Genomic DNA, 72089 nt, shown 5'->3' with positions numbered 1-72089 from the left:
ATAGCCCTATTAGTGACAATAGTCACTATGAGAGGGCTAATTTCCCCTGTAACTGGGGCTGTTGTGCAGCGCCAGTTACAGTGGAAAAAGATGGTGTAAAAGAAAGAAAAAAATATATAAAGTCCCCCAAAGGTCTTTTCTGACCTTTGAGGGACAGACCATGGTAATAAAAGTAAAGTAAAGTGCAAAAAAAATTAATAATAAGTACACATAAAATACCCACCCCAAAAAAAACATTCCCCCGCCAATCATTGTCGTGACGCTAGACCTGACCCAATTGCCCTAATATAGACATGTAATATATTAAAATTTACGGTAGACAATGACTATCACAAATAAAAGGTCTATTTTAGGGTAAAACTGTGTTATTACCAAAAAAAAATAGTGAAAACTAAAAAAGCTTATTTTTTTTATATTATTTTCAAAATGTAAGCCTAAAAATGCTAAAATAGCAAAAAGGATGTATATACAAATGATAAAAAACAGAAATCTGCATTGTCTACGGTAAAAAACATCGCAAAAATCACGTTGCTAGCCCAACAAATAAAAAAGTTATAGCCATTTAACTAACGCGTGCTAAAAATGGCTAAACGGTGTCTGGTCCTGAAGGCGCAAAATAGCCAGGTCCTGAACTGGTTAAAGAAAATTTCAAAAGGCAATTTTTTTATGGAACAGTTCAGATCTGAAGTAGCTTTGAGGGCCTTATATATTAGGAACCCCCACAAATCACCCCATTTTAAAAACAGCACCCCTTAAAGTATTCAAAACAGCATTTAGAAAGTTTCTTAACCCTTTATGCGTGTCACAGGAATTAAAGCAAAGTGGAAGGCAAATTTGCAAATGTAAATTTTTTTGCAGAAATTCCATTTTAATCCATTTTTTCCTGTAATACTGAAGGTTTTTACAAGAGAAACACAACAGAATATTTATTGCCCTGATTCTGCAGTTTTAAGAAATATCCCACATGTGGCCCTAGTGTGCTACGGGCCTGAAACAAAGGCCCCAGAAGCAAAGGAGCACCTAGTGGATTTTTCGGCCTTCCTTTTCTTAAATTATATTTCAGGCACCATGTCAGGTTATAGAAGAGGTCTTGTGGTGCAAAAACAAAGGAAACCCTCCAAAAGTGACTCCATTTGGGAAACTACACCCCTAGAGGAATTCATCTAGGGGTGTAGTGATCATTTTGACCATACAGGTATTTCATAGATTTCATTAGAATTGGGCAGTGAAAATGAAAAATTACATTATTTTTCAATAAGATGTAGCTTTACCTCCGAATTTTTTATTTTTTTCAACAAATAAATGAGGAAAAGATCCCCAACATTTGTAAAGCAACTTCTCCAGAGTACGGAAATACCCCATATGTGGTAATAAACCACTGTATGAATACACATCAGGGCTCAGAAGGGAAGGCACGCCATTTCGCTTTTGGAGCGCTGATTTTGCTGGTTTGATTTCTCGGCACCATGTCGCATTTGTAAAGCTCCTAAAGGTACCAGTACAGTGGTAACCCCCCAAAAGTAACTCCATTTGGGAAACTACACCCCTAGAGGAATTCAACTAGGGGTGTAGTGAGCATTTTGACCCCCCAGGTGTTTCATAGATTTCATTAGAATTGTGCAGTAAACATTAAAAATTACATTTTTTTCCACTAAGATGTAGCTTTAGGTCAAAATGTTTCATTTTCTCATCAAATAAAGGAGAAAAAGCACCGTAACATTTGCAAAGCAACTTCTCCAGAGTACGGAAATACCCCATATGTGGTAATAAACCACTGTATGTATACACATCAGGGCTCAGAAGGGAAGGCACGCCATTTAGCTTTTGGAGTACAGATTTTTCTGGATTAATTTCTCGGCACCATGTCTCATTTGTAAAGCTCCTAAGGTACCAGTACAGTGGTAACCCCCCAAAAGTGACTCCATTTGGGAAACTACACCCCTAGAGGAATTCAACTAGGGGTGTAGTGAGCATTTTGACCGCCCAGGTGTTTCATAGATTTCATTAGAATTGTGCAGTAAAAATTAAAAATTACATTTTTTTTTCCACTAAGACGTTGCTTTAGGTCAAAATGTTTCATTTTCTCATCAAATAAAGGAGAAAAAGCACCATAACATTTGCAAAGCAACTTCTCCAGAGTATGGCAATACCCCATATGTGGTAATAAATCACTGTATGAATAAACATCAGGGCTCAGAAGGGAAGGAGCGCCATTTGGCAAGCAGATTTTGCTGGATTGTTTTTTCAGTACCTTGTCGCTTTTGCAAAGCCCCTTTGGCACCAGTACAGTGGAAACTCGACAAAAGTGACTCCATTTGGCAAACTACACTCATTGAGGAATTCATCTAGGGGGGTAGTGAGCATTTTGACCCCACAGTTGTCTCATAGATTTTATTACAAATGGGCAGTGAAAATGAAAAATTACATTATTTTCCAATAACACGTAGCATTAGTTCAAAATTGTTCATTTTCTCAACACATAAAAGAGAAAAAGCACCGTAACATTTGTAAAGCAACTTCTTCAGAGTAGGGAAATGCCCCATATGTGGTCATAAACTGCTATTTGGACACACAGCAAGGCTCTAAAGGGAAGGAGCGCCATTTAGTATTTGGAGTGGAGATTTTACAAGATTCGTTTTTTGACACATGTTGCATAGAGCTATAGTATCAGTACAGTGGTACTCCTGAAAAATTACCCCATTTTAGAAACGAGATCCCTCAAAGAATTGATCTAGGGGTGTAGTGAGCATTTTGACCACACAAGTGTTTTGCAAAAATGAGTAAACAATAGATGTTGCAGATTGAAAATTGCTGTTTTCCACAGATATGCCATTTCAGTGCCCAATATGTTGTGCCCAGCTTGTACCACCGTAGACACACATCCCATAAATTGTTAAGTGGGTTCTCCAGAATACAGTAATACCCCATATATGGTCATAAATTGCCGTTTGGGCACACTGCCAGGCTCAGTTGGACCACTATTTGGCTTTTGAAGCGCAGATTTTGCTTGGTGTTTTACCGGTATTTCAGCTTATAATGTGGGGGCATATGTAAGTTGGGCAGAGTACATCAGGGTATATGTAAGCTGGGCGGAGTACATCAGGGCATATGTAAACTGGGCGGAGTGCAACAGGTCATAATAGGATGATGTAATAATGGGGTGAATGAATAATCCATGGATTGGTGTGGTACGCTTTGAACCAATCCTTTATGCACAGGCCTGGTTAATTGGGTATTATACAAAATATCTGCGCTCCAGTATTACCTAATCTCTGACTTCTTCACTAGCCCTATAAGCCGCACAAGACCCTAAAGTTTCCTCATCTCCGCTGCATCTACAGGGTCCACCTGTGGGGTCCAGCAAATGATGATGATTTAGTGAAATTCTACTGGACCTAAAAATTAGTCTGGGCCGTCATTTAGCATAATTTTGCATAATTTTGCATCATTGCGTTTTGAGAGTCATAACGTGTTATTTTTCCGGTGACGGAGCTGTGTGAGGGCTTGTTTTTTGTGGAACGAGCTGTAATTTTTATTGGTTTCATTTTGGGGTACATGCGATTTTTATTTTTATCACTATTTATTCAATTTTTTGGGCCATGAGGAAACCAAAAAACAGCCATTCTAGTACATTTTTTTGTTGTTTTTTTTTTTACAGTGTTCACCGTGCAGTATAAACAACATGTTAACTTTATTCTGTGGGTCGATACGATTACAGCGACACAAATATTGTTTTTTTTAACGTTTCACTACGTTCCCACAATAAAAATACTCTTTTCTAAAAAAAATCATGTTTGTGTCGCCATTTTCTGACGGCCATAACTTTTTTATTTTTTAGTTGATATCGCTGTGGGAGGGCTTGTTTTATGCGTGACGAACTGTAGTTTATATTGGTACCATTTTGAGTTACTTGCAACTTTTTGATCACTTTTTATTACATTTTGTTTGAGACAAGATGACCAAAAAATAAAATGCTGTCATTGTTTTTTATTAAAATTTTTTACGGTGTTCACCGTGCAAATAAGGTGATATTTTTATAGATCAGGCCGTTCCGAACACGGCGATACCTATTATGTATCGTTTTTTTTCATGTTTTCAGTTTTTTTCTAATAATAAAAGGAGTTGATCAGGGAAACAGGGCAAGTGTTGTTTTTATTAGTTAAAACTTTTATTTATTTATTTTTCTTTAACATTTTTTTTAACTTTTTTAACTTTTTTTATTACACTGACCTGGGGACTTGAAGATCTGGTCTTCAGAACCCCGGTACGATACACTGCACTACTTATGTAGTACAGTGTATCGTAACTGTCATTCTTCAGCTGACAGTTAGCCTATTACGTCATGCTTCGGGAAGGACCTAATAGGCTACTGTACCTGGGCAACCAGGAAGCCTAGTAACGGCTTCCTGGTTGCCATAGCAACCATTGCCATCCGCGATCCATCGCGGGGGGGGGGGGGGTACAGAGGAAGCTCCACCCCTCTGTCAACCACTTCAATGCGGCGGACGTCATTGACAGCCGCATTGAAGGGGTTAAATGGCTGCGATCGGCGGTAACTGCCATCGCAGCCATTGCAGCGGGATGTCAGCTGTGTATGACAGCTGACAGCCGCTTAAGATAAAGCCCGCACAGCTCCTATGCTCGATTTATCTACAGGGCGTGACTGTACGCCTGTGTGCGGGAAAGCACTTTGAATTTGGACGTACAGTCACGCCCAAAAGCGGGAAGGGGTTAATATGTAGCTGCCTCGTTTTCAAAGGACCAAAGGTAATTGGACAATTATCTCAAAAGCTATTTAATTGGCTGCATGGGCTATTCCCGAATTAATACATTATCAATTAAGCAGGTAAAAGGTCTGGAGTTGATTCCAGGTGTGGCATTTGCATTCGGAAGCTGTTGCTGTGAACCCACAACATGAGGTCAAAGGAGCTCACAATGCAAGTGAAACAGACCGTTGTTAGGCTAAAAAAAATGAAGAATTCCATCAGAGAGATCGCACAAATGTTATGAGTGGTCAAATCAACAGTTTGTTACATTCTTGAAAAAAAAAGAGCGCACTGGTGATCTCGTGAACTCCAAAAGGTCTGGATGTCCACAGAAGACAACAGTGGTGGATGATCGCAGAATCCTTTCCATAGTGAATAAAAACCCCTTCACAACATCTACCCAAGTGAAGAACACTCTCCTGAAAATAGGTGTATCAGTATCTAAGTCTACCATAAAGAGAAGACTTCATGGGAGCAAATACAGAGGGTTCACTACAAGGTGCAAACCATTAATCAGCCTCAAAAATAGAAAGGCCAGATTAGACTTTGCCAAACAACATCTAAAGAAGACAGCTCAGTTCTGGAACAGCATTCTTTGGAGAGATGAAGCTAAGATCAACCTGTACCAGAATGATAGGAGGAAGAACGTAAGGAGGAGGCTTGGAACGGCTCATTATCCAAAGCACACCACATCCTCTGTAAAACATGGTGGCGGCAGTGTGATGGCATTGGCATGCATGTCTGCCAAAGGCACTGGGTTACTAGTGTTTATTGATAATGTGACTGAAGACAGAAGCAGCCGGATGAATTCTGAAGTGTTCAGGGATATATACTTTCTGCTCAGATTCAACCAAATGCAGCAAGGTTGATTGGACGCCGCTTCACAGTACAGATGGACAATGACCCAAAACAAACTGCGAAAGCAACCCAGGAGTTTTTTAAGGCAAAGAAGTGGAATATTCTGCAATAGCCACGTCAATCACCATATCTCAACCTGATCGAGCATGCATTTCACATGCTTAAGAGAAAACTTAAGGCAGAAAGACTCACGAACAAGCAACAACTGAAGACAGCTGCAGTAAATGCCTGGCAAAGCATCACAAAGGAGGAAACCCAGCATTTTGTGATGTCCATGGGTTCCAGACTTCAGGCAGTTATTGCCTGCAAATGATTCTCTACAAAGTATTAAAAAAACAAACACATTTTATTTATGGTAATGTTTATTTGTCCAATTACTTTTGAGCCTCTGAAATGAGGAGGCTGTGTAGAAAAATCGGTCCAATTCCTAAACGTTTCACATGATATTTTTGTTCAACCCCTTGAATTAAACCTGAACGTTTACACTTCAATTGTATCTCAGTTGTTTCATTTCAAATCCAATGTGGTGGCATGCAGAGCCCAAATCATGAAGATTTTGTCACTGTCCAAATAATTGTATGTATCAAACAGTGTGTGTGTGTATATATATATTTATGTATATATACACTACCGTTCAAAAGTTTGGGGTCACCCAGACAATTTTGTGTTTTCCATGAAAACTCACGCTTATATTTATGAAATGAGTTGCAAAATGACTAGAAAATATAGTCAAGACATTGACAAGGTTAGAAATAATGATTTTTATTTCAAATAATAATTTTCTCCTTCAAACTTTGCTTTCGTCAAAGAATGCTCCATTTGCAGCAATTCCAGCATTGCAGACCTTTGGCTTTCTAGCTGTTAATTTGCTGAGGTAATCGGGAGAAATTTCACCCCATGCTTCCAGAAGCCCCTCCCACAAGTTGGATTGGCTTGATGGGCACTTCTTGCGTACCATACGGTCAAGCTGCTCCCACAACAGCTCTATGGGGTTGAGATCTGGTGACTGCGCTGGCCACTCCATTACAGAAAGAATACCAGCTGCCTGCTTCTTCCCTAAATAGTTCTTGCATAATTTGGAGGTGTGCTTTGGGTCATTGTCCTGTTGTAGGATGAAATTGGCTCCAAACAAGCGCTGTCCACAGGGTATGGCATGGCATTGCAAAATGGAGTGATAGCCTTCCTTATTCAAAATCCCTTTTACCTTGTACAAATCTCCCACTTTACCAGCACCAAAGCAACCCCAGACCATCACATTACCTCCACCATGCTTGACAGATGGCGTCAGGCACTCTTCCAGCATCTTTTCAGTTGTTCTGCGTCTCACAAATGTTCTTCTGTGTGATCCAAACACCTTAAACTTCGATTCGTCTGTCCATAACACTTTTTTCCAATCTTCCTCTGTCCAATGTCTGTGTGCTTTTGCCCATATTAATCTTTTCCTTTTATCAGCCAGTCTCAGATATGGCTTTTTCTTTGCCACTCTGCCCTGAAGGCCAGTATCCCGGAGTCGCCTCTTCACTGTAGACATTGACACTGGCGTTTTGCGGGTACTATTTAATGAAGCTGCCAGTTGAGGACCTGTGAGGCGTCTATTTCTCAAACTAGAGACTCTAATGTACTTGTCTTGTTGCTCAGTTGTGCAGCGGGGCCTCCCACTTCTCTTTCTACTCTGGTTAGAGCCTGTTTGTGCTGTCCTCTGAAGGGAGTAGTACACACCGTTGTAGGAAATCTTCAGTTTCTTGGCAATTTCTCGCATGAGTTTCACATGAAAGCTCTCTTTTTCTAGCCATTTTGAGAGTTTAATCGAACCCACAAATTTAATGCTCCAGATTCTCAACTAGCTCAAAGGAAGGTCAGTTTTATAGCTCCTCTAAACTGCAAAACTGTTTACAGCGGTGCTAACATAATTGCACAAGGGTTTTCAAGTGTTTTCTAATCATCCATTAGCCTTCTAACACAGTTAGCAAACACAATGTACCATTAGAACACTGGAGTGATGGTTGCTGGAAATGGGCCTCTATACACCTATGTAGATATTGCATTAAAAACCAGACGTTTGCAGCTAGAATAGTCATTTAGCACATTAACAATGTATAGAGTGTATTTCTGATTAATTTAATGTTATCTTCATTGAAAAAAACTGTGCTTTTCTTGCAAAAATAAGGAAATTTCTAAGTGACCCTAAACTTTTGAACGGTAGTGTATATGTATATATATATATATATATATATATATATATATATATATATATATATATATGTACCTACATATATACATACAGAAAGAGAGGCACACAAATTAGATGAATGGAGCGGCGGCAGAGTAGCAGAAAACCCAAAAATTGTGGGTGCAAAGCTTCACAGGAGCTTCCTCTCCTGATAGATACAGCACTGAAGATGAAGAAGCAGCACTTCCAGTTGAAAAAGTAATAAATTCATGGAGAGGATGAAACGTTGCTGTGGACCTTTGGTGAATACTGTAAATGTATTAATTAAAAAAAATATATATATATGGCGACAGCACACTGTGAACACCAATGCCACCTAAACCACTATATATATATATATATATATATATATATATATATATATATTAGTATGTACTTCGGGTCTGGATTACTCAGGTGCTGGTTATACTGTTTCTGGCATGTGCTAACTTTTTCTGGGTTCTCGTTTATGACTTTGTTCCTTGTCTGCCTTATTGCGTGTTTGTTTGTACTGTGGGCCCTGTTGGTCCTCCGAGAGATCTAGTTTTTATATAGTGGTTTAATGTGTATCCTGGGATCAGTAGTTCAACTGGTTTGTTTGCCTTTTTTGTGCATTTGGTCTGCTGCCAAGCTATTTTGTTACCCTGCTGTGGAATAGTATTCAGATAGGGTCAGTGAGTGCTGTAAACTCTTGTCCACTGTCTATTCATCTTTTAACTGCTTGCATGCTATTTATCTGCCATCCACTTCATTTGTGCATCGTCTCCATCAATGTTGATTCGTGCTTCACCCATGTGATAGCGCTTGTCTGGTGTTGCGGTCTTGAGCACCACCAGTGGCATAACAAAGAGGTACAAATCTTTATAATATACTTCTGTGTAGGTGCCACTAATGCTGTTGGCTTCCAATTACTAATACAGAATACTGACAAATACTGCCGTCTGAATGAGGCTTAACAATGAGAATCGCAAACTACATAAGAACTAGAGGAAAAAAGCTTACCCTGACGAAAACAAGAAAACATTATAAAAGAGGAATGGGTGGGTGCTGTGTCCTCCAATAAAAGTGATAAGTAAGGGTATTACGTCTCGTTTTCTCATGCATGTGCATGATATTGATGACCTTTGGATGTTCAAAAGCAGTCCGAAGGGTTGGAAACAGAAGATTGAGCGTGGTCAGTGTACCAACACCTGTAAACCCCTGTGACCGATAGAAGCGTCAGAGAACTCAAAGAAGGTGTGAAGCAAAGACCCTTTAGTTGCCTTGCACACCTGTGTTTCCAAAGCCCTATCCTAAACTGACCATCAGGTTCCCATCACTCTAGTGTAATGAGCCATCACTTTCCATTTGATCAGTATGCCTTTACAACGGCGAACCGAATGCACGAATCCTCAGTCACTTACAGATCCTGCCTAGGACCACCGGAGTGACAAAAAGACAGTCCCATGGGCAAAAAGAAGTCTGAGCAAGGTAAATTCACAATGTGCAGACTACTTCCAAATTGTGGAGTGAGGTAGAAGGGATAACAATGTCTTTATTAATATGAAAAGCTGAAACCACTTTAGAAAGAAAGGTAGGGACAAGACGGAGCTCAATCTTGTTCTGGTGCATCACCAAACATGGAGTTTTGCAAGAAAAGGCCGCAAGTTCGGAGATACGCCGAATGGAGGAGTTTGCCACCAAGAAGGATACCTTCCAAGAAAGAAGGTGGAGAGAAACATTGTCCAGTGACTCAAAGGGAGAAGGCTTCAATTTATTCAGGACAGGGTTAAGGTCCCATGGAAAAGTAGGCTGATGGAAAGGGGACTCAGCATAGGCGACCCCTTGAAGGCAGGTACAGACTGCGGACGTGGCTCCCAAGGAACGGTGGAAGAGAACAGAAAGAGCTGACACCTCACCTCTTAAGAGTGGCTTAGATCCAAGTCTTCTTTAAGCTGCATGATAGGCCCTTTATAGTCAATGGCCAACCATGTGGCATTTAAAAAAACTAGCATAGCCGACAGGAGCGGAAGAGTTACATCGCTTTCGTGGCACTTCTGGTGATCGGCAGGGTCATATTAGTTGCACCCCACAGATCAGATATTGATGGTATCCTAGTGATATGCCATCAATGTCTTTAGTGAGACCCCCCTAGCTGTGACAGTTGGATATTATCAGGACCAGTATTTAGCCTCTGGGTGTTATGAAAGTAACCGAAGGGTTAAGCAGTTTACCCTGTATTATTCGGATTATGAGAATGAGATAAAGAGTTAATAATTGGTTTTGTGTACGTGGTCTGTAAAACCCCCATGAAAGTTTAAGGTTCAATTTAACTTATTTTTTTTCCAAAGGTGGGGGCTCAGGGCATGTCCGACAGGCTCCCTCTGGAATGAGGCTATACTTATAATTGTGTATGTTTTCTATTGGCTTTTGTATGTTATCCCTGTTTGGCATCTTGTCCTGTATAAATAAACCGAACAGGGCATCATGCTACAGAGAATGTCACATTAGATACTGAAGCACTTGTCTGTGTCTTCTCTCCGATGCATCGTTATCTGATTTGGACTACGAGGCAGAATTCTTAGAGCGCCTTTAGCTCTCCCAAACCCAGGCTACTCCGACATTACATTGGTACCGAATCCCGAGACCCATAACGGGCCAGTTTATCTGGATGCTCACTGCTAATCGAAGTATCGATGAAAGTACAAAACAGCTGTAAGTAAGAACCTTTGATTCTTACAAACATTCAACCCATCCCTCGTGCCTGTGGCATTAGCTGGTGGATTGTCCCAAGCTGGGTCTTATAGACTCCAGCCTGCGGAACAGTATGAATGTGACAGCCTGTGATCACAATTTGTCTCTTGTAACCCTTGACTGTGTGTGTCTGCATTTGTCTTGTTTGGAGGTTGTTTCTTTCTGTTTGTACCATGTTTGATGGTCAACTAGCAGTTGATATAGTGGCCAGTAGAGATATCCTACCGCCTTGTTGTTTTAGAGCGACTGAAAAGACTATAAAAGCTACTGACTAGAATAGAACCCCAAGTTCTTGGAACTGGTATTAAGAAGACCTCCAAATGGGTAGTTCTTCAAGTAAACACCGTCCGAGGGACGGTGGACATCTAGCAGTTGATATAGTTGCCAGTAGAGAAGGAAAGGAGGCGGTAGAAGGTTGTGACAGAATGTTAAAACGAGCAGGAATGTCAAAGGGAAGTTGTTTAGATAGTTCAAGATGGCAAACTTTCATAGAACAAGAATGCTTCATGGTTGAAAGACCATGAACTGATAGGAAAAGCAAAGCTATGGAAGAGTGTGTCAATGAATGTTGAACAAGGTGGTTACAAGGAAGTTGATATGAATTGTATGTGTATACAGGCATAGATTTTGTAACACCCATGGCCACGGACCATCAGGATTACTCACCTCCTGACGGCCGCAGCCATGGATCAGTGGCCCACATCGCCTCCTCAGGAGACGCCAGCGCTCACTTCCGCTTCACTCTGCTGTATCCCGTAGGATGCGCGCGTATATTTGTTCCCGGTCTTAAAGGGCCAGTGCGCGCACCTGAATCTGATACCGAATTAGCCCATACTTACCCTGGACTATAAGAGGGGTCCTGCCCCTTCCTGCATTGTCTGAGCATTGTTGTCGTTTACCTATGTTCATCTCTGCAAATGGTCCCTTTAGTGTTCTCCAGTTCCTAGTGTTCCCATTCCTGCTACCTGTACCCCGTGCTATCTTGGTCCAAGTGCCGTTTAGAGTTGGAGTCGTGTTGTGCTGTGTACTATGCCTTCCTGTTTACACCACGCCTGATGTCTGCCTGCTACCAAGGTCCCATCCAAGCCTATCTTCGCTACTGTCTGAAGTTACCACAGGTACCCCTATCCGAACTATAGACTTTGACTTGGTATCCTGTTGGCCAGCTGCTATACTGGCAAGGGGGTACGGCCCAGTGGGTCCATGCACCCAACGTGACAGATTTTGACAAGAAGAGTGTCTTTACTAGGGATGATGAAGACTAATACAGCTAAGAATATTGCAGTGAGTAATGTTGATTATGACGAGAAGTATGATGTAAACATGTATACAGTGTGTGCATTGAAGACTAGTCTGACAAGCAAATGAGAATGGACTGTCAAATGTGGGAAATCTTTTCCCAATGTTGGGAAAACAAAAAGAAAGAAAGCAAACAAAAAGGGTTGCAAAGCTTACAAATTGAGCAGGTATTGCATTGCTGATGGTCTGGGAGACACAGTATAAGAGTAGTTTTTAGATCATGCTCTCCACCCCTGTACTGTTTGATGTTAGATGTTTCGATCCAGATTGAGAACTTTTTGTGTATCTACTGAACTAATTGAACTGCTAGTTATTTTAGAGTGTGTAAAAAAGCCCTAGAACACTGAACTTAAGTGCAAGGTTCTGTAAATAGGCTGGCTTTTTAACGTACATTATCTATAAGGTTTAAATAACTAAGTTAGCTGTGTAAAGCTAGGTTTTAGAATTATAAATACAGCAGAGTCTGTTTTGTTTCTGCATTTTGCCTTGCTGAGACTCATAGTTCTACAAGAATGGGTCTGTTCTTAGTGCTGCCATCAGTAACACATAATACTGAGAGGAGTTCTCTCTTGTGACTGTAGGACAAAGCTATTGATATTTTCCTCAACCATGATCTCTTCATCATGGTCCCACACGCAGTGGTTTCAGACGTAATTCGGGACGTTTACGCCCCCTGAATTACGCTTAATAAAATGACACCATTACGCCTCCAAACATCTGCCCATTGCTTGCAATGGGTTTTACAGTGTTCTGTTCCCACGAGGCTTAATTTTACACATCACTGTCAAAATACGGCGCGTAAAAAGACGCTTGCGAAAAAGAAGTGCAGGACACTTCTTGGGACGTTTTTGAAGCCGTTTTTCATTGACTCCATTGAAAAACAGCTCCAATAACAGCCGTAAAATATTCCGCAAAAAACGCAAGTTGTTACAAAAACTTCTGAAAATCGGGAGATGTTTTTTGCTAAGCATGTGAACATACCCTAATAGTGAAATACTACAACAAGCACAGACCAAGTATTTGTCAGCATGAAAGACAGATTGCAAATGTGGACTGCTCATTGTATACCGATTGACAGCGATGAGCTCCTCACGTGCCAGCTGCAACAGTATAAATACTCAGCATTATCTGTAGCAGCGGCCTCAGAGTTAGTGCAGAAAGCAGCGGATTTTGTATTGGACTACCCACTAATACTCATGGTCCCACATAGAATCAATGCTATACTGCACCAGGACCAAACCAAACACCTGTCTGCAGCCCGTCTCACCAAGTATGATTTTGCCTTGCTCACCCCACCCAATCACACTATACAGAGATGTTCAGTTTTGAACCCTGCTACATTATTTCCGAGGAATAGTGACGAGACTGATCAGTTACATCCCAATGAAACACCGCACAATTGTGTCGACTTAATGAACTCAGAGCTAGGAGGTCTACAAAATGTATATTAAAAATAGTAGAGAGTTACCACAGCACCGAACCGCCAGGAGGGTGCACGCCTCTTCAGAACCTGGTCCAAGGTCCTCAATATCAGGCAGAAAAATGGACAAGGAGGCAGCACTTCCAAAATGTAGAAAAACCTTTATTCACCCATGCAACATTTCAATCCCTCAGGATCTTTCTCAAGTATTTGCTTGAGAAAGATCCTGAGGGATTGAAACGTTGCATTGGTGAATAAAGGTTTTTCTACATTTTGGAAGTGCTGCCTCCTTGTCCATTTTTCTACAAAATGTATATGAGACACCGATAAGTAACCCAGATTTTGAGCTTTTTGTAGATGCTTCCAGATTCCACCATGAAGGCACCTACAAGACCGGATATGCGGTTGTCAGGATGCACGAGGTAATCAACCAGAGACCATTGCCACCTTCTTGTTCTGCCCAAGAAGTAGAGCTGGGGGCTGAGGCTTGTAACCTGGTAAGGTAAGACAGTGAAGATTTACACTGACTCTAAGTACGCTTTTGGCATCGCCAATGACTATCGGCCCATCTGGCATAATAGAAACTTTGTTGGATCATCAGGTAAGCCAATTAAGAATGCAAGAGCAGTAGCCAAAGTATTACAGGGCCCTGTTAGAATCCAGCCAAGTTCTAACTAATAACTAGTAACGTAATAAAGGTGCAAGCCCACACCAAGGAGACCACACCTGGGGCAGTAGGCAATAGAAGGGCTGATGAGGCTGCCAAAGCCCCTTGACGATGAAGGAGGGGTTAGCTAGCATGTTCAAACACCTGCCTGGGACAGGAGTGGACCTCCAGGCCTTGAAGGGCCTCCAGACACATGTAGACAAGATGGATAAGCACCAATGGCAAGGGAAAGGGGCTGCCCTGAAAGAGGATGGTCTCTGTGCTGTAGGAACTAAGTTATGTCTTCCCAGGTCTCTATAACGAATGATGACACACCTGGCGCACGGGTATACGCACCTCTCCAAGGAGAGTATGTGCAGCCAGGTATCAACTATAATGCCGCCACTAGGTTTGCAGCAGTCTGCAGATTGACTACATACAACTACCCAAGGTAGGTGTGTATGAAAATGTGCTTGTATGTGTAGACCTGCTCTCAGGGTGGCCTGAAGCCTGGCCAGTATCTTCCCCCACTACAAAGAACACAGCCAAGAGAATTCTCAGTGAAGTTGTATGTGGATATGGAGTCCTTGAGACCATAGAAAGTGACAGGGGAACCCATTTCACTGGAAACAATTATGAAGCAGGCCATGGGATCAGTGGGGATAGAACAGGCTTTCCACACTTCCTACCACCCCCAGTGCAGTGGCAATGTGGAAAGGATCAATGGTACCCTGAAGTTGAGGCTACAAAAGGCAATGGAAGAGACAAAGAAGCCCTGGACTGAATGCCTTCCCCTTTGCTTTGTACTCCATCCGGGTAACGCCTAACCGGAAGTTGAGCCTTAGCCCTTATGAAATTTTGTTTGGAAGTGTCCCCACGACAGGCTTGTACTTCTCTCAGCAGTTACAGTGGTTACAGGCAATACATGGGGACCTTACCCAGTATGTCCGGGCCTTACAGAAGCATTTACAAGTACATAAATTTGTACTTTATTCCATTCCAGACCCTAACTCCTCGGACAGCACACACTCCATATAACCCAGAGATTGGGTCGTCCTCAAAAGACACGTGAGGAAAGGCCTCAAGTCAAGGTTTGACGAGCTCTACCATGTCCAGCTGATCATGGCCACTTTAGTAACTCAAAGGAAAACCGACATGGGTCCACGACAGCCACTGTAAGCAGGTGCAGGAACCTGGACCCTTGTACTCCTCTGCCTGATGACACACTGTGCTTCAACCCTAAATGAACATTTGAACGATGAATGTGACAATAAGTGGACAAATGTTAGTGTCCCTCTTCCAATTGTGAGGCATGTTTTTGACCATTGGTGTGGGGCCAATATTACCAAAAGAGCAAACCGAAGGATGATGGACTTTCGGCAAGAGACCTAAGGAAAACGGAAAAGGGTCAATGTGACAGCATTTAAGTTAAGGGATACTACTAGTTGTAAATGAAAATTAGCTACTGTTTGGGCCGGTATGATTTTTCTTTAACACTTGTAGGTTTAGCAGTTAAGAATGCACATAATATAGAAAAGCTTGCTGAATTGTTTGGTAATGTAACGGAATATATGTCTGATATATTTGAAAATATATTGTACTTGTAACGTCCACGGCCGCAGACCGTAGTTCCTACTCACCCCTCGACGGCCGCGGCCATGGACTTGTGAGGGCTGGCCGGCATCTCCTTCCTAGCAGATGCCAGCACTCACTTCCCCTCCACTCTGCAGTGTCCCGTAGTGTGCGCGCGCTCGTGCCCGGCCTTTAAGGGCCAGCGCGCGCACATGTAAAATATGGATAATTAGCCATAATCACCATGGACTATCAAAAGGGCCCTGCGCTTTCACTCTTTGCCTGAGCATTGTTGTAGTTTTCCCATGTTCGTATTGCAAATTGTCCCTTGGTGTTATCCTGCTCCCAGTGTTCCCGTGCCCTACTACTTGTATCCTGTATCCCGTGCTGTGTTTAATTCCTGAGCCTGTCTGGTGTTGGAGTCGTGTTGTGCCGCCTGCGGTTATACACCATGTCTGGTGTTATCTGCCACTCCTGGAATCATGCGCCACGTCTGGCGCAACCTGACACGCCTGCTGGTATACACGTTTGGTGTCATCTGCCATCCCTGATATCCTCCGCCACGTCTGGCGCAACCTTCTATGCCTGCTGGTATACACCACGTCTGGTGTCATCTGCCTCACCTGGTACCATCCGCCACATCTGGCACAACCTGCTACATCTAGCCCCATTCGTGCCAGAGCCTCTGCCATCTACTATGTCAGGTACCCTTGTGCTACGAACCTCTTGTATAGACTTCTGCAAAGACTTTGACTTCGCCAGCTGCCTCTCCACTATGGTGGAGCAGCTTAGTGGGTCCACATACCCCTAGATCGTGACAGTACGCTCAGGCCATGGAACCCACTGGCCAACCTAAGACCGTGGTTCAGGCGATGAAATCAGATAAGCGTGACCTGCGTGCACGCAAGGATCAACTCCTCGTGGCAGTAAACTCAATCGCCCGACTGGATCAGCCCCCTGCTCCTCTTCAGGTTGCTGCTGCCGCACCACTGCCTGTTACTCCTCCTGTCTGTTCCAGATCCACAGTTTCGCTGCCTCTACCACCTCACTATGACGGTGATCTTAGAGCTTGTAGAGGTTTCCTCAACCAATGTACCATCCATTTTAGACTGAGTGCTCACCTCTTCACCTCTGATGAGGCCAAGGTAGCGTTCATCATTTCTCTTCTCGCTGGTAAGACCCTGGCATGGGCGACCCCATCTCGGAATGAGAGGGCCCTGAATTCTTGGACCTGGCGTTATTCCTAGAGACTTTTCGTACTGTGTTCGGGGAGCCAGGTCGAACATCCTCTGCAGTGGCCACTCAGCTAACTCTCAAGCAAGGAGAGTCCACGGTAGGAGAGTATGCTAGTATCCCTGTACCAGCTAGGAATAAGACCCTGGCTGGGGCAGATGTACCTCTGTGAGACATCTGGATTTGCTGTGGGCCGAATGATATAAGGATAAACAAAAGAGGGGTTTATGAATGTAACCGAACGGTTAAGTAGAACAAGTTCAGTTTAACTTGTATTTTTCCAAAGGTGGGGGCTCGGGGCATGTCCGACAGGCTCCCTCTGCAATGAGGCTATACTTGTAAATGTGTATGCTTTCTATTGGCTTTTGTATGTTATCTCTCTTTGGCATCTTGTCCTGTATAAATAAACCAAACAGGGCATCATTCTACAGAAAATGTCACATACTGAAGCACTTGTCTGTGTCTGTGTCATCTCTCCGATGCATCGTTATCTGATTTGGACTCTGAGGCTGGATTCTTAGAGTACCTTTAGCTCTCCCAAACTCAGGCTACTCCGATATTTCAAAAAAGAACGTTTCCAGTCACTGACAGTGAGCAGAGATCTTGAAAATGATGAACTGAAACATAATGGAGGAGATTTATTGAGACATTGAGAAATTGGGTACATCTCTGGCCGTCCGTGTACCAGAAAGTAAAATCTACTCCAGCTATGAGCAGGACTAGATTTGCGCTCTAAAAAAAATGCCAGTGTATGGAATAAATGTATGGATTAAATGAAAGTACATTTATCGGGCCTCGAGTGGACCCCATTCCGTTAAGCTCTGTATACTTTTTCGAAAAGTGCTGTGAGTGGCAGAAATGGCACAAATGTCAAAATTGCGTCTTTTGTGCAAGTTTTGTTAAAACTGGCATAGAGAATTTAATCAATTCCTCCCAAAGTATATTAAAAAGTTGCAAAAATCTGCCATGAATACATTGATAAAGCTGTGCCACGTTTTGTGATATTCCAACTTCTGGAAAAGTCTAACCAGCCTTGAGGGGCTCTGCCGATTTGGAAAACATCAGGGTCCACTTAAGGGAACCTGTCATCTCCATTATAAAGTAGTGACAGAAACTGGGGTTGTCAACCGTCCGTAAATTTATGGACAGTCCGCAAAAATTGGTGTTTTTTTTCTGCTGTCCGTAGCGTCCGGCAGAAAAAAACGCCATCCAGGATTTTTCCTCATTCTTTGGAACTTTGCACTGCGCATGCGTTGAAATGTACATGCGCAGTGCAAAGGAAGAATAGGCCGGGCATCTTTTCAGATTCCGCTTGACTTCTGCGGAATCTGAAAATATGCGGGCTGCTGCCAAGTGAGGTCGGTGACGGCCCGTGAGTGGACCAATTCAGTCACCTCACCTGTCACCTGACCTCACATCAGCGTCATGAGGTCAGGTGACTCAAGTCAGGTGACTGGACTGGAGCACTCCCAGGCCGTCACTGACCCCAGTCAGAAGTGGAACTGCGCCGCATGACCTCCTCGTCTCCTCCTCCAGTGACTCACGTCAGGCAGAGTGCAGAGTGGTAGCAGTAGGCACTAAGAGAAAGTGGGGAATGTGGCACTAAGAGAAGGGGGGAGTGTGGCAATAAGAGAAAGGGGGAAGAGTGTGGCACTAAGAGCAAGAGAGGGTTGGTACTAAGAGCAAGGGGGGTTTGGCGCTATTTACAAGAGGGGCTGTGTGGCGCTATTTACAATGGGGGCTGTGTGGCACTATCTACAAGGGGAAGCTGTGTGGCGTTATTTACAAGGGGGGGAGCTGTATGGCACTATTTACAAGGGGGGAGCTGTGTGGCACTATTTACAAGGGGGAGCTGTGTGGCACTATTTACAAGGGGGGAGCTGTGTGGCGCTATCTACAAGGAGGCAAGCTGTGTGGTGCTATCTACAAGGTCGGAGCTATGTGGCGCTATCTACAGGGGGAGCTGTGTGGTACTATTTACAACGGGGGCTGTGTGGCGCTATCTACAAGGGGGGCTGTGTGGCTCTATTTACAGAGGGCACAAAGGGGGCATGGTTACTGATGGGGCACTTTTATTGTGTCGTGCACTGAGGGATCATTATTACCATCTGGATTACGAGTTTGTTCAGATGGGGTATAGGTGTGGAGGGTGCTGGAAAAGCGAGAAACCAACATGTCTGTGTGTCAAATTCTGCAGAGACGAGTCGTGGCTGGAATAAGTCGTCACAGTGGTCTGGGCTGGATGGAGAAAAAAAGGGAAAGTGAACGACTAATCAGAGAAAACATCACCTAAGTTAGCTTGGGAAAGCTACAAGCGAGGCTGAAACTGGTGAGTTACCCCTAGCACACTGCACAGGCAATGATTTTGTAATGTGTCCGTAAAAATGTTGGTCTGTCCGTGATTTTTAGCTCAGTTGTCCAGAAATTTATGAAGTGGAGGTTGGCAACCCTGACAGACACGCTGATTTCAGCAGTCTGTCACTGATATGTTAATGTGAAGCTGTTTTGGAGAATACAAATATTAATCTTTACAGCGTGCTGCTGGAGATGAGTCAGCGTATTAATGATTTGTTGTTCCCCAGCCTAGCCACTGCTGATTGACAGATTTATCGCTATACACAGTAATAGGAGGAAATCAGCGGCGGCAGGGCAGAGGGAGTGGCAGCTCATGAATACGCCAGTCATCTCTGGCAGCACGCTGTAATGATTAAAATGTAAGTTCTTCAAAATGGCTTTACATATACGTGACAGACCACTATAATCAGCCATGTTTGGCTCCCAGGCGTCCAGTGGGGTCACCCCTTCAGTGTGCCTTCCCTCGGAGAGGGAGTAGGTATTGGAAGGTAGTTGGCTGAAACAGTGGATGACTCCATGGCTATCAGGTAACAGGAGAGTAGGATCTCTGCTGTGTCTCCTTGTCTGCAGGACCAGTATAAAACCTGGTAGGAGGAGCTAAAACTTTTTTACTTAGTGTGCGCCTCCTATTGGCAAGGTCATCATCTGTATCGCCCAATGACATGAACAAAAAAAACCTCATCCTGACAAATGGTGCATTTTGTGGGAGAACACATAAAAGCCAAACTACCACAAACTGCAGCATACCGTGAAAACTGCACACACTTTCATAGAATCTCACCAGCAACACTAGCCTAAGGCTTCAGCTGCAAAAAACGCAATTTGGAAATACACTTTGGAATTTTAAAACTTGTATGCCGGAATTCTGTCAGAAGTCATCTGTCTTCAAAGGAGTAGAAAAGACACAAGTCATCAACAGTGGCTCAGACAGAAATATTTAGTGTTTTAGGATGGTGAGAAAGCGTTTGATTGAGATTGTTTTTCTACGAATGATGTCATTAAATAAAGCGAGGTAAAAAGGTGAATGGTTTAACGCAGGGTCTGATTTTACACTTTATTCTGGGAATTATTCATTGTTTGCCAAAACCGTTTACAGTTACTTTGCATATGATAACAGCAGTGGCGGAAAAAGTAGGCCATGGGCCCTAGGCTCTTCCATAAACTTGAGCCTCTCACTTCCCCACCGCTGCCCTTCAATGCCATGTCTATAATGAACACCACCTTTCTGTACTAGCAGTGACAGTTGGCTGTTAACATTCTTCTTGTCAAAGGGCAGTGTCTCTACAAACTGACAGTATCCAATCATGGCTGAAATTATCACACTGTGTAGGGACACATCCGAGTGACAAGTGGAATGGTAACACTCTGCTGTCAAGAATATTCTATAACAAACATGTCATGAGAGGTGAGAACTGAGCTTTAAATCCAGTGACTCACAGGTGACATCTTCTCTGATTTACTCGTTCTCTTTCCTTTTTCTTCTTCATCCAGCCAAGACCTCCAGGACTCCTGGTGATTGCAGAGTTTCCTGACCAGACATTTTTAGCCCCTTGCTTCTGCAGCCATCCCTAGCCTCTATAGAAACACAAATAAATTCAGACTCCGAACCCCTAAATAATTACAGAGCTGCAGAGATCTTAAGCTAATAGAAACCCCCATGCCCCCTAAATAGACCCTCCCTACAGGACCCTGAAGAAATAGACCACAGACCAGACACCCTAAAAAAATCTAGACCCCCTTAATGCAGTCCCCAGACCAGATTACCCTAAACTCAGTCCCCAGACTAGACCCCCTTAACACAGATCAGACCCCTTTAACACAGACCCCCTTTATACAGACTTCAGAGCAGTCCTTATAAAGATTACAGACCACCTTAATACAGACCCCAGACCAGACCCCCTTTAATACAGATCCCCCTTAATAAAGACACCAGACCAGCTACTCCTTTATACAAACCCCAGACCATGTACCCCTTTATACAGACCCCAGACCAGTCTATCCCTTTAGATAGACCCAAGACCAAATTACCCCTTTAAACAAACCCCAGACCAGACTACTCCTTTATACAGATCCCAGTCCAGACTACAGCTTTATACAGATCCCAGTCCGGACTACACCTTTATACAGATCCAAGTCAAGACTATCACTATTGTGGTTACAAAGTAAATACCAACACCGTCCTTTCTAGTAGTAATCTCGGCCCGAGAATATGGCAACTAAAAAATACTCTCCTATGAGGCCGGTAAAAAAATTAATACTGGCACCGGCCTTACAATATAAATACAGGTCAAGGCACAGTACCAGCCAGGTGGCAACCTTACTTGTGAGATTGACAGGGTTACATCAGTTGGACCTCACAAATCAGATATTGATTATTTACCAGTGATATGCCATCAATGTCTTTAGTGAGCCCACCCTAGCTGCATAGTTGCCAACATTTTAATTTTTTCCAGGGACACTCAAAATGTGGCTTTTTTGGTGGGTGTGACTAATGGGGCATGGCTTCTCCCCAGAATTTCTGTAAACAAATAAACAAACAAAAATGTCAGCACTAGTTTGGCAGAAAACTACTGTGGTGGCCATTATCTCTCTGGTTATCCGGTTGTTTACAGGCAAGTGATGTCTCACTTTATCACTAGGGCTAGGTGATATGTTCTGACCACTAGTGGTAGTGTAAAAACCAGCATAGATAATGCCACACTCAGTGCCCCGTGTAAATGGTGTGACACAAACTGCTCCCAGTAGATAGTGCCACACACTGTTCCCTGTAGATAATGCCACCCATTGCTTCCTGTAGATAATGTCAAAGTGCCCATTGTAAATAGTGCCACACGGCCCCCCTGTAGATAGTGCCACAGTGCCCTCTGTAGATAGTGTCACACACCCACTTTTTTTAGATATTGCCCTAGTGCCCTCTATAGATAATGCCACAATGCCCTCTGTATAGTGCCACAGTGCCCTCTCTAGATAGTGCCCACAGCCCCCTGTAGATAGAGCCACACAGCCCCACTGTAGATGGTGCCACACAGCCCCACTGTAGATGGTGCCACACAGCCCTATTGTAGATGGTGCCACACAGCCCTCTGTAGATAGTGCCCTCTGTAGATAGTGCCACAGTGCCCTCTGTAGATAGTGCCACAGTGCCCTCTGTAGATTTGTGCCAAAGACCCCTTGTAGATAATGCCACAGTGTCCTCTGTAGATAGTGCCACACATCCCCTGTAGGTAGTACCACATAACCCCCTATAGATAGTGCCACACAAACTCCCTGTAGATAGTGCCACACAGCCCCCCCTGTAGATAGTGCCACACACACCCCCTTGTAGTGAGTGCAACACACACTCCCTTGTGGATATTGCCACACGCACATGCTTGTAGATAGCGCCACACCCCCTTCCTGTAGATAGTGCCTTATCCTGTAGATAGCGCTGTACCCACCCTCCCTGTAGATAGCGCCATTGGGGCTCCCTATAGGAGTGGAATCCCCAGCCAGAGCATTGCCGACGCTCTGGCCAGGATTCCTCTTCTTGTGGAGGCCCTGACGCTACTGCCCATACATGGATAGTGACGTCAGGGGCTTCTCCAGGAGCGTAATCCCCGTCCAGAGTGTTGGCAACGCTATGGCCTGGGATTCTGCTCTAGGAGGAGTGAATGGCAGAGAAGGGTGCAAATAGTTTCCTGCTCTACCATAGCATTCAATTATATCTGCTTGCCGAGGACGCAGATACAATTGATTATGGCAGTGGCCAGGACACGTTCTGGACAGTAATTTGCTGGGATTGTCTCTGTAAATTCGGGACAGTCCTGCAAAATTCGGAACTGTTGGCAACTATGTAGCTGTGACAGTTGGACATTATCAGGATCATTCTTTTTTTAATGATTTTTTTTTTACCATTCACTGACAGGGAGCAGAGTATATTGAACAGTTGCCAAAAAATAAAAAACTGGTATCTTCCAATTTCTGGAAATCTCCAACCAGTGTTGCAGGGTTCTGCCGTTTCAGAAAACATCAGGGTCCACTTCAATTAGGGTAAAGCTGGATTCACACGAACGTGCATTGCGTCCGTGCGGGCCGTGTGGTTTTTACGCGCCACGCACAGACCAATACAAGTCTATGAGGCAGTACAGACAGTCCGTGCTTTTTGCGCAGCGGTTGTCCGCTGCGCAAAAAGCACGACACGGTCAATATCTCGGCGTATTTTGCGCATCACGCACCCATTGAAGTCAATGGGTGCGTGAAAACCATGCAGCCGCGCATCATATGATGCTGTCTCACGGAGCAGGTAAGTGGCTTTTGCGCAGGCAAAACGCTGCGTGATTTGCGTGCGCAAAAACGCCACGCACGTCTGAATCAGCCCTAAGGGTATGTTCACACTACAGCATCCGTAACGGCCGAAATTACGGGGCTGTTTTCAGGAGAAAACAGCCCCGTCATTTCAGCCGTAACGGCATGTGCAGGCGCTTGAACGCCGCGTCCAATACGGACGTAACTGGAGCTGGTTTTCCATGGAGTCCATGGAAAACAGCTCCATTTACGTCTGAAGAAGTGACAGGTACTTCTTTGACGCGGGCGTCTTTTTTACGCCCCGACCTTTTGACAGCGGGGCGTAAAAAAAATGACCGTCTGAACAGAACATCGTAAGACCCATTCAAATGAATGGGCAGATGTTTGCCGACGCTATTGAGGCGCATTTTCGGACGTAATTCGGGGCTAAAACGCACGAATTACGTCCGTAAATAGTGTGTGTGAACATACCCTAACAGTAATGGTCCCGGGAAAATTACCATCATCATCATCATCATTTATGCACAAAGGATACTATGGAGACGTAATAACCTCTTTATTTAGGTGCCCTACAGTACTTGTGTATTTGTAGCCTTTTAATAACTCAACTTCTCTCATTTTGGTAGAAAGGGTTAACAAAAGTAGTTATAAGTAAAAGAGATTGAACAACAAGCAATATAAAGTCCATGTGATGTCCTCCGCTCTCAGCGCCCCCTATCGGCAGCGCTGCTGTTATTGCCCATCCAATCACTGACTGGTCCTACTTCCCCTGCTCTCTGTCGGCTATTAGCAGCATCCGTTTTTTTTTTTACCTCCGACAATAAGTACCTCATCGCACCGCGGCCTTTAAGACACAGCCACACCTCCCGAATTGCTGCAGAGACTTTGCCTTTACGGATTTAACCTGGTCCGGGATTGTAATCCCAGCATCCCCGAAAGGGAGTCGTTCGTCCTGGGCATCCTGTGCTGTGCCTCCGCCCGGTAGCCCGGGGAGCCCCCGCTGGGGACAGACAGGATGGTGTCCTGGATCATCTCCAGACTGGTGGTGTAAGTACCCTATGCGTGTGATGCTGAGCAGCCCGTATTGACATGTGTGGTTATGGGGGGAGGGGATGGCTGACAGCTCACATATTACACATGTCCTGTGATGGTGATATAGTGAAGGAGGCTTTCTGCCATGGTATCTGCATACACCGTGCTATGTCTCATGGTGTCTACATGATATCTAACACGGGCCTGACTCGTCATCAGACACGATGAGCATACATACTCTATCTATCTATCTATCTATCTATCTATCTATCTATCTATCTATCTATCTATCTATCTATCTATCTATCTATCTATCTATCTATCTATCTATCTATCTCATATCTATCTATCTATCTATCTATCTATCTATCTATCTATCTATCTATCTATCTATCTATCTCATATCTATCTATCTATCTATCTATCTATCTCATATCTATCTATCTATCTATCTATCTATCTATCTATCTATCTATCTATCTATCTATCTATCTATCTATCTCATATCTATCTATCTATCTATCTATCTATCTATCTATCTATCTATCTATCTATCTATCTATCTCATATCTATCTATCTATCTATCTATCTATCTCATATCTATCTATCTATCTATCTATCTATCTATCTATCTATCTATCTATCTATCTATCTATCTATCTATCTATCTCATATCTATCTATCTATCTATCTCATATCTATCTATCTATCTATCTCATATCTATCTATCTATCTATCTATCTCATATCTATCTATCTATCTATCTCATATCTATCTATCTATCTATCTATCTATCTATCTATCTATCTATCTATCTATCTATCTATCTATCTATCTATCTATCTATCTATCTATCTATCTATCTATCTATCTCATATCTATCTATCTATCTATCTATCTATCTATCTATCTATCTATCTATCTATCTATCTATCTATCTATCTATCTATCTATCTATCTATCTATCTATCCATCCATCTGTGATAGGTTATATATATATTGTATGTGAATGATGAGTCTACTTAGCTTTCTCTATCATCTCTGCCCCTATAAATCTTGTAGATGTCACTCTGGTGGTTTAGTTGTCATTGGATGCCCTCCTGCTACTTTCTGCAACATGTTGGCCCAGAGAAGGGGCATGCTTCTAGCACATGGCGTGGCATCACACAGGACATGGCAGGCCTTGTTGTTCTCTATAGTAGTCTGTTATTACTGTAGAGCCTTTCCTAACATAGGCACAATTCAGATGCTGTTGTCCGTGGTGTACCATAAATATACAATGTGGTAGAAAGTCCCTGGGGGTCAGTAAATCCTTTGCGCGTGTCTCACCTTTCGTGATGTTTCTTATTCTTCCGGTGTGGCGCCATTATCGGACAGTGAACAGTTCTTATTCATGAGATCAGTACTGATAAATACATATACAGGGATTCAAGACATTATTGAAATGTTTTATCTCCTGACATTGTATTTGTCACTAGATCCAGTAAATGTATTTGGACCCTTTCTGACTGTACCGCTTGTGATCCAGAGGATCCTCATGTAAAGGGTCTGATGCTTTGTGCCCCTGTGCCCATATGACATTTGTTATGCTGAGTACTGTTGGTGTAACGTTATCATCGGATCTTTGTGTGACCGCACGTGACAGCCGGCGGACCCTATGCCAAATCCAAACTTTCAAGTCACAGAACAGGAAGCGTTTTTATGCGGACAAAGTGGCAGAGGAGTCAAACACTCATAAGAAATAAACGATTAAAAACATCTTTATTTGTCCAGTACATTAAAGGGGCTGTTATTGAACACTTAGAATAGTTCTTCCCTAATCTGCGGTCCTCAGACTTCTGGATTTCAGGCCAAAAATACAGTTTTATTTTCAATATTTGCCACCATCAAAACTAGAAACATTAGTTAGATGTCCCACATGACTTGTTTTGATGTGTTTACAACTAGTTAAGAACAATAGCCTTTTAATGTATGGCTCTTTTAACAATACATTTGATATATATATATATATATATATATATATATATATATATATATATATATATATATATATATATATTATACTTTCTATTTCTATGTCATTTGTTTTCTATGTATTTTATTTGGTGCATTGAAAAGCATTATTCTCAGAAAGGGTCTATATAGTCTGAAGGCTTCACTAGATTGTCAAAGGGTTAAGTGTCACAAAAAAAAGTTAAGAATTACTCAATTGGGGTAAAGTATTTTTTTTTTGTCCTTGGATCATGAAGAAACACATCTTAATTTTGGTGTAACTGACTCAATTTTTCTACAGAAAACTAGAACTTGTCAGGTCATTTTACCACCCTAAACCGCCACTTGCCATATTACAGTATCGGACAATGTATCTAAACATGTCTCTATATATTATTTCAGATGCAGCAAAATCGGTAAAATCAATTTTTAATACAGTGCGTGGGCTGTATGTTAAGTGGCAGTGAGGAGTCATCTGGGTGTTGATGATATCAGGGAGAGACAGGCAGTCCGATCTCCAACCCCCGTCCCTCCAGGCTTGATTGACACTCCCCTGCCCACTGAAAGTTACCACCAGCTAGGGATTTTAATATTTGGCTATACAGTTGGCAATGTAAAAGCTAAAAAAAAAAGGGCATCTGGACATACACTGTACAGTGTCCATAGAATTCTATGGGCTAGACTTATGCCAACAGTGTCTCCTTTTGACGTACATTGATCACCGATAGCAATAAAACCAGTGACATATGAAGTGAAAACATTGATTATCTGGTTACAATGGCGCCTGTCAAGGGGTGGGAAATATTAGACAGCAAATGAACAGCCAGTTCTTGAAGTTGATGTGTTAGTATCAGGAAAAGTGGGCAAGCATAAGGATCTGAGCGATTTTGACAAGAGCCAAAAGGTGATGGCTAGGTGACTAGGTCAGAGTATGTCTAAAACAGGTCTTGTGGGGTGTTCCCGGTATGCAGTTGTTACTACCTACCAAAAAGTAGCCCGAAGAAAGACAACCAGTAAACCAACGTCAGGGTCTTGGGTGGCCAAGGAATGGTGCTGTACGTGGGGGGCAAAGGCTAGCCCGTCTTGTCTGATCCCACAGAAGAGCTACTGTAGCAGAGATTGCTGAAAAAGTTAATGCTGGCTATTATAGAAAGGTGTCAGAACAGCTTGCTTTGTATAGCACTTGCATAGCCACGTAGTACAGAATATTAGGCAGGTGGTTTTAATGTTATGGCTGATCGGCGTACGTATAGCAGGTTGTCATCTGGATACTTATAGTTGACTGTATAGAAAAACATGGGCTGCAGAAATTTTCAAAACAAATCACAACAAAAATGTATATGTTTTTTTTTATAATGGAAGTCAAGGTTAGATGTATCCAAATATATGGGGATATGTTTGCACAGTATGTTTAGAAAAATGAAATCAATGGCAATTGTGGCAATTTGCACTTCTTTTTTGATTTATTTATTTTTTTTTCAAAGTGAATAAATATATAAGGGTATGTTCACACGGCGGGGGTCCGTAACGGCTGAAATTACGGGGATGTTTCAGCCTGAAAACATCCCCGTAATTTCAGCCGTACCGGCATGTGCAGGCGCTTGAACGCCGCGTCAATTACGGCCGTAATTAGCGCTGCTATTCATTGGAGTCAATGAATAGCGGCTCCAATTACGGCCAAAGAAGTGACAGGTCACTTCTTCTACGCGGGCGTCTATTTACGCGCCGTCATTTGACAGCGGCGCGTAAATATACGCCTCGTGTGAACAGACAACCGTCTGCCCATTGCTTTCAATGGGCAGATGTTTGTCAGCGCTATTGAGGCGCTATTTTCAGACGTAATTCGGGGCAAAAACGCCCGATTTACGTCCGTAAATAGGCCGTGTGAACATACCCTAATATTTAACTACTTTATCTTAACGCATTTATACTGTTTATATATATATATATATATATATATATATATATATATATACTACCGTTCAAAAGTTTGCGGTCACCCAGACAATTTTGTGTTTTCCATGAAAACTCACACTTATATCTATCAAATGAGTTGCAAAATGACTAGAAAATATAGTCAAGACATTGACAAGGTTAGAAATAATGATTTTTATTTCAAATAATAATTTTCTCCTTCAAACTTTGCTTTCGTCAAAGAATGCTCCATTTGCAGCAATTACAGCATTGCACACCTTTGGCGTTCTAGCTGTTAATTTGCTAAGGTAAATCGGGAGAAATTTCACCCCATGCTTCCAGAAGCCCCTCCCACAAGTTGGATTGGCTTGATGGCCACTTCTTGCGTACAGTACGGTCAAGCTGCTCCCACAACAGCTCTATGGGGTTGAGATCTGGTGACTGCGCTGGCCACTCCATTACAGATAGAATACCAGCTGCCTGCTTCTTCCCTAAATAGTTCTTGCATAATTTGGAGGTGTGCTTTGGGTCATTGTCCTGTTGTAGGATGAAATTGGCTCCAATCAAGCGCTATCCACAGGGTATGGCATGGCGTTGCAAAATGGAGTGATAGCCTTCCTTATTCAAAATCCCTTTTACCTTGTACAAATCTCCCACTTTACCAGCACCAAAGCAACCCCAGACCATCACATTAGCTCCACCATGCTTGACAGATGGCGTCAGGCACTCTTCCAGCATCTTTTCAGTTGTTCTGCGTCTCACAAATGTTCTTCTGTGTGATCCAAACACCTCAAACTTCGATTCGTCTGTCCATAACACTTTTTTCCAATCTTCCTCTGTCCAATGTCTGTGTGCTTTTGCCCATATTAATCTTTTCCTTTTATTAGCCAGTCTCAGATATGGCTTTTTCTTTGCCACTCTGCCCTGAAGGCCAGCATCCCGGAGTCGCCTCTTCACTGTAGACGTTGGCACTGGCGTTTTGCGGGTACTATTTAATGAAGCTGCCAGTTGAGGACCTGTGAGGCGTCTATTTCTCAAACTAGAGACTCTAATGTACTTGTCTTGTTGCTCAGTTGTGCAGCGGGGCCTCCCACTTCTCCTTCTACTCTGGTTAGAGCCTGTTTGTGCTGTCCTCTGAAGGGAGTAGTACACACCGTTGTAGGAAATCTTCAGTTTCTTGGCAATTTCTCGCTTGGAATAGCCTTCATTTCTAAGAACAAGAATAGACTGTCGAGTTTCACATGAAAGTTCTCTTTTTCTAGCCATTTTGAGAGTTTAATCAAACCCACAAATGTAATGCTCCAGATTCTCAACTAGCTCAAAGGAAGGTCAGTTTTATAGCTCCTCTAAATAGCAAAACTGTTTACAGCGGTGCTAACATAATTGCACAAGGGTTTTCAAGTGTTTTCTAATCATCCATTAGCCTTCTAACACAGTTAGCAAACACAATGTACCATTAGAACACTGGAGTGATGGTTGCTGGAAATGGGCCTCTATACAGCTATGTAGATATTGCATTAAAAACCAGACGTTTGCAGCTAGAATAGTCATTTAGCACATTAACAATGTATAGAGTGTATTTCTGATTAATTTAATGTTATCTTCAATGAAAAAAACTGTGCTTTTCTTTCAAAGATAAGGAAATTTCTAAGTGACCCTAAACTTTTGAACGGTAGTGTGTATATATATATATATATATATATATATATATATATATATAACCTTTATCAAGTTATATTGGGTTTCTTTCTGTTGATGTCTATGAAAATTCTTATTGTAGACAGTCTAGTTGTGAAAGTAGTCGGTATTTGTTATGTATGGAGAGGAGATTGTAAGATTTTACATGAAAATATTTGTTATTTTACCGTATCTAAAGCATAATTATTTTGTTGATTTAGTTGTAAGCATGTTCTGTGGTACGTGTATTACTTATAAAGGGGTTAATCTGACGTGTTAATTGCTGGTTCTCTGTAGTAATACGTTTCTCCAGTCAGCAGAAATTTTTGCTCGATCCCAGAAGCTAATCTATTTATTATTCCAGTAACAGAAGAAAGATTAAGCCTGACACTTGTCTATGACGATCATTCTATATAGCTCTTTACTAAATATGATCTGCCGGTTTATATTACAGGTTTTGATGGGACACCTGGGCTAGTAAATACTTTGGAGAGTCTGTATTATTTGTTGTCACGAATTATGTAAACTATGTATGTGTCACATAACATAAAAAAAGTAATTATTATTATTTATGTTAGAATTTGACAAATATATATATATTGTAATATGATTCACATAAAAAAGTTATCGTACCTTTTTATTAAATTTTTTTGGGTTTCCCTTAAATATTAGTTATGTAATTTTGGTGAATAATTAATTATTTTGAAAAATGAAAAAAAAAAACATTTTGTTTTTTAATAAAATATATAGGAAATGTAAACGTATTCTTAAATTACAATTATACTGCACTTTATATTTGTTTTTTTCTTCTCTTAAAGCGGATCGGTCACTTCTAACATGACTGTTTTAGTAAATTAATGTTTTCCCTATGAAATAACAATTTTGGATCATCTTGTTTTCAAACTCTACGATGACCTCCGTTATTCCTCCTAGAAATGTATGAATAAATTGACAACTGGTGTACCAGTTAGGGGTGGGTCTCTACACGGTCTGACAATGTTGAATCAGTGCTAACAGAGTGAGACTGTAGGGACAAACCCCTTTGACAAGGGGAATGGAAACACGCGGTTGTCAATTTATTCATAGATTTCTAGGAGGAACGGCACAACACAAAGTTCTCAGATAATATGTTAAAGAATTGTTAATTCAAAGGGGAATTCAAGTATTTACTAAAATAAACATGTCAGGGGAGGTGACAGGTCTTTAACCCCTAAAGCCACCAGGAAGTAACTGTACGTCATGGTTTGGCTTACGCCATAACGCTGATGGCACAGGGGCTGTTCCCGAGCGATAACCGCGAGAGCAGGGCGTTGACTGACAGCCAGGCTCCTGCTGCAAGAGCCGGGACCGGAGATAACTCCGATGCTGGGCTTTTAACCCCTTAAATGCCACGGCCATTATCAACCGTGGCATTTAATTCATTTGACAAAGGGAGAAGGCTCGCTCTGTCACTGCGGGCCACCGATGGATTGCCATGGCAGTCAGGGGCCCAACAAAGGCCCCCAGGCCTCCAATGGCTGTTTGCCTATTAGGCCGTGCCAGAGGCACGTCCTAACAGACTGCCTGTCCGTTTTACACTGGCAGGCAATAAATCTATACTAAGATCGCATAGTGAAGTCCTCTTAGGAAACGAAAATAAAGTTTACTAGAAAAAAAAAGTATGCAGTAAAAAGTGGTTTTATTTTGTAAAAGTGTAAACAAAAAAATAAAAATACATAAGTGGTATCGCTGCGATTGTAACGGCGTTAACAATGAAATGAACACTGCATTTAAACTGTAGGAAGAACAACTTGCATAACAAAATGGTGGAATTGTTGTTTTTTTCCTAATACCCCAAAATGGTACCAATAATATCTACATCTCGTCTCGCTAAAAACAAGCCCACATACGGCTACATCGACAGAAAAATACAAAAGTTATGGCTCGGAATGCGGCATTGGAAAAACAAATGATTTGAACAAAAGAGTTTCTATTGTAAAAAGGACTTAAAACATAAAAAAACTAACTTATAAATAATTAGTAATGCGGTAATCCTACAGACTTGCTGTTTTTTTTTTCCATTTCCCCAGAAGGAGTTAATAAAAGTTAATCAATAATTTATATGTACTCCAAAATGGTGCCATTGAAAAATACAACTCATCCAAAAGCTCTCACATGGCTTTTTTCACAGAAATTTTTTAAAGTTATGGCTCTCTGAATGTATCGACACAAAGCCCAAAAATTTTGCGAGCCTTAATGGCAAAATAGACCTGGCACTTAAGGGGTAGTTATGTAAAAAAAAAATAATACGATCTGGTTTCCTTTGTTCTCTGTTGGTATGCCTTTATATTTTCTATTTTTCTTTAGCCCCTTCCTGCATTATCATGTACATGCACAACACAGGAATGGTCACCTTCCCGCATTCTGACGTGGATGTACGTGATAGTGATCGTGCGTCATCTAAGCTCTGCCCCCTGATCACCCAGGCTCCTGCTGCAACGGTTGGGATCGGAGAAACCTTCAATTCTGGCCATTTAACCCCTCAATATTGACCTCAGCAGTTAGGTGGTTTGACAGAGGTAGAGGGCTCTCTCTGTCTCCCATCGTTGGCCGGTGCACACGATCTCCAGTCGCTGATGGGTTGTCATAGCAGCCGGGGGCTTAGCAAGACTGTATGCCTATTAGGCCATCCCAGAGCCACGTCATAATAGACTGCCTGTCAGTTTTACACTAGCGGAATAGCTTTTTTTTTTTCATATGGGGTGTATGGAAAAAAAAGCAATTCCGTTATTGTTAAACTGGCAGGCAGTCTATTAGGATATGAAAAAATATAATAAAAGTTAATCAATAAGTCCCATGTATCCCAAAATGATACCAATGTAAACTACATCTCATCCTGCAAAAAGCTACATCGATGGAAAAATACAAACGTTATGGCTCTTGGAATGCGGCGATGCTAAAACAAATTATTTGAAGAAAAGAGTTTCTATTGTGCAAAAGTAGTACAGCATAAATAAACTATACATATTTTGTACACCGTAATCGTACCGGCCCATAGAATAAAAGTAAGATGATATTCATGCTGCACAGTGAATGGCGTAAATTTAAAACGCATAAACAATGCTGGAACAGCTGTTTTTTTTTCTATTCCCACCAAAAGAAGTTCATAAAAGTTAATCAATATATTATATGTACACAAAAATGTTGCTATTGAAAAATTCAACTCGTTCCACAAAAAACAAGCTGTCGTATGGTTATGTCGATGGAACAATAAATCATTAGGGCAAAATAGGCCTGGTCATTAAGGGTTAAGAATGTATATCTGAATATATATCACAGTTACCCTTGTAAAAATTCTTATACAGTGTGACTGATTCTATTTTGCTGCACTTTACTTTTATCTATATCTCTGTCTTTTAATTTTGTAGGTTGCTATTTGGCACTTTATATCCAGCATACTCATCATATAAGGCTGTCAAGACAAAAAATGTCAAAGAATATGTAAGTTTTTACATGTACTGTTGCTTTTTTGAAATAATATATAAATGAATTTATACACTGCGGTTGTTTGGATGGAGCTAATTTACATTATCCATTTAGTCAGGCTCTAAATTTACATTTGGCATGTCTGCAGCACTATTACAGCAGTTAGCTCCTTCTATTTGGTACCAGTACTGTAAGGGCTTGTCCACACGTAACGGAATTGCTGCAGAAAATGTCAAACAAGTAGCAGACATTCTGCATTTTTTACTGCAGAAAATGGTGCAGATTTTGCTGCGATTTTCTCAATGTTGGGAGATGGTGACATCTCCTCTGAAAAATACGCACCGCATGTCAATGTCTGGTCGGAAATTTTACGCGGCGTGAGGATGAGATTTGTTAAATCTCACCCAATTTGCTGCTACTGTATTCTGCTGCGTATTTTCCGCCCACAATTCCCCCATCATCCGTGTATATAACCCCTATCATCCCTGCTTATAATTATAACCCCAATCATCTATATATATAACCCCATCATCCATGTATATAACCGCCATCATCCTTGTATATTACCCCCTATCATCCCTGTGTATAACCCCCCTGTATATTACCCCATCAATCCTGAGTATAGTCCCCATCATCCCTGTGTATAACACCATCATCCCTGTATATAACCCCCATCATCCCTGTATAGATCCCCCATCATCATTGTATGTAACAACCCATCATCCCTGTATATAAACACATCATCCATGAATATAACCCCCATCATCCCTGTATATACCAGCCATCATCCCTGTTAATAACCCTCATCAGCCCTTAGTACTGTTTTTCCTGGTTTTAAAGCTATAGGGGGAGATTTATTAAGACCGACATTACATACGCCAGCAAGTGTTTTTATGCTTGGGGAATAAATCAAATACACTTTATTGGATTACCTTGAGTGCTGCAGTTCCTTTCTTCGATTGTATATAACCCCCATCCTCCCTGTATATAACCCCCATCATCCTTGTATACAACACCCCATCATCCCTGTATATAAAACCATCAATCATGTATATAACCCCCATCATCCCTGCATTTACCAGCCATCATCCCTGTTAATAACCCTCATCAGCCCTTAGAACTGTTTTTCCTGGTTTTAAAGCTATATAGGGAGATTTATTAAGACTGACGTTTCATACGCCAGTCTTCATAAACTGTTCGCTGGAGTAAGATGTGACACATTTATTAAGAGTCGATCGTTTCTTAATAAATGTGACGCATCTTTCTCTGGCTAAGGACACAATCACAGTCGCAGGGTGTGCGACCACGGCTGAGCCCCATCCCTCTTTGCCCCACCTCTGATTGGACATACAATAAAATAAATGTTGGACATACAATAAAAAAAATGTACTCACCGCTCCGCATCTGCCAGCTGGATTCTCTCAGGCTATTACAACATGCCGAGTTGCATACAAGGTACTGACGCTGAGCAGCATCAGGGCCTTATATGTGGTTCATCACTCAACGTCCTGAGGGCTACTTGGCGTCAGGATCTTGTATGTGTTGCGGACTGCTATGAAAGTCAAGGAGATTGTGGGCGGGGGGGGGGGTAGTAAGAAAGTGAGGTGAGTACATATTTATTTTTTACTGTCTGATCGGGACAGAAGGGGGTCTAGTCTGATTGGGTGGGGTGGGGAAGGTAAGGGCCCAGCAGGAAAGAAATCTGCCAGTTTCTGGCAGTAATTATAGTAAATTTGGATGGTCCCTCCCCTTTCCGCTAAGCTACACCCTCTTCAAAAGTGCAGTAAATGGTGTATACTACGCAAAAGTCCTAATTTTGCCTGCAAATTGTGACTTTTTGGCTTTTGTGTTTCTGGGTTTTTTTTTAGGCCAGAAAACTGGCCTGGAAAGGTCACTAAATTACCCTCATCGAGTTTATTATTTTTATTCCGTTACAAAGTGCCCTACTTTGTTTAACCTCTTCCCGCTCCAGGACCTACTATTAGGTCATGCTGAGCACGTTGTTTTCATCATACATAATTAGTATCGCCACGTCTGTAACGGGCTGAACTATAAAAGTATTTTGTTATTTATCCCGCACACTGCACGCCGTAAAAAATAAAATAATAAACCATACCAGAATCGCTATTTTTTGGTCAATTCACCTCCCAAAAAATTTAATAAAAAGAGGTCGCATATACCCAAAAATGGTACTAATCAAAACTACAGTTTATTCCGCAAAAAACAAGCCCTCACACAGCTTTCTTGATGGAAAAATACAAAATGTATAGCTCTTAGAATATGGCAGCACAAAAGTAAATAATTAAAAAAAAAAAAAAGAAGGGGGTTTTATTGTGCAAACGCCATAAAACAAAAAAAACAACTATATACATTTGTTATTGCCGTAATCGTATTGACCCGCAGAATAAAATGAATGTCCCTCCTGCCTGAACCCTCAAGGGCTGTAGTTTCAAATATGGAGTCACTTTTAAGGGGTTTCCCCTGTACTCCAACCTCAGAAGCTCAGCAAATGCGACATGGCGTCCAGAAACCAATCCAGCGAATTGTACATGCCAAATAGCGCTCCTACCTTTCTGAGCCCTGCCGTGTGTCCAAACAGCAGTTTATGACCACATATGGGGTATTGCCGTAATCGGGGGAAATTAAATTACAAATGTTGGGGTGCTTTTTCCCCTTTATTCCTTGTAAAAAATAAATCGGTAAAATATGTACTTTTTCAACTTGACAGCCTAATTCCATTAAATGCAGCAATAAACCTGTTGGGTCAAAATGCTCACTTTACACCTCGATAAATTCCTTGAGGGGTTTTTGTATTTCCTTTGTTTTGGCGCCACAAGACCTCTTCAAACCTGACAGGGTGCCTAAGATATATTATAATTAAAAGGAGGCTCCAAAATCCACCAGGTGCTCCTTTGCTTTGGAGGCCGGTGCTTCAGTCCATTAGCACACTAGGGCAACGTGTCTGATATTTCTAAAAACTGCAGAATCTGGGCAATAAATATTGAGTTGCTTTCCTTTGGTAAAACCTTCTGTGTTAGGGTATGTTCACACGATGAGAGGCATTTACGTGTGAAAAGACAGACTGTTTGCAGCTGCCTCGTTTCACACGTAAATGCTCCTCGTAATTTACGAGGCGTCTGAGACGCTCTGAGACGCTCGTAAATCTTGAGCTGTGCTTCATTGAGTTCAATGAAGAACAGCTCAAATTACGTGGCAAAGAAGTGCCCTGCACTTCTTTGCCGAGGCAGTCCATTTACGCGTCGTCGTTTGACAGCTGTCAAACGACGACGCGTAAATTACAGGTTGTCTGCACAGTACGTCGGCAAACCCATTCAAATGAATGGGCAGATGTTTGCCGACGTATTGCAGCCCTATTTTCAGCCGTAAAACGAGGCATAATACGCCTCGTTTACGTCTGAAAATAGGTCGTGTGAACCTAGCCTTTCAGATAAAAATGGAATAAAAGGGATTGTCTTCAGAAAAATTAAATTTGTAAATTTCATCTCCAATTTGCTTTAATCTCTGTGAAATGCCTAAAGGGTTAAATAACATTCTAAATGCTATTTTGAATACTATCAGGGTACAGTTTTTAAAATGGGTGATTTACAATGGTTTCTAGTATATAGACCCCTTAAAGCCAATTCAGAACTGAACTGGTACCTAAAAAAAAAGGCTTTTGCAACTTTCTTGAAAATGTGAGAAATTGCTGCTAAAGTTCAAAGCCTTGTAAGTAATCCTAGAAAATAAAAGGATGTTCAAAAAAACTATGCTAACATAAAGTAGACATATGGGAAATGTTAATTAGCAACTATTTTGTGTGGTATTATTATCTGTCTTACAAACATATACATTTAGATTTAGAAAACTGCAAATTTTTCCAAATTTTCTGTAAATTTTGCTATTTTTCACAAATAAACACTGAATGTATCGACCAAATTTTACCACTAACATAAAGTCCAATGTGTCACGAGAAAACAGACTCAGAAACACTTGCATTAATAAAGACATTCCAAAGTTATTACCACATAAAGTGACACATGTCAGATTTGAAAAATGGCCTATGAGCCGTAAGGCCCAAACTAGGCTGCGACATTAAGGGGTTAAACATGGTCTTGACATAGCACAGTTGCCATTTTGTTCTTACTTGGCTGTTGGGAATAAGGCAAAGATCACGCACACAGTTTTGATGTCGTTTTTGTGGCAGTTCTTAGGTCCGTTTTTTTTTAGCCAATCACAGAAGTGGACACAAAAGAAAGCAGATGCATCAGTCATTTTTTTGTACCTTTCCTTCCGTTTCGATCCACTTATGGCTTTAGCTCAATAAACAGAGCCAAAAACTGCATCAAAACTTTGTGTGTGATACTGGCCTAAAGAAGTTGGGGATGATTTGTATTATATATGCAATAGGAGATAGGGATTTGAGAATCTGGTGACAGAGCCTCTTTAAGCATTAAATGGAAGCTGATGAATAATGTATGGCTTTTTGCAGGTAAAATGGATGATGTACTGGATCGTGTTTGCCTTTTTTACCACTGTAGAAACTTTAACTGACATTATCCTCTCATGGTAAGTAGCATAATGCCTTGCACCTACAGTGAAGAGCTATGAAGGTATGTAGATCACACATTTCTATACACTATGGGGAGAATTTATCAAGCGATTTGTGCCAGATGTGGTGTAAAAAGTCACAAATTTTGGCATATGCCGCATTTGCGATAAAATGTGCAACTTTTCTCGCCACTCATCTGTTTTCAAAAGTGGCGAGAAAAATTGACGGGGTTAACCAGGAGGGGGCGTAGCCAACAACTTTTATTATGACTAAAGACAAAAATGGTGCAAATTTTAGCGCAAATCTACGCCTGCTCATAGCAGGTGTACATTTATTTTTCTGTGTTTAGAACAGGCCAAGATGTTCCAGACTTATAAAGAGGAATGCGTCTTTTAATAAATTTGGCTCAATTTACTCCGAACTGCGGTTTAAGACTGGCGTATGTATCTTCAGTCTTAATGAAGCTCCCCCAATGTTCTTCTACCCTGCTGTTTTTTTTCCACTACATTGCTTACCTTGCTCCTATAGTGAGTTTTGGGAAACAAGCAAATCAATGTGGCGTATTAACTTGACAGCAAAGCGCACTATTTCTGACTTCATAAATGAGTTAACAGGCTGATATTTTCCGAGAGCAGGTAGAAAATGAATTCTCAACAGTAAGATATGTACACAAGGTTGTGTTACCACTTCATGGATCGTTGGAGAGGCTTTTATTAGGCATTGGAAAATAGACATTCAGAAGTACATGTCTCATAGAAAATTCCATGATGTCAGCAGATAAAGGAGAATTTAGTCTTTGGTACAGATAGAATGTGTGTGTATTTGTAGGTTACCATTGCTGTTGTGCCATGACCCTAACAGCAGTGGATATGGGAATTTGTAGTGAACTGTAACTTTCTGTGACTTTTATAATGTTTGTAGTGTATTTCACATGTTAATTGCATGGTTCCCACATAGGGCTATGTCCAAGGGGCTGCTTTGCTTTGCTGAGATATGATGCCCATGCAGTGTCTGTGAATTTTTGTTTTTTATATTGTACTCCTTATGCCTATACCAGTGGTACTTTTTGTAAAGGTCCTCTTACCTGGGTCTGCCATCAAGTGAAGGCCCAAGCTGGACACCAACAAGGTTTAAAACAAGGCGCCTAGCGATGCTTACTATTAATGTGAGGCATATGGGGTTACTAAATCAATAACCCCATGGGCCTCACATTATAATAGTTAGTAAACACATGTACCTCACATTTGTAACCCCAATGTGACTAATAGGAGGTATATGGGGATTATTATGGCAAATTGGAACTATGTGAGGCAGATACAGTTAATAGGTGCTAAATTAGTAACCCCTTGTGCCTTACATCAGTAATCCATGTTTTTTTTGGTTTTTTTCACTTTATTACCGAAAATATCCACTTCCAATACGAAGCTCGCAGAGACAGTGATGGGCATGGACAATTACCCCCGTGCCTCTGCCCCCGTGCCTTTCCTTCCTCCTCCCTTTCTCCCTCCCTCCTGGCTTGTAAGAATGGGCAGGCACTTTTCACAGGCTTTCAAAGGCAACTGTAAGCTCCGCAAAGCAACCCTACCATGCCGATATGGGTCTCTAAGTGGCTACCCTCCACCGCAGAGCTTAACTGCCAAATGTAAAAATAGCGGGATGCACCAGTCCCTTTGGGGAAATAATCGAACCCCTCCATGGGTCCTAGTGATGCTAAACCACTACTTTTGCGGACTGAATTTGCTTGGCAGCGAAGGAGTCACAGCAATTCACGAACTCTCGGCCCCACACATACTGACGTTCCTGCAGTAGAGCAATACAACAGTCCAATATATGGAAAAAGTCCTGATAAACTAGGAACCCTCCCTCTAAGGGCCTCCCAAGTAATAGGGTCAAAACTTTAACAGGTAACAGCAGGGAAATAACAGTTTCTCAACTTGACATCCAACCCCTAAAGCTTTGTGTGATTCCTTTTCAGCCCAAGGACCAAAGAAGTAGGAGGATACAGCTGGGTTTGTAAGTTACTATGTCCCCCACAGTGCACTTACTCTTTAATGCAGCCTTAAAGAGGGGGAAGGGAAGCGTGGTGCCCAGAATCAATCTAAGACGGACTTAGCAAGTCTAGTAGCAGTCCCTTAGTTTTTCTACTCTGGTTGCAGGGGCACTAACTGTCCCCGCTTCTGCTGAGGGGCTAGAGGGGCCCCAGTTAAAGTCTTTGTTTTTGGCTCACACACTTCCACATTTGAAGCAGAGGCCTCTTTAATACACGTGGCTTTGGCTCCACAATCTCTCAACTCAAGTAACAGTGCACTACCAGGTGCTGCAACGCTTGCCCCCCACGTCAGCGTCCTACTCTGCCAGAGGACCTCCTTTTTCTGGCCTGCGCTCAGTGGCGCCGCTATGCTCTGCGGTCTGTCCAGCATAGCAGTGCGGAGAGCAGCAGGCAGGACGGACCAGCACACAAGAAGAAGAGGGGGCTGAGCTTAAAATAAAACATTACTTCCCTCCTGGTCTGGACTGCAGGGTACCCCTGGTCTATAGAGTTGCATATGTCTGCCTTTGACTTCCAATAAAATATAAAAAAATGTAGTTTACTTTTTATTTTTTTTATTATATATAGTATATTGAAAGCATAGTCGGCTACATTTTTCAATGCAGTTGAAGCAATGGTTTCTGACATTCACCTGCTGAACGCATGCCAAAAGGACTCTTCTTTGGCATAAGTCTTGCTATTGAAGTCTACGTGCAGATGTATCCATCAGGAGATTTTTCCCGCTGTATACACCAAAGGTTCACCACAAACATGGTCTGAGCCTAAACTAGACAATTTCCTGTGCACAATCTGAAAATAGCTAAATGAGTTCTCATCGTTTAACTCAGACTAGTTGTGAACCTGCGTGTTAGAAAAAAAGCAATAAGTCTTTTTAGTGATGTACTGGGTGTCAGAAAACTATTGTAAAGAAGTCAAGCATAGCCAGCATTGTTTGTAAAAATATCAGTTAAGTCCTAAAAAGCTGGAATACTTGTTAAATTCTGAAGAAGTATCTAACAGTCTAGTGAGTGTAAGGGCTCATTCAGACGAGCGTGTATCTCGTCCGTGTGACGGACGATGAAACAACGGCCGTCACACGGAATCGTGTATTTCAATGGGGCTGTTCACGCGACGGGTCCTTGAAAAAATAGGACACGTCCTATTTTAGTGCATGTCACACATCCCTCCATAGACTCTAGTCTATGGGGGATCCATGACGACGCGTCCCGCACGGGTGCAACTCGGACATGAAAAACATCAGTTTTTCACGTCCGAGATTGCCGACGCTCGTCTGAATGTAGCCTTAAGGTGCCCACACACATTAAATTACAGTCAGCCACCCTGCCCATTTCGACTGGACCTGTTGACTATCTAATGTGTATGGGGTGTCCCAGGAGTCCCCTGACGGCAGATGTCGGAAGAAAGAAGAACCCTTACTTCCCTCTGCCCATTGAAAATGCATTCTTGGCAAGTGTGTATGTGAATGGACATGTCGGGAGGAATAGTTGTCGGCCGAACAAGCATTTCGGCCGACAACTATTATAAGTGTATGGCCACCATTAGGGCTCATGTACACTGGCACAGTGCCTATACAGCTCCGTAAAATATCATACAGGCTCTGTCAAACTCCATGTGTACAGAGATGTTTTCCCCTAGAAGAAATGCATGCCACAATTTATTTTCTGTCAAATTCGTACAGAATCTGACAGACAGACGTGTCATATCACGGTACAGTAGAGGACTCACGTACCTCTATTGCAGCCCTATTATGCCTTCATACGAAACTGGGCAGACTATGTGCATGAGCCCTTATAGTTCGTATAGCCTCTACAAATATTGCAGGGGCATCTGTTTTTTTTTCTGGATTAACAACAAAATAAAACATATGGAACGTAATAAAGATTATAATTACTTGTTATTAACTGTAGTGTGTAGATAAGGCAACATTTTTAAATAACATGCTACCTTGTGTTGAAATGATATAGGACCAAGTAAATGACATTTCACAAACTAGTGTTTTCCTACTATACACAGATACTATTATGATACTATTATTTTTTGTTCAAGCCCTAAACCTAAAAATATATGTATGACATCAGTTTAAAAAATTACCCCCATATTATACCCTTCTGTACCTGTTTTTAGGTTAAAATTTCCCTTTTTCTTTAGCATTAGCGTTATTACATTAGGTGTGAACCTTTTAACAGTTTTTTTTTTCTGTAACTACTTGACGAAGACGTGTTTGTACAGTAATAATTTTAGTGTTTTTCTTTTTCAGGTTTCCTTTTTATTTTGAGCTTAAAATAGCATTTGTAATTTGGCTCCTTTCACCCTACACTAAAGGCTCTAGTGTGTTGTATAGGAAATTTGTCCACCCAACTCTCTCTAGTAAGGAAAAGGTATGTTTACCTACAATTCTGTAGATTTACTATGACTGATAATATTGGTTTTGTGTTTGTACGTCAGTTCACTGGGGCACTGGCAATTTGACACTTCATAAAACAATTATAATTATACAGATGAGGAAGGGTTTAAGATACCTACCGGGTTGTTCAAAAAGGTTTAGGGCATCATAAGAACACATATTATGGCGAAGCAATCGTATCATATAGCAACAGACTCACTTGTCAGTCTCTACCTGCGTACACCGTATTTAAGATAGGTTCTAAGATGCTGCCCTGAGAAAAGCAACACGAAAGCTTTACCTGGAACCGGGCCTAGTATAGATAAAATTGCTCCTATCATGGCATAAAATTGCTCATTTGGGAGGGTGATGAGTTGTGTATTAGAGAGCGTGGGTCAAAGCGGCAGTGGCGCCCATTGAATAAATAGGCAAACATGTAATACATGGTCACGCTGAACCCTTCACTTGCACTTTGCAGCAGCTCTCTACTAGTATTAATAGAGGGGAGTCCTAAGTGAGGTTCTCCACTATTTTGACTTCTATATGCCCTAAATTGGACAACACCTGATGGTCGTGTAAGTGGTATTCCCATTCTTCTTTTTCAATTACAAGTGTGAAGACCCGCCCCCCCCATTAACTTTTTTGTGGAGTAAGATACTGGATAACCATAAAGTACCTTAACAATTTACCAGTTTGTTAGGCTACTGCAATTTGACTTCAAATGACTGAAGTTCTTAAATGTGCCCCTGCAGGAAATTGATGAGTACATCGCTCAGGCGAGAGACAAGAGCTATGAAACAATGATGCGTGTTGGCAAAAGGGGCCTAAATCTTGCTGCTAATGCTGCTGTGACGGCAGCTACAAAGGTAAAGTAACAGTTTATTCTTTTATTTGAAATGAATGTTATTACTTTTCTTTGCCTCTTTCATAATTAACATTATTAGCAGAAATCTAGTGTTCTTGATAAATTCTCATCTTACGCTGGTGAATTGGAAGATGTGTAGTAAATAATATGATAGCATAAAATTAGAGAAGTAAAATCGTTAAAATTGTTAATGTTGTCAAATTAAGTTTGAGTTAATATAAATTATAACAATATAAATCAATATAGCCCTGAGCTGTATTCAGAGATCTTGCGGTGCGGTTGCCACTGGAACTCTTTGACAGATTCACTGCATAGCTGAGATCCTATAATGCAGGGCTCTATGCTGCACTGCATTGTTGGAGAGAGATTTTTTTTCTTACACCAGATCGCTGTATAGTTTGTAGTGTAAAGACTAGAATAACTAGAATGAAGATATCCAGGGAAAATTCTGTACAGATGCTGAACATGTAAGGAAAATTTGAGCTCAGTAACTTAAGAATAAATATCTATGGGAGCAGGAGTGCAGTGATATAATAGGTGAGTCCTTATAAGGATTAGCTGCAGAGTTATATAAACTACTCTGACTCACACTAACTGTCTACACTATCTGTGAGTTCTGTGCGCAGAAAAACCAGTGTATTCCTATGAGATGCTGCTGCTTCCTGCTTGTAAGGTCTGCCATGGAGAACCCTATCACTACCAGGAGGCAGAGGAGACAGGCTGAAGCTGCATCACATAGAATACACCGAGACTATGCAGTGTAAATTATGGGTCAGAGGTTTCAATGTCACTGTGTAATGACCGGGGGGTAGGGAAACGGACAAGTGAGCCCTAATCTACCCGCCACTCTGTCCCTGCCTACTTGCAACGACCCGCCCTAGGTGACGGGGTACAACTGGGCGGCGGTCCCTGCACTCAGTAAGTGCACGACAAACACGACAAACATACAAGGGAATACAAGCAAGGGAAAGGGGCAGTTGCCCACGGCAACACCGTGAGCAACCAGAGTGGTGAACGAGCCGAGTCAAGCCAGGAGAGTGCGAGGTACCAAACGAAGAGCAGAAGAGTAGTCAGTAAGCCAGGGTCTGTATGGAGCAGGAACAAAATAGAAGGAGCTGTAGCTGGGCCAGGAAACCACACGAAAAAGAATAACAAGCAAGGAGGAACAGGAAATGCAGGTATAAATAGACAGAGGGCGGGAGCTAGCTGAGTCTGGCCAGGCTGCGATAGGCTCTCCCACTCCTAAGCCTGCCAGCCTGAGTGGTGGAAGCTGGAGTCAGTCTCAGGGATGTAGATTCAGGTGCTGACTGATTAATTAAGGGAGTTAACCCCGAAGCTGTGCCTGGCAGATCCTTTACACACTGATCAATTGTTTCACTTAGATGTGACTCAGAGCAGAACAAGTGTAGTGTAATGAAACTCTGCCCCTTCTGCTTCTACAAAGCCAGAAACATTGCGTGAATCTAAGCTGCATTAAGGGAACCACATAACAGGGGAAGAAGGAACCAAGATGGCAAACAACCCATAAATGTAAATCAACTAAAACAGGCATACACAAGGGCCTCCACATTATTTTTTAACAAGAGCCTATGCTGCATTATCAAGGCAAAAAATAAATGCTGGAGTGCCTCTTTAAATTACAAAAGTGTACTATATTTGGTTCAGTGGAACTGTGAGGTATTACAGCCGCCTGAAACCGACCTTACCAATATTTTGATAAACTAATTATATATACAATTCTAAATACAGTAAAAAATGATCACTGTAATAAGATACTCAGAGTGTAGTATACACCTTGATCCTTTGTCTCATAATCCTAAAAATAAACAATGTGCTAATTGTTTTCCATTTCCAAATTAGATGTTGAAACATTGTTAAAGGGGATGTCCAGTTTTTTTATTTTGTTTTATTTTATTTGTAGAATAGGAAATCATACAGTTTTCCAATATACATGTATTTGAAATTCTGCTCACATACGTTTCTTATAGTGCATGAGGCCCCTGTCACAGTAGAATGGTATAGGCCACAGATTAGTGCTGTGTAATACATCCACAAGTTAACAGAATATGACTAAACATGGCGTCAGTCATGTGACACTCCCCCCACACATTATGTGACCCCTAGAATTCAGTTAGCAACAGGGTTACATGGCATACATGTGTTGGGGTCACATAAAGATCACCTGCATGGGCTAAATGAACAGGTCTAAGGCCCCATGCACACGACTGTGCCAGTAATCACGGTCCGTAATTATGGGCACAGCCGGCCACGGACAGCCATCCGCATTTGCGGGCCGTGCTCCCGTTATAAAGTATGGGAGCACAGTCCGTAAATTAAAAAATATAGGACGTCCTATTTTTTAAGGAAGGTTTCTACGGCATGCACACCTTCCTGTAAATATACGGGAAGTTGTCCGTCGGCATTAGAAATGAATGGGTCCGTAATTACAGACCATAATTTAGGACCGCAATTACGGACGATTTTTACGGTTGTGTGCATGGGGCCTAATGGTGGAATAATGATAAACAACTGCTTCACTGCCGGTATTCACTGTCTCTAGATGTTTTCTAAAATAACTGCCTGTCTCTAGGTGATGTTATTGCTCCTACACAGTCACTGACAGACATGAGATGTTACTGTAGGTAGAAATACTTTAAAACTTCTGTTCCTCAATAGTCCATTATTCACCTATTATATACCTGTTATCTGAATGCCAGGCAAATACACTGGTATAAGAACGGTATGTGATCTGAATTTTAATTACGTATATATTAGAAATCTGTATGATTTCCTATTCTATAAATATATTAATAAAACAAATTAAAAGTGGACAACCCCTTTAATACATACTGTAACCTTCATACCTTTGTTTTACCTTTAATAAAATGGTTGGACATGAAGGTTGATTTGGCTGGAACATGTTTATTTCTCAGGGTCAAGGGGTGTTGTCAGAGAAGTTGCGGAGTTTCAGCATGCAGGATTTGACTCTAATACAAGACGATGATGCTGTGCACTTGCAGAGTCCAGAGCCTCGGCTACGTAGTGCTTCCAGTGGACTAGTGGAACCCATTGTGGAACAAGGTAGAAACTTAATGGGTGAACTATAACTAGTGTTAAAGCGTAGATGGTGCTGAAGTGGTAATTTTCAATGATCTTATTTTTAATTTGTATAAGTAAAAGTCCGGTTTAGGTTTTTTTAAATATTAAAGGGGTTTTCCCACAAATTAAAATACAGTTAAATGTGTCCATAAATGGCGTTATACATTTATGCAATTACATGTTATTTTCTAAAATGTACTATTATAAAGATATATTATTACCATGCCTCTCTCAGAAGTTTTGTTTTGTTACTGGTTGCCCTTGGATCCGACCTTAACTCATTCCTCTGACTATGGTCGGGAAAAGACACATCCCGACCATAGTATGGCTTTGTGGTCACTTTCAATGTTCTCATGAATGCGCTTTATTTCGTTTGCACTCGGGAACTTCCGATTATTCCCGAGTGCTTGGTGTGACTACAATCCTGTAGCTGCTACTGCAATAGATAGATAGATAGATAGATAGATAGATAGATAGATAGATAGATAGATAGATAGATAGTTTGGGTGTGTCTTTTCCCGAACATAGCAAGAGGAATGGGTTATGGTCGGATCCAAGGGCAACCAGTAACACAACAAAACTTCTGACAGAGGCATGGTAATAATATATCTTTATAACAGGACATTTTAGAAAATTACATGTAATTGCACAAATGTATAACTGCCGTTTATGGACACATTTAACTGTATTTTAGTTAGTTGGAAAACCCCTTTAAGGGCCTGTTCACATCAGCGTTGGCTTTCCGTTCCGGGGTTCCGTCTGAGGTTTCCATCGGGTGAACCCCGCAACGGAAAGTCAAAGTGAAACCACAGCTTCCGTTTCCGTCACCATTGATATCAATGGTGACGGAAACATCGCTAATGGTTTGCATTTGTCACAATACCGTCAGGTTTACGTTTTTCCGACGGAATCCAGTCGACTGCGCTATTGATTCCGTCATTAAAACGGAAACCTGACGGAATGGTGACGACAATTGTGAACAGGCCCTAAGGGTATTTTCATACGCAGCATATTTGTTGCGGAACTTTCTGTGAGTGTACCATTCATCTAAATGGGATTTGCAGAAATCCATTACATGCTGCAGAAACATTCCTCTGTTATTCCTCCTAGAAATTTATTAATAAATTGACAACTGGGTTTTACTATTCACCCTTGAAAAAGGGGTGTGTACATACACAGCCTCATTCTGTTAGCACTGCTTGGACATTGTCAGTCTGTGTAGGGTCACACCCTCAACTGGTAACATCATGTTGTCAATGTATTCATAAATTTCTAGGAACTATAACAGAGAAATTACATAACATAGATTTATAAGAAAAGATGCTCCTGATTTGTTATTTCATGGGGAATACAATTCCCGGACATCTCAGGACAGGTGACAGGTCCTCTTTAACCCCTTCAGGACACAGTCTGTTTTGACCTTGTGGACACAGCCGAGTTTTTCAAATCTGACGTGTTACTTTATGTGGTAATTACAATGGAATGCTTTTACCTATCCAAGCAATTCTGAGATTGTGTTGTCGTGATATATTGTACTTTATGTTAGTGGAAAGATTTTGTCGATACATTCAGTATTTACAGGTCCTTCTCAATGAATTAGAATATCATCAAAAAGTTAATTTATTTCATTAATTAAATTCAAAAATTGAAACTCATATCTTATATAGATTCATTACACACAGAGTGATCTATTTCCAGCATTTTTTTCTTTTAACCCCTTAAGGACGCAGCCTAGTTTTGGCCTTAAGGCTCAGAGCCCATTTTTCAAATCTGACATATTTCACTTTATGTGGTAATAACGTCGGAATGCTTAAACCTACCCAAGCGATTCTGAGATTGTTTTCTCGTGACACATTGGGCTTCATGTTCGTGGTAAAATTTGGTCGATATATTCAGTGTTTATTGGTGAAAAATTGCAAAATTTAGAGAAAATTTTGAAAAAATTGCATTTTTCAGAATTTAAATGCATCTGCTTGTAAAACAGACGGTTATACCACCCAAAATAGTTACTAGTTCACATTTCCCATATGTCTACTTTAGATTGGCATCGTTTTTTGAACATTCTTTTATTTTTCTTGGACGTTACAAGGCTTAGAACATAAACAGCAATTTCTCATATTTTTAAGAAAATTTCAAAAGCCTTTTTTTTAAGGTACCTCTTGAGTTCTGAAGTGGCTTTGTGGGGCCTATGTATTAGAAACCCTGATAAAACACCCCATTTTAAAAACTAGACCCCTCAAAGTATTCAAAACAGCAGTTATAAAGTTTTTTAACCCTTCAGGCATTTCACAGGAATTAAAGCAAAGTGGAGGTGAAATTTGCAAATTTCATTTTTCTTGCTGAATTTCAATTTTATTCATTTTTTTTTCTGTAACACAGAAGGTTTTACCAGAGAAACACTACTAAATATGTATTTTCCAGATTCTGCAGTTTTTAGAAATGTCCCACATGTGGCCCTACTGCGCTCGTGGACTAAAAGACAAGCCCTAGAAGCAAAGAAGCACCTAGTGCATTTTGAGTCCTCTTTTTTATTAGAATATATTTTAGGCAGCATGCCAGGTTTGAAGAGGTGTTGAGGTGTCAAAACAGTAGGAATCCCCCAATAGTGACCCCATTTTGTAAACTACACCCCTCTAGGAATTCATTTAGGGTTGTTGTTACCATTTTGACCGCACATTTTTTTCACAGCACGTATTTGAATTGGGCTCTGAAATGAAAAAAATGTAATTTTTTCCAATAAAATGTCATTTGTGATCAAAATTTCTTATTTTCACAGGGAACAAAATACCCCATTTTGTTGCCCAATTTGTCCTTAGTGTGGCAGTACCCCATTTGTGGTGATAAACTGCCGTTTGGGCCCATGGGAGGGCTCAGAAGGAAAGGAGCGCTATATGTTTGTTGGAGTCCAGATTTTGTTGGATTGGTTTTCGGGTGCCATGTCGCATTTGCAGAGCCTCAGAGGTATCAAAGCAATGGAAACCCACCAAAAGTGACCCCATTTTGGAAACTACACCCCTCAAGGAATTCATTTATGGTTGTTGTTAGCATTTTGACCGCACAGTTTTTTCACAGCACCTATTTCAATTGGGCTGTGACATTAAAAAAATGTCATTTTTTCCAATAAGATGTAATTTTTTACCAAAATTTCTTATTTTCACAGGGAACAAAATACTCAATTTTGTTGCCCAATTTCTCCTGAGTGCATCAATACCCCATTTGTGGCAATAAACTGCCGTTTGGGCCCATGGGAGGCCTCAGAAGGGAAGGAGCGCTGTGTGTTCTTTGGAGTACAGATTTTGCTGGTTTGGTTTTCGTGTGCCATGTCGCATTTGCAGAGCCCCAGAGGTATCAAAGCAATGGAAACCCACCAGAAGTGACCCCATTTTGGAAACTACACCCCTCAAGGAATTCATTTATGGGTAATGTGACCATTTAGACCCCATAGTTTCTTCACAGAACTTATTTGAATTGGGCTGGGAATTTAAAAAATATATATTTTTTCCAATAATATGTCATTTTAGCTAAAAAATTCTTATTTTCACAAGAAATAAAATACTCAATTTTGTTGCCCAATTTGTCCTGAGTGCGGCAATACCCCATTTGTGGTGATAAACTGCCGTTTGGGCCCATGGGAGGCCTCAGAAGGGAAAGAGCGCTGTGTGTTCTTTGGAGTACAGATTTTGTTGGATTGGTTTTCGGGTGCCATGTCACATTTGCAGAGCCCCAGAGGTATCAAAGCAATGGAAACCCACCAGAAGTGACCCCATTTTGGAAACTACACCCCTCAAGGAATTCATTTATGGGTAATGTGACCATTTAGACCCCATAGTTTCTTCACAGAACTTATTTGAATTGGGCTGGGAATGAAAACAAAATTATTTTTGTCAAATAATATGTAGTTTTGGCTGAAAATTTCTTATTTTCACAAGAAACAAAATACCCCATTCTGTTGCGCAATTTGTTCTGAGTGCCGCAATACCCCATTTGTTGTGATAAACTGCCGTTTGGGCCCATGGGAGGGCTCAGAAGGAAAGGACCACCATTTGGCCTACTCGGGATTTTCTAGTGCGAAGTCATGTATGCAGAAGCCCCTGAGGTACCAGTACAGTTGAAACCCGCAAGAAGTGACCCCGTTTTAAAAACTACACCCTTAAGGCATTCATCTAGAGGTGTAGTGAGCATTTTGACCGGAGACCTACACCCCATAAACTGTAATGTGGGTTCTCCCGGGTATGGCAATACCCTACATGTGGCTGTTATCAGCTGCCTGGACACACAGCAGGGCCCAGAGGGGAAAGACGAGGGGGGATAAGCTGTGCGGAGTGCATCAGGGTAAGTAAAATTGGGGTAAATTATAAACCAAGGGATGTATGATAAATTTTAAAACACTTTCATACAGAGCTCTGGTTATTCGGGACACGTGTCACATTGATATATTGTGTCCTCCCTTATCCCACTCTTATAGCAGACTTTGCACCTCTTTTGACTTTTTCCCTTCTTGCCAGTTTGGGGAACTTCCCCTGGAAAGTGTTGCCCTGGTACGATGCGTGTGGCCCCGCTTCCAGAAGTACTGGGTGCCCCCCCTTCTTGGTCCCTAAAGATTAGGTTCTTGATAATCACCTCTTGAAATTCCAGGAAAGTTCCCGTCTGGCCTGCACATCGACGTAGCACGTACGCATTGTACAAAGCCATCTATATGATGTTCCCGGCCAGCTTCTTATACCACACCGCATGGCGCTGTAGGGCTTCAGGGCTTGATCTTACAAGTCCATCCCTCCCATGTACCTATTGTAGTCCAGGATGCAGTCTGGTTTGGGGGTGGCCTTTCCTTCATATATCCTAAACCTGTAGGTATACCCTGATGCACTCTCACAGCTTATACATCTTCACGCCATACCTTGCCCTCTTACCCGGCAGGTACTCGCGGAATTGAACCCTCCCTTTAAAATGTACCAGGGACTCATCAATAGAAATACACTTCTCGGGGGTGTATGCTTGGGAAAACCGGGCACTGGAACGGTCTAATAGGGGTCTCCGTTTATACAAACGGTCAAAACTGGGGTCATCTCGGGGTGGGCACGGCTCATTATCAGTATAATGTAAGAAGCGAAGTATTGCCTCATTTATTTATTTTTTTAGGTTCCAGTTCAGTTCTGAAGTTGCTTTGAGGGGCCCATATATTAGAAACCCCTATCAAATACCCCATTTTAGAAACTAGACCCCTCAAAGTATTCACAACAGCATTTAGAAAGTTTATGAACTCTTTAGGTGTTTCACAAAAATTTAGAGCAAAGTAGAGGTGAAATTTACATTTTTTTTTGTCAGAAAATCCTCTTTATACCATTCTTTTTATAACACAAAAGGATTTATCACAGAAACGCAACTTAATACGTATTGCCCAGATTCTGCAGTTTAGAGAAATATCCCACATGTGGCGCTAGTGCGGTAATGGACTGAAGCACCGGCCTCAGAAGCAAAGGAGCACCTAGTGGATTTTGAGGCCTCTTTTTTATTAGGCACCATGTCCGGTTTGAAGAGGTCTTGTGGTGCCAAAACATTGGGAACCCCCCAAAAGTGACCCCAATTTGGAAACTAGACCCCTTGAGGAATTCATTGTAGTTTTCTTGGGGTGCATGCGGCTTTTTGATCAGTTTTTATTCTATTTTTAGGTGGCGTGGTGACTAAAAAACAGCAATTCTACTATTGTTTTTTTTTTCGTTTTTTTTTACAGCGTTCACCGTGCGCTATAAATGACATATTCACTTTATTCTGCGTGGCGATACGATTACGGCGATACCAGATGTTTATAGTTTTTTTTTATGTCTTATGGCGTTTGCACAATAAAATACGTTTTGTAAACAATCATTCACTTTTTGTGTTACCTTATTCTAAGAGCCATAACGTTTTTATTTTTCAATCAATAAAGTCGTGCGAGGACTTATTTTTTGCGTAACGAACTGTAGTTTCGATCAGTACCATTTTTAGGTACATGCGACTTTTTGATCTCTTTTTATTCCATTTTTTGGGAGGTGAAGTGACCAAAGAATTGTGATTGTGGTTCGGTTTATTATTATTTTATTTTACGGCGTTCACCGTGCGGGATAAATAATGAAATAATTTTGTAGTTCAGGCCGTTACGGACGCGGCGATACCAATTATGTATAGTTTATTTGTTTGTTTATATATTTTTATTAATAATAAAGGACTGATAAGGGAAACAAGGGGATTTTTACTTTTATTACTTTTAAATCTTTTATTTTCTAATTTTTACACATCTTTTTTTAACTTTTTTTTCACTTTATTACTTTGTCCCACTAGGGGACATGAGGGCAGGAGGCTCTGATCGCTATTCTAATACACTGCACTACATGCGTAGTGCAGTGTATTAGAACTGTCAGCTACTCACTGACAGCAAGCATAGTGGGTCCTGACGTTGTCAGGACCCACTAGGCTTCCGTCTATGGCATAGCCGGACGCCATTGTTTGGTGTCCGGTTGCCATAGTCACCATCGCCGGCCGCTATCGCGTAGCAGGCCGGCGATGGCAGCTTAACCCCTAAAAAGCCGCGATCTCTATAGAACGCGGCTTTTAAGGGGTTAATCAGCGGGGACACAGCGATCGGTCCCCGCTGTAGGAGCTGTGACAGCTGCTGAACAAGACAGCAGCGTCACAGCTCCTGTATGTGTCGGGAGGACGGCCGAAACGGCCGAGACGTACTATTACGGCATGGAACGATACAGCTGCCATGACGTAATAGTACGTCAAGGAGCGGGAAGGGGTTAATGTTGAAGGTTATGGAAGCCCAGTTTGTTTTGATAGAGGCCTTCAGCTCGTCTGTATTGTTGGGCCTGGTGTATCTCATCTTCCTCTTGACAATACGCCATAGATTCTTTATGGGGTTTAGGTCAGGTGAGTTTGCTGGCCAATCAAGCACAGTGATACCATGGTTATTAAACCAGGTACTGGTACATTTGGCAGTGTGGGCAGGTGCCAAGTCCTGCTGGAAAATTAAATCTGCATCTCCATAAAGCTTGTCACCAGAGGGAAGCATGAAGTGCTCTAAAATTTCCTGGTAGGCGGCTGCATTGACTCTGGACTTTATATAACACAGTGGACCAAGACCATCAGATGACATGGCTCCCCAAACCATCACTGAGTGTGGAAACTTCACACTAGACCAAAAGCAACTTGGATTGATGCCTCTCCACTCTTCCTCCAGACTCTGGGACTTTGATTTTCAAATGAAATTCAAAATTTACTTTAATCTGAAAACAGGACTTTGGACCACTGAGCAACAGACCAGTCCTTTTTCTCCTTAGCCCAGGTAAGACTCTTCTGGCGATGTCTCTGGGTCATGGGTGGCTTGACACAAGGAATGCGACAGTTGTAGCCCATGTCCTGGATACGTCTGTGTGTGGTGGCTCTTGAAGCACTGACTCCAGCCTCAGTCCATTCCTTGTGAATCTCCCCCAGATTCTTGAATGGACTTTTCTTGAAAATCCTTTCAAGGCTGCGGTTATCCCTGTTGCTTGTGCACCTTTATCTACCACACTTTTTCCTTCCTCTCAACTTTCCATTAATGTACTTGGATACAGCACTCTGTGAACAGCCAGCTTCTTTAGCAATGTCCTTTTGTGGCTTACCCTCCTTGTGGAGGGTGTCAATGACTGTCTTCTGGACACCTGTCAAGTCAGCAGTCTTCCCCATGATTGTGTAGCCTACTGAACTAGACAGTTGGACCATTTAAAGGCTTAGGAAACCTTTACATTGTTTTGTGTTGATTAGCTGATTAGAGTGTGACACCATGAGTCTACAATCTTCAACTTTTACCTAATATTCTAATTTTCCGAGAGACTAAATTTTGGGTTTTCATTAACTTTTAGCAATAATCCTCAACATTAAAAGAAAAAAAATGCTGGAAATAGATCGCTCTGTGTGTAATGAATCTATATAATATATAAGTTTCACTTTTTGAATTTAATTACTGAAATAAATTAACTTTTTGATGATATTCTAATTCATTGAGAAGAACCTGCATTTGTGAAAAATGTGCAAAAATTAGAAATTTTCCTAAATTTAAATGTATCTGCTTGTAAAACAGATAGTAATACAACACAAAATAGTTACTAGTTCACATATCCCATATGTCTAATTTATGTTTATGTTCGCATCATTTTTTGAACATCCTATTATTTTTTTAGGGCGTTGCAAGGCTTAGAATTTTAGCAGCAATTTCTCACATTTTTAAGAAAATTTCCAAAACCTATTTTTTTAGGGACCAGTTCAGGGCCTTAGAAACCCCGCTAAAGTCACCCAATTTTTAAAACTGCACCCCCCAAAGTATTCAGAACAGCATTCAGAAAGTTTCTTAACCCTTTAGGTGTTTCACAGGAATTAAAGCAAAGTGGAGGTGATATTTACAAATGTCATATTTTTCCTTTGTTTTAGAAAATCCAATTTAATAAAAAAAAATTCTGTAACACAGAAGGTTTTTACCAGAGAAACGCAACTCCATATTTATTGCCCAAATTCCCACATGTGGCCCTAGTGTGGTAATGGACTAAAACACTGGACTCAGAAGCAAAAGAGCACCTAGTGGAGTTTGTGGCCTCCCTTTTATTATAATATATTTTAGGCACCAATGTCAGGTTTGAAGAGGTCTTGTGGGACCAAAATAGTCGAAAGACCCCCAAAAAGACACCATTTGGAAAACTACTGTCACGGACACTGGGTTTGTGGACCCACTAGGCCGCTCCGCCGTAGCGGGGAGGCAGCTGACCAGGTCACAGTCTATGTGAAAGTAAGATAGCAGACAGTAATGCTTAGGTACCTGAAATAGTCCGGACGGTGACTGTGGCTTCAGCACGGATGGAGGCAGGTGCGGAAAGTGGCGCCAGACGTGGCGGGCAGTATCCGATGAGCAGATAGCACTTGACGTGGCAGATGGCACTTGACGTGGCAGATGGCACTTGACGTAGCAGATGACACTTGACGTGGCAGATGGCACTTGACGTGGCAGATGGCACTTGAACACGGGTAGGCACAGGAACAATGCGGAATACAGGAACGGTAACAGGGCACGGGTAACAGCTGGAACGGGAGACACTAAGGGACCATTTGCGAGACAGACAGGGAAAGACTAACAACGCTCAGGCAAGGATCAGAAGGGCTGGGGCATTCTTATAGGGCAGGGAATCACGTGGGTTAATGATCATTGTTTTCATGTGCGCGCGCTGGCCCTTTAAGAGCGTGCGCGAGCGTGCGCGTGCACCCTACGGGACCCGGCCGGACGGAGCGGAAGTGAGCGCTGGCATCTCCTAGGAGGGAGACGGAGGCCAGCGCTCACAGATCCATGGCTGCGGGCGTCGGGAGGTGAGTGAACCCGACGGCCTGCGGCCATGGGCGCTACAACTACATCCCTTCAAAGAATTTATCAAGGGGTATAATGAGCATTTTGACCCCACAGATTTTAGACCGTGAAAATGTAAATCTAATTTTTATTCCAATAAAACATAGAAATTATCAATTTTTTACAAGACATAAAGGGGAAAAAGCACCCCAACATTTGAAAAGCAATTTCACCCGATTACGGGAATAACCCATATGTGGCAATAAACTACTGTTTGGATACACGGCAGTGCTCAGAAAGGAAGGAGCGCCATTTGGCTACTGGAGCTCAAGTTTTGCTAGAATGGTTTTCAGGTGCCATGTCACATTTGCAAAGCCCATGAAGGACCAAAACAGTGGAAGCCCCCAAAAGTGACCCCATTTCGGAAACTACAGCCCTCAAAGAATTTACAGAGCGGTATAGTGAGCATTTTGGTCTAACAGTTTTTTTGCTGACTTTGGTGGAATTAGGCCGTGAAAGTGAACATCTACGTTTTTACTAATAAAATGTAGGTTTAGCACACATTTTTCCATTTTCACAATTGATAAAGGAGAAATAGTACCCGAACATTTGTAAAGCAAATGCTTCTGAGCGCGGCATTTATGATTGCTGCATTTAATGGAATTAGGCTGTCAAATTGAAAATCACATATTTTTCAGATAAAACGTAGACATTTTTTACAAGGAATAAAGGAGAAAAAGCACCCCAACATTTGTAAAGCAATTTCTCCCGATTACGGCAATACCCCATATGTGATAATAAACTTCTGTTTGGAAATACGGCAGGACTTAGAAGAGAAGGAGCGTTATTTTGCTATTGGAGCTCAAATTTGGTTGTCATGTCGCATTTACAAAGCCCCTAAGGGACCAAAACAGTGGAAATACCCCAAAAATGACCCTATTTGGGAAACTACACTCCTTAAAGAGGCTCTGTCACCACATTATAAGTGGCCTATCTTGTAAATAATGTGATCGGCGCTGTAATGTAGATTACAGCAGTGTTTTTCTATTTAGAAAAATACGATAATTTTTGACGGAGTTATGACCTATATTAGCTTTATGCTAATGAGTTTCTGAATGAACAACTGGGCGTGATTTACTTTTTGGCCAAGTGGGCGTTGTACAGAGGAGTGTATGACGCTGACCAATCAGCGTCATACACTTTTTCCCATTCATTTACACTGCACATAGCGATATAGCTATATCGCTATGTGCAGCCACATACACACACTATAACGTCACTGCAGTGTCCTGACAATTAATATAGATTACGCTTTCCTTGCTGTAAATATGACAGAGACGCTACAGAAGTGACAGGATTCTGAATACACATCACGTCCTGGTTGGAGGTAATGTATATTCATTCTCAGGACACTTTAGTAACGTTATAGTGTGTTTATGTGGCTGCACATAGCGATATATAGCTATATCGCTATGTGCAGTGTAAATGAATGGAGAGAAGTGTATGACGCTGGTTGGTCAGCATCATACACTCCTCTGTACAACGCCCACTTGGCCAAAAAGTAAAACACGCCCAGTTGTCCATTAAGAAACTCATTAGCATAAATCTAATATAGGTCATAATGATCGTTTTTCTAAATAAAAAACACTGCTGTAATCTACATTAAAGCACCGATCACATCATGTACAAGATAGGCCACTTATAATGTGGTGACAGAGCCTCTTTAAGGAATCTATCTAGGGGTATAGTGATCATTTAGACCTAACAGGTCATGTTGCATTTTTTAATTTTCACAAGGGACAAAGGAGAAAAAGCCGCCTAACATTTGTAAAGCAATTTCTCCCGAATACGGCAATACCCCACATGTGGTCATAAACTGCTGTTTGGACACATAGCAGGGCTCGGAAAGGCAGGATCGCTAATTACCATGCAGCTTTTGCTGGATTGGTTTTTGGGCGCCATGTCGCATTTGCAAAACCCCTGAGATACCAGAGTACAGTGGAAGCCCCCAAGAAGTGACCCCATTTTGGAAACTACACCCCTCAAGGCGTTTATCATTTGCCTGGACATATGACAGGGCTCAGAAGTGAAGAGCAACATGTGTATTTGAGGCCTATTTTGCTGATTTTTACAGCAATATAAATTAATTATCCCTTTCAGGACTGAGCCATTTTTTGCTTTTTCGTTTTTGTTTTTCACTCCCCGCCTTCCAAGAGCCATAACTTTTGTATTTTTCGGTCAAGAGAGCAGTTTGAGGACTTATTTTTTGCGGGAGGATTTGTAGTTTGTATTGGCACAATTTAAAATACCATAAAGTACTGGTAAACTGATAAATAATTCTATGCAGGCTAAAATTAGAAAAAACGACAACTTAACTTTTTTCTGCGGCTCAATACGATTACGGTGCTACTAAATTTATATGGGTTTTTTCATATTTTTCTACTTTTACAAAGAAAGAACTATTTGTTAAAAAAAAAAAAAAAATTGTTTTGTTTCACCACGTTCAGAGCAATAACTTTTTTTAATTTTTGGTCGATTTGAGCGGTGTGAGGGTGAGCTGTAGTTTTTATTGGTACCATTTTTTGGTACATACAACTTTTTGATCACATTTTTTTAAATTTTTTTTGAGCACTATGGTGACCAAAAAAGAGCGATTTTGGCCGTTTAAATTTTTACATTTTTTATGGCATTCACTGTTCGAGTTAAATAAAGGCATATTGTAATAGTTCAGACTTTTATGGATGCAGTGATACCAATTCTGTTTATTTTTTACATTACTTTAGAGGAAAACTAGGAAAAGGTTTTTTTTTTTAACTTTGTTTTTTTTTTTACATTACTAATAACTTTATTTAACATTTTTGTTTACACATTTTATTAGTCCCCCTAGGGGACTCCAACCAACAATCGTTAGATACTAATGTAGTTCAGTATATTTTCACTTTTACAGGGTTCTGTAACCGCACGATCGTTGTACCTGAATGTATGGGGCGGGCTCATGCGCTGAGCCCACTTCATACGCTGCGGGTGTCAGCTGTTTATTACAACTGACAGCCGGGACTGCAACCATTAGTCCCGGCTGTCAGCTGTAATACACAGCTGATGCCCGCAGAGTATGAAGTTGGCTCAGCGCATGAGCCCGCTCCATACATCTCTCCCCCCACCCGCACCAGATGTGATATTATGTTGTGGTGTGCAAAGGGGTTAATCGCAGTGAATGGTGCAAAGTGAAAACTGCAATTTTCCACTGATATGCCATTTCATTGCACAATTTGTTGTGCCCAGTTTGTGCCTCTGAAGACAAATACATCATAAAATGTTAAGCGGGTACTCCTGGGTATGGCGATGCCATATATGTGGTCATAAACTGCTGTTTGGGCACACTGTAGGGTTCAGAAGGGAGGAAGCGCCATTTGGCTTTTGGAGCACAGAATTTGCTTGGTAGTTGTTCTGTTTGGGGTGTTACTGGTATTTCAGTTTATAATGTGGGGCTTATGTAAGGTGTGCGGAGAACATCAGGGCATATGTCAGTTGGGCAGAGTACATCAGGGCATAATAAGAGGGTATAATAAAGCTAATAAATAATAATCTATAGATATGTGGCCAGTGTCACACTGATAAATGGTGCCCAATCTTATCCCCTTTTGGAACGCCCTGCACATTTTGCATTGCCATATTCTGAGAGCCAGAACGTTTTTATTATTTTCTCCACTAGAGCTGTGTGGGGGCTTATTTGTTGCGGGGCAATCTGTAGTTTTCATTGGTTTCATTTTGGGGTACATGCGATTTTTGGATCCCTTTTTATTCCATTTTTTAGCAAGCAAGGTGACCAAGAACCAGCAATTCTGACAATGTTTTTTTATTCTTTTTAATTTTTTTGACAGTATTCACTGTGCGCTATAAATGAAATTTTCACTTTATTCTGCGGGTCAGTACGATTACGGCGATACTATATATATATATATGTTTTTTTTATATTTTGCAGTGTTTGTACAATAAAATCACTTTTTTTTTAAATTATTTATTTTTTGTCACCCTAGTCTGAGAGCCATAACTTTTTATTATTTTTCAGTCAAAAAAGCTGTGTAAGGGCTTGTTTTTTGCGGGACGGGTTGTAGTTTTTATTGCTACTATTTTGGGGTACATGCGACTTTTTGATTATTTTTTATTGTATGTTATGGGAGAGGTGGTGACTAAAAAATAGCGATTCTGGCATTTTTTTAATCTTTTTTTGCGGTATTCACCAGGCGGAAAAAATAACATTATAGTTTAGGTCGTTACAAACGTGGTGACACCAAATATGTGTGCTTTTTTTTAACGTTTTCATTTTTTCCTATAATGAAAGACTTTTAGGGAAAAGGCAGTTTGTTACACTTTTTTTTTATTTTTTTTGTCCCACTAGGGGACTACGAGACTTTCAGCACTGATCTCTGCTATAATACATTACACTACCTACATGGTATAATGTATTGGTGCTGTCCTTGTGACACTGACAGCAAGTCTATCAGGGCGGGCCAGAGGCATACATGGCAGACCCGGAGGCCATTGTCAGCGAGTTACGCTGTTTTTGTAAGTCATGACCATATAACCTTTTTCATGGTCGGAATTCACCTCCTTCAGCCGCAACACAGAGCGTCTGAACGGGGTTTAGGGGGCCCCGTTCTGGAGATAGGTGCTAGTCCCAGAGGTGGGACCCGCATCTATCTGACATATATGACATATCCTGTGTATATGTCATGAATGTCTCTCATGGGAAAACCCCTTTAGGTATACATTTTGTTAGCCTTCATGGCTTGTCCAAACAAGCACATATTTAGTTGTGTTCCCAAGCTGAGAAATGCATTTCTGTTCATTTTATCACCACTTTAAAGAAAACCGTATTGCACTGTACTTTGCTGTTGATTTTTGGTGCAAAATCCTCAACAAATACATGGCGTGCGGACCCAGCACTGCAAAGGTTGAGATCCTTGGCAGAATTCTGTAACATTTATTCCGCCATGTATGTATGACTACAAAGGACTGAATAGGTTGGATACTGGTCACTAACATTATAGGTTCTTTGAACCGTAGGTTCACGTACTTGTATGTAAGATTGTATGTACGTACTGAATACAAACTCTTACATGTTTTTTGGCAGCCTGCATTCTGCAGGGAGGCTGCATTGAATTCTACCACAGTTTTCCTGCTCTGTTATCAGAATAATTAGAAATATATTAGAGAATTAGTTGATGATAAATGTTGCCATCTCTGTTATGGGCGCCAATATAAGGTGTCCTGAAGCTGTTACAAGGGGCAATAGTAAGCTGAACAATTAATATAACATATTTTGAGGTGTGTATATATAAATGTAATAACATTCAAGTGTGACTTTGGATAAAATGTTTCAACATACTGTATATACGATTTACTAAGTATAAAGTATAAACATATTTATTGAGGAGATGCGACATTCCACTTTTTCTTTTGTCTTTTCTGCTTCCATGGATTCTGTGTAAGTTTACAGTATAGAGCGTGCATTCCAGTTGTTTATATGCATGATCTCATCTCATTTATTCTATATGATTTAAAACTAATACTTAATAATTAAAGGCTACAGAAACCTTTTGCACTGAATTTTTTTTATTGTTCATTTGCTTCCTAAATGCAAAATTAAGTAGCTTTTTAAATAGTCTAAAATGTCCTACCATTTTGCTTCTGTGCAATGTTAGAAATGGCAGCAGGGAGGGGGAGGAGGTTGCACACAGCATATCAGAGTGTAGATAGGTAAGAAAGGACATAGATAGAGGGGATGAATCACAGAGGCTGTGTATTTGTGTAAACAGAGAGAACACCTGCGCAGGGGGAGGGAGGGGGAATTGCATATTCCTCAGCATCAGTGTCTGTCCGCACTAAAAAGAAGAGATCCCTCATGGGCTTTAGAAGATGAAAGCAGTACAGGAATGAAACTGTGCTAGAGAACTGTCTTTTTTTTTCTCCTACCAATATGGTGATTTTAGTGATCTTCCTCTCGAATACAGTGCTCATGGTCTGCTGTGGCCCTATACTTTACACAGATTGTGGACATTGCAGAGTATCCTATGCATTTAGGGGAGTATATAACACCACATTGGGTTCTTTTGGCTCCGTAAAACAGACCCATTGGCACTCCGTGTTCTGCCACACAGGTCTGTACCCACAGCATTGTTGTCTTTGGGTTTCTTTCAGCTTTTAATCTTCACTAGCAACTCCCTATTCTATCCCAGAAAGATGTTTTTGCTGCAAATGGTTTATAAAGCTTTTATAAATCAAAGGACCATCCATATAATTCAGCATTCTCCACTGTGAGGGCCCACCTCTCCTCTGATTTATTACCTCCTTTTAAAATAGCAGGGATCGCCTATGAGAAGATAGGTTTAATGCTATATTTTGTTCCCTTAGCACTAGAGACAAATATTTTCCTTCTGGGGAAACAGTTGTTTTGCTTTACTGACATTTTCTTTTTTTCAATTGAATCTTCTATTACAAAGTTATGTTCTGGCACTTTGCTGTTTACAGCTATCTATATATCCAACACAGTCATGGTGTCACAGACTGAACAGTGATGTAAGTCAGATGAAGCCTTTCTTGCTATCTATAGCATAATATTCAGTCACGCATAGTACATTGTGAATGTCACTTATGGTCTGTAAACCTTGTTTAGAGACCAAAGATTTCCATTTGCAGTTCTGTCATTTCCTTTTTGTTTCCTTAAAGGTTCCACAGCAGATGTGTTCCATGTAGTTCCACCCTTGAAGTCATTCATATGTACAAAGTTTGTTGTGTTTTACACCAGCTGTATACCATACCTGACTTTCACTGTTTGTCTGCAGCCTCATCCAACTGTTTAGCTGCTGAGGAACAAAGACAAGTGAAGTCAGAAGGAGATCACCCAGATGTAAAATCGGAACCGTCAGATGAAGATGCTATTGAAAAAGCACCAAAACGTACAGCAAGTGTCAAAAGTGTCAAGAAAGTTACAAAAGTTGAGGTATGTGTTATGATATTAATTGAGATCTGTAGATGTCCTATCTTGTTTCTATCCACTGCAGGAAGCAGAGATAAAAGAAATTGGGGGGAATTTATTAACTTTTTTACGTCAGTAAAATAAAAAAATAACGACTTTGGTGCCGGTTCTGCCGTATGAAACGCCAGTCTTAATAAATTCTCCCCAATATGTTCTTTTATCTTAAGGGAAAAGGACAATTTTATTGTTATTGTTGACACAGTCCAACAGTCCCCGACATCTCTCATCAGGTGAAAAAAGGATCAGACTGTTTGGATTTAATTTTTTTTTAAATCTTATGTTTCCCAAAGATATAGGTGATGCATAGAAATGTCTGGCAGCCACCTTTGCCCTTCTCTCTATTACAGTAAAGGTGCGCGCTTTGCCGAACTGAGTGTTCATGTTTATGGGGGAGTCAGGAAACATTGCTGTTGGCTGGCCGCTATTGAATGTGCATGGGACATCTTAAGAATTCATATTTGAAGTCTTTGAAGATCAGGACGATTTTCTTACCATACATAGTAGTGAGATAAGCTTCCTGTGGGAAAATATAGGTGGACTTATGGAAACTACACCGCATTCCAAATTATTATGCAAATCCTATTTTTCGCTGATTTTCCTAAATAGTCGATGCAAATGACAGTCAGTATAATCTTCAAGCCATCAACCGTTGGAGTATAATGCAAATTTTATTGAACAAATCTCCTAATGATAACAGATTTTTTTTTAGAAGTAAAAAACTCAAAATGCACTGTTTCACATTATTATGCACAACAGAGATCAAAACATTTTAAAGGTTGTAAAGAGAACTAAAATGGTAATTTGTTGAATTTGCAGCATCAGGAGGTCATATTTACAGAAATCAAAAGCTCTTTCAATAAAAAAAAAACTTAGCAGGCCAAGTTACATGTTAACATAGGACCCCTTCTTTGATATCACCTTCACAATTCTTGCATCCATTGAATTTGTGAGTATTTGGACAGTTTCTGCTTGAATATCTTTGTCAGATGTCAGAATAGCCTCCCAAAGCTTCTGTTTTGATGTGAACTGCCTCCCACCCTCATAGATATTTTGCTTGAGGATGCTCCAAAGGTTCTCAATAGGGTTGAGGTCAGGGGAACATGGGGGCCACACCATGAGTTTCTCTCCTTTTATACCCATAGCAGAAAATTACACAGAGGTATTCTTTGCAGCATGAGATGGTGCATTGTCATGCATAAAGATAATTTTGCTACGGAAGGTACGGTTCTTCTTATTGTACCACGGAAGAAAGTGGTCAGTCATAAACTCTACGTACTTTGCAGAGGTCATTTTCACACCGTCAGGGAACCTAAAGGGGCCTACCAGATCTCTCCCCATGATTACAGCCCAAAACATGACTCCGCCACCTCCTTGCTGACGTCGCAGCCTTGTTGGGACATGTTGGCCATTCACCAACCATCCACTACTCCATCCATCTGGACCATCCAGGGTTGCACGGCACTCATCAGTAAACAACACGGTTTGAAAATTAGTCTTCATGTATTTCTGAGCCCACTGCAACCGTTTCTGGTTGTGAGCATTGTTTAGGGGTGGCCGAATAATAGCTTTATGCACACTTGCAAACCTCTGGAGGTTCCTACACCTTGAGGTTTGCGGGACTCCAGAGGCACCAACAGCTTCAAATACCTGTTTGCTGCTTTGCAATGGCATTTTAGCAGCTGCTCTCCTAATCCTATTAATTTGTCTGGCAGAAACCTTCCTCATTATGCCTTTATCTGAACGAACCCATCTGTGCTCTGAATCAGCCACAAATCTTTTCACAGTACGATGATCACGCTTAAGTTTTCTTGAAATATCCAATGTTTTCATAGCTTGTCCAAGGTATTGCACTATTTCACGCTTTTCGGCAGCAGAGAGATCCTTTTTCTTTCCCATATTGCTTGAAACCTGTGGCCTGCTTAATAATGTGGAACGTCCTTCTTAAGTAGTTTTCCTTTGATTGGGCACACCTGGCAAACTAATTATCACAGGTGTCTGAGATTGATTACAATGATCCAAAGAGCCCTAAGACACAATACCATCCATGAGTTTAATTGAAAAACTAATAATTAAATGTTTATGACACTTAAACCAATGTGCATAAAAAATTTGGAACACGGTATAGTACAAAAAAGAACTGTAGTTAATCTACGGTTTTTACAAGACTATTGTCTATTTTTATACTAATTGTGTCAGATATCTGATATATCCAACATCTGTATTTCTCAAACAGCCACAGGCCAAGAATTTAAAGGCACGCCCCAAGAAGAAAACTACGGGAACCACTGTGCCTGGAGAGTCGGCATGAAAACTTGTCTTTCTGTCCAGATTTTACCTTATACGCTGCTCATTTAAAACTTTTTGAAAGACAGTGTGCTTCAATAGCCACAATTACTACTTTTAGGATCACTCCACATCTGGGGGTCTGTATTTGCGAGAAAATATGTTTATTAAAATTGTAAAAATATATATATTGTACTGAGCCACTCTACAGTGTACGATACAATTGATATTCAGATGGTGCTGAGATCCTCATCCAGTACTTGCTATTCCCTAGGGACAAGAATCTGTTTTTAAAATTAAGTAAAAAAAAAATCTATACCAATAGTAATAATTAATTCTTTAAAGACAGACATGCAATTGTGTCTGCTGTGTCTCCCCAGGCTGCTACAGATCTTTTATCAACCAGAGTTGTGTGAACTACTACAATAGGTGCTCAGTATTCTGCTAACAGTTATAGTTTACAGTGGCCTCAATAGTGCAAATAATATGTATTAATATTTTTTTATTGTTTTTTTAAAATCTAGAAATGACAGACATTATTGTCTCTGAATCTTACCAATCTTAAAAGCTTTTAGCTTTTCATACAAAGAACATAGTATAGATGAAGCTGAATTCCACTGGCAATCATTTACAGTGAAGGTATATAGGTGAAATAAGTATTTGATCCGTTGCTGATTTTGTAAGTTTGCCCACTGTCAAAGTCATGAACAGTCTAGAATTTTTAGGCTAGGTTAATTTTACCAGTGAGAGATAGATTATATAAAAAAAAAAAAAAAACAGAAAATCACATTGTCACAATTATATATATTTATTTGCATTGTGCACAGAGAAATAAGTATTTGATCCCTTTGGCAAACAAGACTTAATACTTGGTGGCAAAACCCTTGTTGGCAAGCACATTAGTCAGACGTTTTTTGTAATTGATGATGAGGTTTGCACACATGTTAGATGGAATTTTGGCCCACTCCTCTTTGTAGATCATCTGTAAACCATTAAGATTTCGAGGCTGTCGCTTGGCAACTCGGATCTTCAGCTCCCTCCATAAGTTTTCGATGGGATTAAGGTCTGGAGACTGGCTACGCCACTCCATGACCTTAATTAGCTTCTTTTTGAGCCACTCCTTGGTTGCCTTGGCTGTATGTTTCGGGTCATTGTCGTGCTGGAAGACCCAGCCACGAGCCATTTTTAATGTCCTGGTGGAGGGAAGGAGGTTGTCACTCAGGATTTGACGGTACATGGCTCCATTCATTCTCCCATTGATGCGGTGAAGTAGTCCTGTGCCCTTAGCAGAGAAAGACCCCCAAAACATAATGTTTCCACCTCCATGCTTGACAGTGGGCACGGTGTTCTTTGGGTCATAGGCAGCATTTCTCTTCCTCCAAACACGGTGAGTTGCGTTAATGCCAAAGAGCTCAATTTTAGTCTCATCTGACCACAGCACCTTCTCCCAATCACTCTCAGAATCATCCAGATGTTCATTTGCAAACTTCAGATGGGCCTGTACATGTGCCTTCTTGAGCAGGGGGACCTTGCGGGCATTGCAGGATTTTAATCCATTACGGTGTAATGTGTTACCAATGGTTTTCTTGGTGACTGTGGTCCCAGCTGCCTTGAGATCATTAACAAGTTCCCCCCGTGTAGTTTTCGGCTGAGCTCTCACCTTCCCCACGAGGTGAGATTTTGCATGGAGCCCCAGATCGATGTCGATTGACAGTCATTTTGTATGTCTTCCATTTTCTTACTATTGCACCAACAGTTGTCTCCTTCTCACCCAGCGTCTTACTTATGGTTTTGTAGCCCATTCCAGCCTTGTGCAGGACTATGATCTTGTCCCTGACATCCTTAGAAAGCTCTTTGGTCTTGCCCATGTTGTAGAGGTTAGAGTCAGACTGATTAATTGAGTCTGTGGACAGGAGTCTTTTATACAGGTGACCATGTAAGAGCTGTCTTTAATGCAGGCACCATGTTGATTTGGAGCGTGTAACTGGTCTGGAGGAGGCTGAACTCTTAATGGTTGGTAGGGGATCAAATACTTATTTCTCTGTGCACAATGCAAATAAATATATATAATTTTGACTATGTGATTTTCTGTTTTTTTTTTATATATAATCTATCTCTCACTGGTAAAATTAACCTAGCCTAAAAATTCTAGACTGTTCATGTCTTTGACAGTGGGCAAACTTACAAAATCAGCAAGGGATCAAATACTTATTTCCTTCACTGTATATGGTATAGCAATGCACATGAATACTTACTGCATAGTTGCAATGAACGGGAATGCTTTCATGCTAAATTATAGCAAATGTCAGAATTGGGGTCTGTTTCCTACCAAAATGACAGGTACAACAGAATGGGGTATTTATGGAAGAGATTTGATATTGAGGTCAGAAAATCAAATAGTAAAAAATTGGTTTCAGAGATGGCTAGAGGCCTATAGATGGATAGATTGTAGGTTAACAAGGTTGACTAAACCACAGGTACATCATTTATGATGCTGAACTGTGAGAAGATAGGGGAACATTGCTCAACAGCCCTCGACCGTGTGGAGGGCTGTGTGGTAGAAGGTCTACGAAATGCTCTCAATAACTTCATAACTTCTTAGATGTGATTTTAAGGCTGTGAACAGGCCTTTTGGGGAGGAATTGTTCATTGATTGCTGACGTTCGTTCTTTAGAGAACTGGTTTTTCCAGAATTCATGGAGAACCACACTTTGAGCAGGCTTTCACTGATCCTTGACAATGCATTATTGCATTATTGCTGTATGTCAAATCATGCAGTTGAGTTAGTATTTACATTCACTTTATACTGTGTATAAAATGGCCAGAAACGCTCCATTTTACACACTGCCTAATATAAAGCTGCCACAAACAGAAAGATTGCCTTTCGAAGCAGAACCAACAATGCTTTGCTTAAAATAGTTGCTAGATTATAGGTATGCGTGGTTTTAAATGACAGATTGCTTCTACTTTGATAGCCTTTCTATTTAGCCTGTTTTTTTGTAAGCGCTATATTTCAAAGTAAAGAAAAAAGAAACCTTAATGTGCAGTATGGATAAAATACAAGATCAATAATTAAGAGCCATACTTTGCATTTAGTTTCTGTTGGTATAATCCTGGTAATGGCAAACTAAGGGGCAGCATTGAGAAGTGGGTAAGAGAACACCGTTGAGTTTTAGTCCATAGGAAAGACAATTGTCTCAGATGGGACTCATTGCCACCATTATTAAACTGTGTGCATACCTGTTCTTCGTGTGCGCACATTGTCACATCATTGTTTGTCACCTCTGCATTGTTTCATTTTCCAGGCAGGTGAGATCAAGCATTGGGCAGGAAACACTCCGGTTGAGAAATTCATGGTTAGCAGATGACTGGCACACATTGAATACATGTGCGCCAGTCACCCATTCTTGGCAAGTAAATTTGGTAACGCACTCATACGGCAAGTGTGTTCGCGTCTTACTACCATAAAGATCAACAACCACCTCAAGGAGGGGGTTATGCCCAGTGATTGTCCATCTCTGCTCAGAAAATAAGAGGGCAGAGGTGGCAACCCTTACCACACACTAGTTACTAATGTGCACTTTCCATAAGTACATTTAGGAAAAGCCTTAAATTGCCAGGAGTGCTTCTTCTCAGCAGTACAGCTCATTGCAATGTTTGTTATTTAAGCAGTGGTTATAAATCCTTAGACCCTGACAATACGGCTAACTTGTAGTTCAGTTGTAACCGGATATTTTAGATATTGTACAATCAACCACAGAGATGCTGAGCATGGTCACTTCTATTCTTACACAGATTGTTCAATCACACATTTAGTCTTAAATCGGTAAGAAGGGCCGATAAGCCCATGGATTGTTGCGCTTATTGGAGCAGGTTCTATGCCAGGCCCGCTGCTGGTTCCTCTGCTTTGCAGACATGCCAGCGAGATGTTTACTTGATTCAGTAACTGGAATGACTCTACGGGAGATGAAGGGATGACCACACGAGGTCGGTGTTAGTTGGACTTGCACTTTTGATTGTATGAAATAATTTTCTTGTGTATTTATTTTAATGTATTTTTATTAACACCTTTCATTTTGACTGGGATTGGGATTATAAATTTGTAGTCATTTTACATAGGCAGTAACATTGGCAGGTAGGGAATTCTTAGAATGATTTGTGTTTGTAGAGTAGGTATACAGAGGGACTTTTTAACGTTCCAGAGATATTTTTTTTCTATTATGCACAAATGATTGAAATTAAATCAATAATCACATTTCTCTGCAATATTGCTAGCATTTAGATTTTGTAGTTTACACATGTTTAAGGGGTTTAGACATATAAGAAGACTATAGTGCCCGGGGACCATGAAGGAAGGGTCTTGATAAATAGTCAGGCCCCTTGAGCTCCAATTTATGTTATTTTTTTTTTTTTTTTGCATCAAAGCTTTTCTTTTTTTTTTCACAAACAGCACCACTCTTGTCTATAGGCTGTGTCTGGTACTGCAGCTCAGCCTCATCACAGTGTTTTTGTAATTCTTAAAGTGAAATTGCCAACAATTTCCCTTTATATTTATTTATTAAAGAGCCCCACAGACCCTATTTGTTAAATATTTTATTGCTGTGCTGTTTTTATAAGCATGGCTCAAATATACTTAGCTACATATACTGCAGACATCGTGTAACTGCAGCAAAGATAAACGGCGAGATTTATTATTCAGCAAAAGGGCTGGTTTAGTGTATTGGTACATACTACCTATACCTCGCATGATCTGAGAGGAAGATAACTTCCAGTGCCCTTGGCTGAAGCATCGAGGGTCTAGATAAATTGTAATAATAGGTTTTGAAGAGGCAGGGTGAAGGAACAATAGAGGACTTTCTGCCTCCCTGTTGTTGAACTTTTTCAAACTTTCTATAAAATATACATAGCTTCTTTTGCCCGGTTTAAAGTGGATGAGCATAAAGGGATAATAAAACAGGTCTGTGTTTTTTAGGTATTAGATATGTATTATGCAATCATTGCCCACATATGTGATCACTATACACTGTGAATATCTGAACTAGACTGCAAATATAGCAATGATGCAACCTATCCTTCTTTGTACCACTTTTACCACAATTCCAGTAGCCTTGAAGCAAAGAATTGAATGCATGCCCCTGCTCTGTATGGGGTGCACATTTGCACAGTCACCCACTAAACTTGTCAACACTGACCACAAACTATAACTTTGGTTCACAATTTTTATACAATGTACACACCATCACATTGAACTTATACATGCTGCTATTAACTTATCCATAGAGAGAGTTCTCTGAAATAGAAATAAAGTTTTTTATGAAGCTAGCATTAATTGAAGTGTCTCCCCAAAAGACAGTAGAAGGAAGGGGGGCCTCTGGAGCTGGGCTCATCTGATGGTTCTGGTGACTGTTACCCTCATGTAGTTAATGAGTACTCCCAGTGAGGGACCCCCAATAGATAAGTAATTCAAGGCTGGTCACACTTCTCTGTTTGGCTGAACATCTCAAAGCAAGTGATGTCACCACAACTGTAATACAATGTGACTAGTACCATACATGATTGTATTGTCGGCTGGGTCATCAGCCATTGAATCACAAGGAAAGCAAGCCCTGAAGAAATGAGTCTTCATGTATTATATGAACAATATAGTGAGATCACTGGTCTTAACCACATGTGCAGTGAACAAATTCCATGATGTTAGATGGCTAGATCATCGCCCTTCACAGCAAAACATGTTTTATCGACTCATTGCTTCAAGACCAGTCCCCTTAATTATTGTATGTGAAAATATCTACACAATACTGACAATGGGGCTTCAGTAACGCCAAAGAGGGTTTAAGAGTTACAGAAAAGAATGGGCATGGAATGAGAGAGAATAGTCTATTGTTGTACAATTAAAATTAAATAACTAGTATATACAGAACATCTAACAAAAGCCTATTTCAGGACACACAATACAAGTCAGGGAGTCACGAGAATCCATCTCATACAATACTTCATATTTTCCCAGCAGCTTTCGTCATTTGGAATTTTGTGCCGAGACTAGGTTGTATTATGGGTTTGATTCTCCCAACAATCACTTGAAATATTCTGTGACTCCCAAAAACATCACACCGAATGTGTTGCTTTTTTTCTTATGTTAATCAATTGTAACCTCAGCATTACTGAAATCATTACAGTATTTCCCATGTTATTGATGCATATATAGAAGAGATAACGTTCAAGAGATGGTTCTGCTGGCTGGATTATGTTTGGGTTTGTACGCAGAAAGCATGGTGACACTGATATCACTATGGCTACAGTCACTGAAGTGAAATAAACACAGAGCTCGCTTGATGCACCGATGTTACTGTAAAAATGACACTATCTTCCTTTGTGATTCCAATAATGTCTTTGTATCATAAAATAATAAAGGAATGTGTGCATAGTAAATGCATTACGAGCAATGATAAGTCAAACAGAACTGAAGAATGTAAACAATAAAACAATGAACTGTTACCTTTTTAGTTTTGGTGTGTTTATTTATTGTCTACATACTATACTGTAGGTTGCCGAGGTTCTAAGTGTTGCGTGCTCTGTCTCCATACTAAGAGAGATGATGGTAAAGGGACAGTCCTGTTGTATAAAACCTGTGATTTGGGACACATTCGTATCACACAAATTATTAGTTTCTCCTTCAGGCTTTTCTTTGGAGACCTCACACTACCAGATTGTCTCAGCAGTCTTCACCCACGAGGCCCCATACTAGCAACACATCCAGCCTTGCCCTCCATGAACCTTCCCACACGCTGGGCACCTGTCCCACTAGGCTTTTCTACTGTAATTTATGCCTGGCACATCCACAATTTATGCAGATATGACACAAGATACGGATTCTGAATTTTGGCTGTATGCTAACCCTACTTGGGCCTTGTTTTATCTAATTTCCAAGACCATAGTCATTTATTGCACAGTTCTAACTTTCTCTTCCATGGGGAGAGAGGGGGCAGCAGCTAAGCTTAGAAAATGAAGCATAATGC

General features: G+C 41.1%; 1 protein-coding gene across 2 annotated transcripts; it reads left to right on the top strand.

The window, feature by feature from the left end:
* Positions 1–24134: 24134 nt before the first annotated feature.
* On the top strand, positions 24135–65764 carry REEP2 (receptor accessory protein 2). Of its 2 annotated transcripts, none has more exons than XM_075856718.1 (8): positions 24135–24422; positions 33399–33471; positions 37946–38022; positions 42313–42433; positions 43191–43304; positions 46237–46384; positions 62615–62754; positions 65024–65764. In XM_075856718.1, exons 1-8 carry the CDS (start codon positions 24391–24393, stop codon positions 65096–65098), a joined length of 780 nt encoding a protein of 259 aa, XP_075712833.1. In that variant the 5' UTR covers positions 24135–24390; the 3' UTR covers positions 65099–65764. The 2 variants fall into 2 exon arrangements, with proteins under 2 accessions (XP_075712833.1, XP_075712832.1); XM_075856717.1 differs by having other exon boundaries at positions 24136–24422; positions 62597–62754.
* Positions 65765–72089: the final 6325 nt, after the last annotated feature.

The sequence above is a fragment of the Rhinoderma darwinii genome, chromosome 3 (genome assembly GCF_050947455.1).
Source record: "Rhinoderma darwinii isolate aRhiDar2 chromosome 3, aRhiDar2.hap1, whole genome shotgun sequence".
NCBI classification, from domain to species: Eukaryota; Metazoa; Chordata; class Amphibia; order Anura; family Rhinodermatidae; genus Rhinoderma; species Rhinoderma darwinii.
Note: the sequence above shows the minus strand (reverse complement) of the source record. Positions and strands in the feature narration are given on the sequence as shown.

Coding starts and splice junctions, on each gene's coding strand:
- REEP2 (XM_075856717.1), top strand. CDS start 24,391: ATGGTGTCCTGGATCATCTCCAGACTGGTGGT. Junction 33,472..37,945: donor CAAAAAATGTCAAAGAATAT/GTAAGTTTTTAC, acceptor GGCTTTTTGCAG/GTAAAATGGATGATGTACTG. Junction 43,305..46,236: donor CTGTGACGGCAGCTACAAAG/GTAAAGTAACAG, acceptor TTTATTTCTCAG/GGTCAAGGGGTGTTGTCAGA.